The sequence below is a fragment of the Periplaneta americana genome, chromosome 2 (genome assembly GCF_040183065.1).
Source record: "Periplaneta americana isolate PAMFEO1 chromosome 2, P.americana_PAMFEO1_priV1, whole genome shotgun sequence".
NCBI lineage: Eukaryota > Metazoa > Arthropoda > Insecta > Blattodea > Blattidae > Periplaneta > Periplaneta americana.
In genome coordinates this window covers 92956197-93028285 of record NC_091118.1, presented here as the reverse complement: position 1 = coordinate 93028285, position 72089 = coordinate 92956197, and the positions used below count along the sequence as shown (strand labels likewise).

The following is a 72089-nucleotide window of genomic DNA, read 5'->3' as shown; positions in this document are numbered from 1 at the left end:
ATCATGCGCACTGCCTCCTTTCTCGGACTTTGAAAATATTTGTGCGCCAGCAATTATTTCTAAGACTATGTCTTCCATTTAAAAAAAATGCAAGATTTTACGAAAAAGAAGTTTTAAATACCTATTTTATCTCCTTCAGTTTAAATTAATGTTCAACCTGGTTTATTATTATTGTGTAAATGTATTCAAGTAAAATGTCATCTTAACAAATTCAAAATTAAAAACAAATATTTCTTCCATATTGTGTAAATTTTAACTACCTACCACATATATACTGGATGTTCATTTCAAAGTGTCATGGCGTCACTGTTGATGAGTCAGCGATTTGAAGCGAGTTTCAGCTTTTGTGTCAGAGAAGTTGCCTATTAATTAAGGCGTTCAATCTGAACTTGAGAACGTGTACTGTATGACTTGAACGTCGTAGCAACAGATGACGGTCTGTACTGTCTGTGTGCTACCATAACCTCTTTCGAACTGTGTTTTGCGCGGGCAAGTCGTACGCAGGTATTTGTTACCATCGGTTGCGTACGGCAACATTCCACAATACAAATCACATGCTCCGTGTCCATGTTGACCGTCGAAGTTAATGTCAACAAATACATAAGTAATCGTCTTAACCCTCTCCACATATCCCGACAGTAAGAAAAAACTCACCTCAGTACATGTTTCAAAACAGTTCACATTCCTGCCGTTACCGTACGTATTGGTAAGTACTCTTCTGAATGAACGTCGTACTTGCTAGGCAACTTCTCTGGCACATGGGTAATACACCTCTGCAGGAGTGTAGAAAGATTGAATTCTCTAGACTCATCGACTAGCCACATGACGGCATACAGCGAGCCATGACACACTTTGAACTGAACACCCAGTATTAGTCTAACAAGAAGAGAATTAGAAAGAAGGATCTAGTTGTATGTTATGGTCTTAGGTCAATAGCAGAACCTATCGAACTATCAGTATGAATTTATTTGTAGGCGCTTCACCAACATCTTAGTATGAGTTTTGCAAGAAAACAGTTTAATATAGGGATTGGAAACGAATGTAACATAAAACTTCTGTCCCATTAAAATTCTACCCATGAAAATTATATTTACGTACCTAATAAGATGTCTATTATTTTCTGATGGTTGCGTAATGGAAATTTGTGCAGAGCTGAGTTATTGCTTTGTCTTCTTTTTCATCACTTCATAGAGTAGACTTTCAGTCTGTTTCTCTTCATTAGAGTCACTTTTCCTGTAGCCTCTTATGCTTTGTCATTCACTTTTTAACTACTTTCTCATTATTAATACTTTATACAGGATGTGTGTACATTTATGTTCAATTCCGTCTTCTAACATCAATGTAATATTTGTCCAGGTCGATCCTTGGAGCTATAACTAATATCGTGACTAATATCTTATTATAGGCTTACAACAAACTGGAGTTCGGCCATCGGTACTTTTGAAAATTTGATCGACAGCTATCGAAACTCGGGAGTATCGACTGCGACCGATACTTGGGAGTACCGACTATTATCGATACCTGGGAGTACTGTCTGCTATCGATACGTTTGAGAAAAAGACTAGAAACTTTTTCGATACCTTTTAGTTTTTGGCTGATTCTCTCTTTCTTCATTTGTTCCTTTCTTTCTTACATTCTTTCTTTCTTTTTTCATCCATTCTTCGTTTCTTTGCCGTTAGACTTCCACTATATCAAAGCTTATGGAATCATATGGTATATCCACCTCTGTTCCGCCTTTAAAAATGAGTTTTCTAGTGTTAAAAATACTTTATAACAGTAAGTTACAAAATAATTTCCACCCGTCGTAAACCAAAACTTACAATATCCCCAGTCGTGGGATAGGGAAATCCCTCAGTGCGCTCCGTAAAGTAAAGGAATTCCTAGGGAAATAGATATAGGCTTAGTATCGTCATCTTACAGACAAAACAGTTCCAGTGTGATGAATTCGATACGTCTAACTAAAATTGGCAAGGTCCGATATTCTCATGAATAATAATTTATTTAAACTTAGGAATTCCTTATCTGCTTCTTATATAAAACTGTACCAAAAAGGCGCCCTTAACAACTGCAATTGCTGTTGTGAAAGCACCTTCGTTATTCGAATACTCTCAAAAACAAAAAACATTTACTTTCGCTTTTAAAATATTAGTAGAGAATAACGCACATCGAAAATCTAAAACAAGTACAGGAATCGAGTATTGGGAAATTATATTAATCCATCTCTCTTTAAAACCTTAACGTTCTGTCCCTGAAGGTACAATAATTAAAAATCTTGTTAACCTCTCTTTAATAATGTATAGACCCAGAAACAAAATTTGGGCCACTTGAGCACTGAGCATGCGCAGTATGTTATAACTGGAACTTGTAAAATTCAGGTGCCCCAAAGTTTGTATCTGGATATGTATATTTACGGTATGAGTGGATGAATTGTGTCACACACCACTTAATACTTTTAAATGTATTGTTCATGCTGTGTTCACAAGCGTAGCTAAGCTGCTTATGTCACACTGTAGACAATATATTAAGAAGAGATATTGTGTTTGTACGTCCTCGGAGCCTAATTTGTTCTAAAAGCAATTGACGGACTCCCTGCAAAAACAAGGTGCTCCACTTTTACAAAGTTGTGAAAAGCAACAAAACACATTCTAAAAACTTCAAATATTAGCTCAACTTCTTTCCCTTTTCAGATGACATCCTAGATACCTAGGTATTTAATTTTATTACTCACTCATTTACTATAATCAGCAATTTAGAGAAGCAAAATATTATAAACAAATAATGGAGCTGTACCCTATTTGCAATAAAATTGAATATAATTAGCCACATTTTGTATTGAACACATATTTACTGTACGAATATCATGAACCGCAACACACGACATTGCATATAACATACATACATACATACATACAGACATAACATGCATACATACATACATACATACATACATACATACATACATACATACATACATACATTACTTACATACATACATTACATACATATCCTCAAAAATTAAATGAATTATAACGATCCCGTTAATTCACTCTCTTACTTTTCTCTTTATTCATATTCTTCTTCATCTTCTTTATAATCTATTGACTTAAGATTCATGAAGGATTCATGAAGTTGTACTCCAACGCTCTTTTAAGAATTCGATCTCTATCACTTGATTTGTAGATAGGTGTTAATATCTGTGGCTTATTATGCTACAATTAGGGCCAGACTTTATATACAAAATCAATTTTTGTAGCGTTTACTATCTTCATAAAAAAACGAAGTGTTAATATAACTGTAGGCTACATATTTTACACTGCATTAAGGTTCAATTGCACGTTTTATTTATTTGTTTAGCTTGTTTCGTCTGGTTGTAAAACAAAACTAGCAAATTTTCAAGGGTTCTGTTGTCGTACTTTGTTTTCTAAAAGGACATTTCTGAATACTGAAAATTTCGTTCAACAACTCTTGAGGTTATTGGACAAAATTTCAGCATGCAAATTGTGAGTTCCTGCGATCCAGGTTCAAGCAAGTCACACTTTCTTAGCACAAGACCTTCTTTGGTTTGAGTACAATCCTGTAACCAAGGTTTCTTGATCACAACACGTCTAGTTTTGTGTTGACAGCTTCATCGTGTGTGGGAAATCTGTTCTGTTAGGAATTCTACTACTTGTAATAATTTTGCAGGAGGTATCACGAACGAATCCACACATAAACCGAACACAAAATACAACAAAATCACACTCTTGTCACTCGGACTGCTGGCTCGCTAACTGAGAATAAGTTAAAAACAGAGGAAGGTGGGTACGTGGTGTTAGGTAAGTAGGGACATTTCTGAATGCTTGTTGTGCAGTAGTTCAATGTGCTCAATTCTCGATTCAAGAGCAAGTGGAACATAAGCAAGGAGTGACTGTTTTGTTTTCACTGTAGATACCGTTCATATACAAGGAATTTTCAGCCATCGAGTACAGTTACCCAAAGAATTGTGTGCTGACAACCAAAGAATCCAGAATCTTATTTTCTTTTTACAAAATATGCAAATTTAAGGGTTTATACAACAAAATCTTTAAAATATACTTAAATAATAATATAAGTATAATGGTCTATTATGCAGGAACGCCTGAAGTATGTAAATGTATTCACGATTAATTTTGCATATTTGTCATCATTGACGTTTTAAACTTGTGTAAAAATGTGTTTGCATGACTTTCAATAGACCAGTAAATACATGCATTTGCATATGAATCATGGCCTAGTTATAATGTTTTCTTCCTCTCACCGTGTTTATGGCACATTTTTCCAAAAAAGGTAATTTATTCTATTTTAAATCGCACATTCAGTTTCCTCTCATTCATTTATTTTAGTGAAAATAATTATTTCATTAATATCTATGATTCCTCGTCGAAACATGGCGGAAAGACTATAACTATACGATTATACTTGTTAGGATTTCCAACCTGTACGGAATCTAACGTCTTAAAGCGAAACAACTGGTGTCATTATATTAGCACTAATTACATTATGTAGCTTGTTATATAATTCTATATCATTGTGTTGTACGGAAAAAGATATGTAATTTGAAACTTAAAAAACATGACATAAGGCAAGTAAAGTGAGATGAGGTAAGAGTGTATTAGGGGCAAGTGTCTATTTGCTTCATTTCTCGTCTACTTTTAAATGAACTGTGGTACTATCAGTGGTCGTTTGTGGTCCTGTAGTTCATTAGTACATTATACTATAATAGATGGCAGTTGTGGTCCGAGTTTGTCTGAAGAAATTTTATACTCTGTGACTAAAAGGTTAACAGTCTTGAATGACTAGATGAGTGTTCTGTGTTTGTAGCTAACTTTGGGAAGTAAATATTTACACAGGACGGTATTTTTTAATGTATTACTAAAATGAACTTATTTTTTGGTACTGTTATGCTATTTTCATTTTCGTGTTCAATCAGAGATGATTTGTTTGTGGTGTGTACTTACCCGAGTTATTTTCTTAATGGAGTAAGAGTGACCTAATGGATCTGGGGTAAGTGTCTACCATGGATTACACTTGCCCCAGTTATTCACGTATTCTTTTAAGATTGTTTTCGTCATGGAGCGTAATTATATTAGAAAACAGGCATGGGAAGGCATTATTTGAAGGAGACTTTGCAAGAAGCTCTAAGTAACATAGGTAGCTTAACTATATTTAGAGCTGCTATTGAATATAAAATTCCGAAAGCAACCTTATATACCATTTGAAAGGGAAGAGGGGATTGAAAAGCCAGACTCTGGGGCGCATACTGCAATTCCAGAAGAACACGAACAGGGCTTAAAAACTATTGAGAAATGAGATTTTGGCCTAAGTCGAAAAAAAAGTTACAGAGCTTGTTGAGAAATATGTGTCAAAAATGGGCTCGGGACTTCATTTAAAATGGTGTCCCAGGTGAAAATTGGTTTCTGGGGTTTAAGAGGTGACATAATCTATCAATTAAGGTAACGCAAAATGTGAAATACTCTAGGAAGAAAATGACTAATCCTAAAGGAGGCCCATTCCAAACCATATTAAGTCCACTGATGTAATTTTTTCAGGAGAGAAAAAAAAACTATGTATATGCCAACTAAGGGAGGAAAATTAAAATTCTAAATTACTAATTATTGGAAGAACCTGATTTATCAGAATCAATTATATTTGAAATCACTTTTACATCAGACTGTCCTGAAATTCAGAAAATATCATGGACATAATACGGTTTGACGTGAACATAAAAAAGAAACACATTTTCTTCCTGAATATTTGTAAAAACTGAATCAAAGTAATTGTTTAATTAATAAGTAACATTCTTTGATTTACTCCTATGTAATATTGAAGCACAAAGATAATGTTCATTAATGCTAACGATCTTGATCAGCTTTCTTTTTTGTCTAGAAAACTCTTTCCTTGCCCCTGTGTATATCATGTGCGGGAATTACACAATAGTAGAACCGACCTTCCCTATATTGGCATGGTGGTTCGAAGAGTGTTAAATCAGCATCTTTATCAATGTTTCTGCAGATTGAAACAAGAATAGGCCTACCCTCTTGTACATCACACGATTATTGTAGAAAACAATTTTTAGTGAAAATAAGTATCCTAACACCTATCAATTAAAACATATAGGCCTAGTAAAAATACTATACCGAAGTTCACTTTGTTGCTGTTTTCTTATTCACTCTTTTCCTGCTATCTCTGCTATTCTCACCTATAGGCACTTCTCCCTCCATTTTCACGGATATCACATGCACAATTGGACTGCAGCGGCATTGAACTGATACAAAGGTCGACAATAAGTCAATACTATAAATTTGAGCTAGTTTTTCTCAGTGCAGGAAACTTGACAAGCAAACTTACAATGGAAAATATTAATTGGTTTTGAATAGAATACGGTTTGACGCGGAGAAATATGTGGACATAATACGGTTTTGCCACGAACACGCAGTTTCATTTATTCCTTTAAAGGGGATTTAATACAATTAGATCCAAACAGATTTCACAGTATGATAGAGCATGTTCAGAACTATACGAACTCATATAAAACTCAATTTCGTCCGTGAGTGGACTTAATACGGTTTGCAACGGACCTCTCATTAGTTGAATACTTGGAATGTTAAAAATTTCTCTAGATGAACCCAGCTCCACAATAAATCACTATGAATTTGGAACCTGGATGAAACAAGTTTGAGTGCTAACCCATCGAAAAGAAAAGTTGTTGGCGAGAAGAATGCACCAGCAAATAAGACGATAAGTAATCTAAGCAAAGATAGTACCACAATTTTAGCTGCTTGCAATGCAGAAGAGGGAAGGCGTCACCACTTGTTATATTTAAAGGGAAATATGTATGGGGCCAGTGAGTTGCACCAGATAGCCATGGTTATTCAGGTACTATTTAAGCAGCCAGTTCTAACGGTTGGATAGATAGTGACATTTGTCTCATTATATTAAAACACAACGCTTGTGCTGGCATTTGGAAACAACAAGTCAGTTTTTACTGGTATATGATGGGCACAATGATAGAAGACTCATTGAACCAGCTGTGGAAGAAAATGTCACTATTCTCAAACGACCACCTCACACTAGCCACATTCTGCAATCGATAGACTTCGCTGTCTTCCGTTCATTCAAAGTGCGCGCTTGTACAGTGGTAACGCCATCATCACGGGATAAAAAATCCCAAAAGTGAGCTTTCTAAACTTAAGGGAAAAGCTTGGCTCAATATAAATGTATGTATTCCTTAGTATTTTAGTGTGTATACTCATGTCTCTTCATTTGTTTTCCATGTGTACTGTGTATCACTCAAGAGACATACTTCGATTAAACGTTTATTTCATGAATTGATCTTGTATTATAAGTTATTTAAGACTCATCTAATTTGTCGAAAAATTATTAATTCCACCTCGCGAGAATTAATATTTAATAACTCCTGATCTAATACACATATTTAAATAAATTAAAAACGGACTAATTTAATAAAAGGGAACTGTATATACTTACTCACTAACATTCTTCAGCAAGCAGTTACGTAGTTACAACAAGCCAAGTACACTCTTGCCACGAAAGTCAGGGGAAGTGTGATCTAATATCAAGGTGATATTAAAATTGAATTAACGTAATTCCAGCTAACTATGTAACATTACGTTATATTACAACAGTGTTTTCTCATAAGCAATTAAAATATACATAAAATAACTGTAACAGTATTAAAACACTTACAGTTTTTTATGTATAATTAATTATGTAACATTATTTTGTGTGAATGTGTGACATTTATTTGCATTATGGAAAAACATTTTCTAATTATTAAACAATATTGCGCTGGCATTATGAATATTGTATTATTAACTCCCAAAAACGTTTCCAGGTGGCTCGGGTTCGAAATCCGATCGGAGCAAGTTACCTAGTTCAGGTTATTTCCGGGGTTTTCCCTCAACCCAATTTGAGCAAATGTTGAGTACCTTTCGGAGCTGGAACCCGGACTCATTTCACCGGAATTATCGCCTTCATCTCATTATCGCCTTAACCTAAGATGTTGATAAAGCGTCGTAAAATAACCTATTTAAAAATATATTAAAAAATTTAAAAAAAAAATTCTTCCATTATTTTAAGAGTAAACCATACTTTGAACAACTTTCGTTAACATTTACTGCTTAATTTTTGTGCGTTATTTTTTAATTTGTGCTTTCATGTTTCATACATGCATTTCTACTTAATTTTTGACGATCTCATTGTGTGTATGTTATAATGCAGTTGTTCGGAAATTAGGTTAAACAACGTTACTGATTTTGTTATTCAGGGACTTATATAACAGAAGTGCGTCAGATATTTAAATCGTCAGTAACATACTAAGGGAGAGTATCCTGCTACTGTGACACAGGAAGGAGAAACATAAAAATCGACACTATCAATTAATAATGTTAGAGTTGTGGGTGATGCCGATTATTTTATAGTAAATGATTAGAAACATTACGTGTCTAAATTACGTGTCAATAAAATATGTAAATTTAATATGCACACAACTTCATACCAAATCGCTATTTATAAAGTTTTGATAAAGCATTTCTTTCATTTGTATATTATCTATAGTATAACTTACATGATGCAGGCCTATAAATATGAAGGAAGTGATATGGGTTGCATATTAATACCAAGAATAGTCCATGTACTCTCCATTCGGCCTATATTCCAAGATCACCTAATCTGTAACGATATCATAGTTGTTGTTTAGTCAACTCTCCGAAGACAGGTCTGAACCTCACTAGTGATACCAAGAAGGCACCACTTATGAGGCAACTAGGCTAGGAGATAATGTGATAGGATGGCCAGTTCCTTTCCCCTCAATTGCATACATCGCCTACTAGCTACATATTACGCTAGTCAAACTTCAAATGCATACAGACAATTGTTTCTCCTCTGACAAATATCGTCGAGTGAGATGTACTGGCTGATAATAATAGATGTACATATCAGCCAGAATCTCAATCAGAGGAGAATATGACAGTAGGAGTATGAAATTCATCCATCCATCCATCCATCCATCCATCCATCCATCCATCCATCCATCCATCCATCCATCCATCCATCCATCCATACACTTATTCACCCATCCACCATCGATCTATCCAACCTTCCATCAAAAGTAAGAGAAAGGATTGGGGTAATACTGAATTATGGAAAGATGGTGGAGAAATCAGTAACATCCTCAGAAAATCTATCTCGCTTCAATTTTTGTCCACAAAAATTTCGTTTGGTGTCTAAGCCCTACGAAATGCAAACTGCGGTGGATGATCGGTGTGGAGATTCAATGTATGGTTTATTGAACGTGACTTATGCAGCTTCCTTTAGCAATTAGTAAGAGTCTTCCTGAATTATTCTCAGAACTCAGTCAGCTGTTTATATAAATAGAATGAACGGACGATATCCTGTGAAATGTTTACTTGCCTCAGATTGTTCCGAGAAATCCGTGTTAATATTTTCAATATGCATGAAGTCTATTCAAACAAATTCTTCGGAGATTTCATGAATTAAGAGAAAACAGGTTGGAAGAAAACAGAATTTTATTGTTGTAAGCGAGGAAGAAAATAGTGGTGGACTATTAAGAAGTTTCGATTGGGGTCACTCAGTTTCAGCCAATGTAATGATTCCAACGAATAGTTATGTTTTATTCCTCTCTAGGACATTTCATCTAAATGCGATGTTTTATTCAAACTACGAAACGTTGTAAAATGTTTACTATAAATTTTCAATTCTTTTCACCCCTAGGCCTAATGGATAAAGTCGAATCTAAACATTTTCAGAATATTCTTGATTTTATGTGAGTATAACAAAATGGTATTATTATTATCATCATCATCATCATCATCATCATCATTATTATTATTATTATTATTATTATTATTATTATTATTATTATTATTATTATTACATAATTACAGGCACAATTCAGGCTAACTCATGGTAATGCCACAGAGTAGATATCATCAAGACAGCAATCTCTTTACTTCCAGTGCAGGACTCAGATACATGGAAATTAATATCTCAGCGACTAACTAAGCTTATACTTACTTACTTACAAATGACTTTTAAGGAATCCGCAGATTCTTTGCTGTCCTCACATAAGCTCGCCGACGGTCCCTATCCTGTGCAAGATTAATCCAGTCTCTATCGTCATATCCCACCTCCCTCAAATCCATTTTAATATTATCCTCCCATCTATGTCTCGGCCTCCCCAAAGGTCTCTTTTCCTCCGGTCTCCTAACTAAAACTCTATATGCATTTCTGAATTTGCCCATACGCGCTATATGTCCTGTCCATCTCAAAAGTCTGGATTAAATGTTCCTAATTATGTCAAGTGAAGAAAACAATGCGTGCAGTTCTGTGTTGTGTAACTTTCTCCATTCTCCTGTAACTTCATTCCTGTTAGCCCCAAATATTTTCCTAAGAACCTTATTCTCAAACACCCTTAATCTCTGTTCTTCTCTCAAAGTGAGAGTCCGAGATTCACAACCGTACAGAACAACCGGTAATATAACAGTTTTATAAATTCTACTTTTATATGACTACTTTTATGTGTCTACTTTTATATGTAGCCTACTTGTTTTACGAAAAGGTATGTTATTGTACAACGATTCAATGTATTTTTAGATTCGGTTCTTAATACCTCTTCTATACCTCCCAACTTTGCCAAGAAACTACCAAAGAAACTGGAATAAATCAACCTATTTGAAAACTTTTCCATGACAATAAATTCCGTTTCAATAAATAGCGTATACTCATTTATATTATTTTGTTTTTGCGAAGGTCCTACAAAATTGTACAGATCTTTTGATCTTTCCGTGAACCAACACTAAACTCTCTCACATAGCGTACCTACCTCCCTGACTGTGTAGTCAGCACGATGCAGGGTCACCATAGAGACATTATAGTGCAAGTACAATACAAGGGACAAATACCCAGTTCGGTGTAAAGAAGATACATCTCTGTCCACGGTTAGAATCGAACCACGGACCGCTTGAGTGGGAAACGGTGTATGTATGCTTAACCTATGCTCTTGAATTCACTGATCCATTGAGCAAGACGTCCCACTATTTAAGAACGTTTTATTTTTATTAAACGCTTTCACAAAAGTGAGGACAAAGGGTTAAAAGACCAATCATTAAGAGAGATAAAGATTATTTATTATTATTATTATTATTATTATTATTATTATTATTATTATTATTATTGAAAACAGCCATGGTAAATAAGATAAATATATCGTACAATAATAAATAATAAGATGCTAAAAAAGGAAAAAGTAATGTTGAAAATGTATTTACAACGAATTAACCGAACGCTCGGTCTGCAAATAACTCTCAAGATATATAATAGATGGCGTTGAGTTCGTCTTTTGAGTTTGAGATGTGCAGTGTTCTAGATATTACACATTTGAGCGAACTCGGAGCAATTTGCAGTTTTATGAAAATTTAATTTCTTTTAAATAATTAATTTTGTGATTAACAATAAAATTACTGTACGAGTATTTCATATGCATGCATTCTAACTAGATTCACTTTTATATATTGAATATTAATAAATATGCGCATTAGTTTAAAATCAAAAGTTGTATCTAATGAAAATTGCGGTTAAACAAATGGAGAGACTGAAAAATAAACTCATGAACGACAGACAAACAGACAATAATTAAATACAAACCGAATGTTATCAACCACTCTTCGATATCGGGGAAGCTAAAAATATTTTTTTTTGTACAAAATCTCAAAAAACGCCAAAAAAATCAGTTTTAATTAATTTATACTTCTAATATGAATAGGGCTCAGAGAATGATGCAAACAACATCGAAACTAGTCAACCAGGCAACATAACACCAAAAATTGTAATGTTAACACAGTGAAGTCGTTATTTATTTATTGAAATCATTTCACAGTGCATCAGTGATCAGATTTATTCGATGTTTCGAAACTATTATGAGATTCCATTATCAGAGTCATACTTTCAAAACAAGGGATGATCACCCAGTTTGATGAATCATATTTGTATTGCCACTCTGACGGATTAAAAAGAATAATTTTGTGGTAAATGGAAACAACTGAATCTAGTCATCATTATAGCTTAGACTATAAGATATTTGAAGAAAGAATTTCTCGCGTGTTTTACATAATTAAATGGCATATATATTATACTTAATCAATCTCTCCGTGACCACACACGTGCTTGATGGTTAGTCTTGCTAATTGGTCGCTTCGCTTGCTTCACAGGCAGCACTTAATGAGCTTCGATCAGAAACAGGTTGCTCGCTAGCGTACAATTAAGTTTGAGGAATCTCCATTCATTGCAATCACTGTAATTCAGATTGCCCTTTTCCTACTTTCCAGCCAAGGATGTCCCAAATCCGATCGTGTGAACATGCAGAGTCTATCACGGATATGATTTGCTTGCGGATTGTGAACAAAACCATGAAGAAGCAAATACTACCTGCATATTTTGTTATTTATTTCTCTAGTGCAGCACCCTCAATAATTACACTATTTCAGACACCATAAACAACGATATCATAGCTATGGCAATATAAGTACGCACCTTTAAAGTAACCTGTCCCAGTTACATTATGGTACTTCTAGCACACTAGTTTGGAAAATATGTACAATTCATTGGAAACAGTTCTGAGAATACTTTCTCGGAATAGACAGAAAGTTTTCCGTTACATCAATGATATTATCTTCCTGTGCTGTAAAGCCATGAAGATTGTTTTTCATAGAAGGAAACGGAAAAATAGGAAGATGCACTACGGTTTATGAATTTCAAACTTCCTATACACAGACATTTCCAGAACTCGTCACTCATCACATTTTGCGTAACTTTTAACGCAAATATGTGTATGTATATATGTATGTATGTATGTATGTATGTATGTATGTATGTATGTATGTATGTATGTATGTATGTATGTATGTATGTATGTATGTATGTATGTATGTATGTATGTATGTATGTATGTATGTATGTATGTATGTATGTAAGTATGTATGTATGTATGTATGTATGTATGTATGTATGTATGTATGTATGTATGTATGTATGTATGGTTTCTATTCATCTATGTGCATCTGTAATCAATAACAAAGTTAATTAAGCTGAAGCTATTCTTTTTCCACCAGTTACAGTAAATCGGTACTACTGTAGTAGTAAGCAACTAACGAAATAAATTAATTGTGGTATAACAGTACAACAGTGCGCACAATTGTAGATTTTATTCCATAATAGTGGATTTAAAATTAAGTTATTTATTAATATCTCACCATGAAACTTCAAAAGGTACAGATAAATATATAAATAAAGTGAAAAAAGCAAAAAGGGAAGAAGAAAAAGGAGATAAAGGATGAAAAAAATAAGTGAAATAGTATGAAGGAAAGATGAGAGGAAGATAACAGGAAGTACAAGAAGAAAGGGAGCAGAAGGTAAAAAAGCACAAAGCAAAAGAAAAGAAGGAAGATAAGGTAGTACATATTGAAAAGAAGAGAAAAGTTAAAAAAAGAAAAGAAAGGCTAAAACGGTAGAACGAGAAGGAGAAGCAAAAATTAAGAGAGATTAAATAGGAAGTAAAAGAAAGGAAATCCCGAGAGAAAAGATGAAAGGAACAAAGAGAAAGGGAGAAAGAAGCGTGGGAGCAAGAAAGGACTGCAAAGAGAATGGGGGAGAAAATGAATAAGAGTAAGGAGAAGATAGTGAGAATGCAGACTTTGATCAAATTGTCTGTAAGTGGCGTTTAACTTGGGGATTAAAAATAATGTTTTTAGACCAGCCACCTGTCCGATAAATAGCGCATTAAATGGTCGAAAGCACGCTGTAAAGAGAAATGAGAGGTAGGCTTAGTTGTGGCGAGGGCGCGAAATACATGGAAAGTCTGAGAAAAGATAAAGATGTGTTAAAAGTTGAGATTAAAATTCTAAGTGCGTAAGAAAGAAAGAGGTGAAGTTTCTGAACTCAAGTGAGAGCGTATTCTAAATGCAGATGAAATCATTGCCATACCTATTGTTATTCATACTAATCCTAAGAAAGACTTGTCCTTTCGCCTTTCGTCCGATTACACTGAGATTTTCATCTCCTGGAGTCTTTGTACATATGGTTTGCGAAGAGAGGAAGGGTCCAAAATGTCTAAACCAGTGGTCGTCAGCACTCGCTGAAATGGGTATGGAATAAGCAGTGCGTTGCAACATGCTCCATTGTGTAGAAGGGAGAGATAGAAAACATAGAAATAATGAAATGTCTATAGAAGAGATGGCTTCAACTATGCAAAGTGCGTATAAGAATTGGATATAATATAATAGGCCTATAAATAAAAACCCAGATAGACTACAATAAGATATACGGATCATTTGCGGAGACAAAGAGGAAGGCAGAAAATAGGAAAGAGTGGAGAAAGCTGGGTTTGCAGTGAAATACCTGTCCTTGAGCAGAATACTATGAATGAATGAATGAATGAAATAAAAACTCAATGATAATTATGGTAGTAGTACTAATAATAATAATAATAATAATAATAATAATAATAATAATAATAATAATAATAATAATAACGTTGGTGAACACAGAGTAAGAGAAAGGTTATTCCGTGAACAAGAATAATGCCATACTATCTGCATGCAATAAATTTGTCCATCTATAAACAAAAGGAATATATATGCATTTTTATATGATCACAGAGCCTTATATTTTGATTGAACTCTCCGTATATCTATAGTATTTTTTTATTTATTTAACTAGTTAGCTATAGTAAATACGTTACATTTTGAAATGAAAAATATTATATTATGTCATTTTAACGGATTATTTGAGGCGTCTAGAATCAAAACTCTCCAAGTCCATAAAACAAAATTTGTGGGAAAATGGAAAAAACTCTTTTCATATAAATAAACATTCTTGGGATATAAACAATGCTTTTATCAAGTATTTTATTATCATTAGATACATTCAAACAAATTACAGGATTGCCCCTTCATTGAAACTAACAAATTCGTAAGGTTAAATTAGCACCTAACTGATTTTGAAACTGAAAAGTGTATTTGGAGGCTTTTGAAAGTAAGAGAATTAGTTCTAAGCATAAAAATGAGTCAAAAAGGAAAACATTTTAACTTAAAACTTACAAATTATGTAGGCAATGAAAACCAGAAATGAAGTAAGATTATGCACATGCTTTAAACATAACGGCAGTATAAATTTGAATACATGTTACACTTTTTAAGTTCACACATATTTTACACAATATTGTCACATTCCTCTTCCTCCAGATTAACAATTTCTTTTTCTTCTTCTTCTTCTTCTTCTTCTTTTTCTTCACGTTCAATGGTATTTCTTGAATTTATAATCTCCACATAAAATTTCAATGCTCTTGCCAATCAGGCCCAAAGTGCTTCTCCAAACGTTTGGTCTCGTCTTTTACCTTAAGTGAGTTCAAAGGCACTCCAAGGCTTAGAATATCAGGATCAATAATTTTGAAATTCTATTTTTGTTCCTTGTTACTACCTTTGCAACAACGGTGTCCGTTCTATAGTTAAACTTATCTTGCGCTGTTATCTGTTCTTTCAATGCAGAGCGTCTTAAAGTAAATCTATTACAGGGACTGAACTTAAAATGGCAGGAGATCTTAAAATTATGTCTGCCTCTTTCTTTCAGTCCTGAAGAGGTAGGCCTACATCTTCACTTCCAAGATTAAAGACTGTTCCATGTTTGCCAATAATATCTTTATATTCTTGAGGATCTACAATCACTTCCTTATTTCTTTTTAGATTACTCCAAATATGCGATCGAGAGGGAGAAATGAATGCCCAATCACAGGAAGTGTAATTTACACTTTTTTAATAGTTATAGGTGCTTCAGTGAGTAGCCATTTAGAGCACATTCCAATCATTGTTGTATTTTTACTTCGTGCAGTAATAAAATTGTCTTATTGCTGTTTATCTGATAAAAAGTAGAAAACGGAGTGGAATTTCTTCATTTCCAACAAACTTAAACTGTTGGATTTCCATTTACTGCCAAAAGCATGATTACAAGCTGGTATAGCAGGAGGGCCACAAGAGGAGTACCGACAAAATTATGTAATTAATTATTAATTGGTAAGTGTAGGAGTACAGTATGTTGTAATAATTTAATACTGTACTTAATATTTATATTTATCATACTATGTTTTCTATGTAATGAAAATATAATTTCAACCACGCATACCTTTCTTTCCTTTTCATTTCTTTTTTCCATTTCTCCCTATTTAGTGTTTTTACACGAGATTTTCTTTGTGAACATTTTTGCAACTCACTGCTCACTCTATCCACTATTTCACTGAATATTATTACAGTAGAAATTAAACTTAATAAGGTTTAACAAGAGCTTAACCACACAAATAATAAATCAACATCGAATAGCTGAGGAATGCTGCATAAAGGAGTCCCACAACCTGATTGGCAGAAAAGGACTTGAAGGTTTTTGAAACTAACAATGGCCGAAATTCAGTTGGATCTAGCGGATATTGAAACTAACCCTAAGTTTTGTCCAGCATTTTCAGAGGAATCCAGCGGATATTGCAGAAAAATAATGCCAGCATCGGATTGGTCATGCGAAGATAGACAGAAAAATAACTTTATCTCATTTTTTTTCTTCAATGGACTTGGCGGGTTTTGATTCTAGACGCCTCATTTATCGACACTATCTCTTAACAAGCATCGGTAGCATAGTGCTGATAACAAAATATTATTTTGGCGATGTTATTTCAGGAATTTTCCATAGGATAAGATAACATTAGAGTTACAGGTTGGGAAGCGTAGGGAAACACCCAAGCAAATAATCAGCTCAAACGAGATTCGAACCCACGTTTTACGCAGTCTTTTAATATGAGTGCAGCTCGTTACCTCTAAATCACGACAGTGGCCTTTTATATGATTTAGCCTTTTACTATTACTATTATTATTATTATTATTATTATTATTATTATTATTATTATTATTATTATTATTGTATTAAATTAATATTATTATTATTGTTGTTGTTAATGCTATTTTAAATTCACCAATTTACTTTCTTTAAAGGATCTCTGGGTCTTTCAAAGCTACTAAAGATAATTATTTATATTGTCTATTACACTTTTACTACATCATACTACTTCTGACCAATAAAACGCACGGAAGGATGTGTTTCAACCAATCATGGTTGTTTATCCTACAATTTTATCACTTCTCTAGCATTTGTTTCTTTTTATCACTTCCCTAGCATTTGTTTCATTGTTTGCCAACATTTAAAACTGCAAATTCTTTACTGTACTATAAAACATGATTTGCGATTGTCATTTGTTTATCCCTTATATAGTCAACTGAAAATGGATGCTCCGTTCAACGTTTCGGTGAAGTTAACATTAATTAAATATAATTTAGTAAGTCAATTAAGAGCTACTTTATTGCATTATAGTACTTATTTCTTCTAATCTTAATATAGTTTCTTCTGTTTTATCACCCCCCTAGCATTTGTTTTTTTGTTTGCCAACATTTCAAACTGCAAATTCTTTACAATACTATAAAACATGGTTTGCGATCGTCATTTGTTAATCGCATAGTCAACTGAAAATGGCGGCTCCGTTCAAACGTTTTGATGAAGCTAACATTAATGAAATATAATTTTAGTAAGTCAATTAATATCTATTTTACTGTATTAGAGTACTTTATTTCTTCTAATGTTTATACAGTTTCTTCTGTTCTTATCACCTCCCTACCATTTGTTTCTTTGTTAGCTAACATTTCTAACTGCAAATTCTTTACGGTACTATAAAACATGCTTTGCGATCGTCATTTGTTTACCGCATAGATAATCAACTGAAAATGGCGGCTCCGTTTAAACGTTTTGGTGAAGCTAACATTAGTGAAATATAATTTTAGTAAGTCAATTAATACCTATTTATTGTATTAGAGTACTTTATTTCTTCTAATCTTTATGTAGTTCCTTCTGTTCTTATCACCTCCCTACCATTTATTTTTTTGCCAACATTTCAAACTGCAAATTCTCTACGGTACTATAAAACATACTTTGCGATCGTCATTTGTTCACCGAAGATAATCAACTGAAAATGGCGGCTCCGTTTAAACGTTTTGGTGTAGCTAACATTAGTGAAATATAATTTTAGTAAGTCAATTAATACCTATTTATTGTATTAGAGTACTTTATTTCTTCTAATCTTTATGTAGTTCCTTCTGTTCTTATCACCTCCCTACCATTTATTTTTTTGCCAACATTTCAAACTGCAAATTCTCTACGGTACTATAAAACATACTTTGCGATCGTCATTTGTTTACCGAAGATAATCAACTGAAAATGGCGGCTCCGTTTAAACGTTTTGGTGAAGCTAACATTAGTGAAATATAATTTTAGTAAGTCAATTAATACCTATTTTATTGTATTAGAGTACTTCATTTCTTCCAATCTTTATACAGTTTCTTCTGTTCTTATCACTTCCCTACCATTGGTTTCTTTGTTTGCCAACATTTCAAACTGCAAATTCTTTAAGGTACTATAAAACATGCTTTGCGATCGTCATTTGTTTTCCGCATAGATAATAGACTGAAAATAGCGGCTCCATCCAAACGTTTTGGTGAAACTAACATTAGTGAAATAGAATTTTAGTAAGTCAATTAATATTTTATTGTATTAGAGTGCTTTATATACTTTCTTCTAATCGTGAATTAGTCAATTAAATCTCACTCGAGTTTTGATTTTCTCTAGATAAACCAAAACCTCTTGTGAGATTACTGTTGATAATTTCGATTTGAATTTGATAGCAAAGCGTAATTTTAGATCGTAATCCAATTGATGTGGGTAACGTCAGAAGGAAAATTACAGGACGGGTTGAACCGGAAGAGAAAGGCTGGAAGTTGTGATGTAAAACCTACTACCAACAAACGTAATCAAATGAATAGTATCAGTAATTGAAGAGCAGCGTTAGATTTATTTAATCGTTCTGTACGTACTGTACAGTAGAAGTGTGTCGGAATCAGAACGCGACTGAGCATTTTGTTTCGATGGCTTTATACAGTAGTATGGACGACCCTGCTCCATCGATGTCTATTATTACACACTGTAACTCTTGTTTGTGTCTGATGCTAACGACTTTAATCCCAGATAAACGTGAAATGTTAACTCGTTTCTGCATCATGTGCGTATCAAACGCCTATACGACTAACAGCTTCTATGCAATCGCAATAAATCACAGATGTGGCGGCAACCAGGCTGCAGCTAAGAGAACAACTCGATGAAGTCTCATCAGCAGTCCAATAGGCGTGGCTGCATCATCTTGCACGCATATCACATTTATAGCTCATGAATAGTTTTATAACACTCAGAACAACGTGGTGCAAAATGTAATGCTGTGTTAGTAACGAACAGAAACAAGTTTGGAAGGCTGTAAAAACGAGTGCCGCAAAGATCACACATATTTCCTCAGTGTGTGTTTTAGGCGTTTCGCAACAATTGAGTTCTTTTATCAACTTGCGAATAATATCACACTTTATAATTTATTTTTGTGAACTGTGAACATGAACTTTCGTTTTCCGCATTGGACAAAATATATATATTTGTGCTCCCAAAAGCAAATAATTTTATTTAATTCATAAATTGTATAGCTTAATAAGCTGAATGTAGTACAAAATTCATATTAATGGTCACGTGGAACACCGTCGGTTAATATAACTACCAGTAAAAATTACCATCTATTCCCTGATTCGGAATTTTTACGGCGCACCGACCTCGGTTTGAACTTAAACAGGTTGACCACGGTAATTTCTAACCAGCCACATTCTAGCAGATAATGGAAATAAACAGTTATTAGCAGACCTAGTAAAACAAAACGGCTGTCAGATTCTTCTTCTTCTTCATCTTTTTTTTCTTCTTCTTCTTCTTCTTCTTCTTCTTCTTCTTCTTCTTCTTCTTCTTCTCCAACTTCCCTAGTATACCACTATCGTGGTGTTAGGGGATTTACTCGGATCCATCTACTATATTGTAGCTGTCACATTCACAGCTGATTATTTCGAAGACAAATATAATAATAATAATAATAATAATAATAATAATAATAATAATAATAATAATAATAATAATTATTATTATTATTATTATTATTATTATTATTATTATTATTATTATTATTATTATTATAGGTTTGGAAGTAAATCTCGAAAAGACAAAGTACATGATTATGTCGTGACCAGAATATTGTACGAAATGGAAATATAAAAATTGGAGATTTATCCTTCGAAGAAGTGGAAAAATTCAAATACAGTACCTTGGAGCAACAGTAAGAGATATAAATGACACTTGGGAGGAAATTAAAAGCAAAATAAATATGGGAAATGCCTGTTATTATTCGGTTGAGAAGCTTTTGTCATCTAGTCTGGTGTCAAAAAATCATAAAGTTAGAATTTATAAAACAGTTATATTACTGGTTGTACTGTACGGTTGTGAATCTTGGACTCTCACTTTGAGAGAGGAACAGAGATTAAGGGAATTCGAGAATAAGGTTCTTAGGAAAATATTTGGGACCAAGAGGGATGGAGTTACAGGAGACTGGAGAAAGTTACACAATGTAGAACTGCACGCATTTTATTCTTCACCTGACATAATTAGGAACATTAAATCCAGACGTTTGAGAAGGGCAGAGCATTTAGCACGTATGGCCTAATCCAGAAATGCATATAGAGTATCAGTTGGGAGGCCGGAGGGAAAAAGACCTTTGGGGAGGTCGAGACGTAGATGGGAGCATAATATTGAAATGGATTTGAGGGAGGTGGGATATGATGACAGAGACTGGATTAATCTTGCCCAGGATAGGGACCGATGGCGGGCTTATGTGAGGGCGACAATGAACTTGCGGATACCTTAAAAGCCATTTGTAAGTAAGTATTATTATTATTATTATTATTATTATTATTATTTATGTTATTATTATTATTATTGTACTTGAATTGCCTGGACAGTGAAGAGGGTGAGAGTGAAGTTTCATTGGTGAAACGAGAGAATTCTTGCACGGAAATAGGTAACGGAAATTTCAGGAGAGATTTCGTATATAAAAATCTGTGGTGTTATTTCTCCTGCAACAAATGGATAATCTAGAACAGTCATGTCAGCATCAGTCCGCGATGAATACATTGCCCGGCGTCTAAACAAGCGAGCACGCGGACTTCTGGACTCTTCCTCTCTTTCGCCGCGATAGAGATGGCAGGGGTGAATAAGTATACTGGTAATACTAAATATATGATTGCTTGCTTTACAGTGCCTACTGAGAGCGTGATGGCACGTGTTAGTGAGACCCTACAGAGTTTTATATGCTTATGTGTTATGTTTGTATGATTATTTTATTTTAATATGTAGTAACTTATACACTGATTTATTTTGTTGGGAAGATAGGAAGAATTAATTTACTCTTTTTCATATTTACACGTTTATTTATGGGAAGTTGATCCATTTTTATTCATTATGCTGTTAAATTATTCTACTACACGTGTTGACTGGGCGAGCCTTTTATTTGTGTCGCTCAAAATTCAGTTAAGTAAAATATAACAAGGAAATTAATTAAATCACTTCATTGGTCCCGTGTTTTTTTTGCGGTAATCGGTTTAATAATTTATTTTTATTAAGAATCATATTAGTAGTTATCTTATAGATGAGCATTATTTTGTGAGAGGTAAAATGTGGAAAGAAATGGCACTCAAAGCAACGTGCATCACATGGAATCCCAGCCTGTATTTTCCGAATTACAAGGAAAACTTTTCTTCAACATCCTCTCACATAACATGCTAAATGTACTGCTAATTAATTACCAATACAGTTTCAGCAACGTGTTAGGAGATTATACAAATATTTTATACAGTTGTGTCTATATTGTAGTTTGGGAGAGGCGCTAATCTGCAATGTGATGTGCATAAATACGTTGGCAACACTGATTAATTTAAATGCTGTAACGTTTCTTTACATTTCCATAGTAACTTCCACCTCAGTGTGCGACTCTCCCCCAATAGCTTGACAGCTGTACTGTGTTCTATTTAGTATTAAAGTCCCGCCGCTCTTATTTCCAACAGCCAATCACGTTGCAGGTCGGCTACATTTAAACGTGTGCGTCTTGTGATTCGCTGCTGATGCCGTTATGCACTACCTAAGGCTCGATAAATACTTAATATAATCGCTCACCATTTTGGCTCTTTCGTTGGCGTTCGCAGAAAGCACACGAGGACGTTATTTTCCGCTCAATTATTTGCTAAATTACACTGCGTTTGATTTATTATCATATGAGCTACGACATGATAATGTTTAACGGTGCGGCAAACAGATTCCTCGCCTGGTAGCTCGGCAACGAAAGAACAAAAATGTCGAACGATACTACCTACCTAGACTTCATAGAGCCTTCACTTCCTAAGGCATAAGCAAAGAGGAGGAGTCACGCCGGAAATAACAGCGACGCGACCATAAAAAGAACAGTAAATATCTTGAGAGATATGATTGATCTGTGGACTCTGAAAGATCCTATTTCGATACCTCCGCAAGCGTTTAATGCAAAATATTTTGTAAGGGAAAAATAAATAGGTGTAAGAAGAGGAGTGCAAGAAAAAGAATAAGGGGAAAAATAGTATTTTAATATTAATAACAAAAATATGTAATCTGAACATAGGTCCGTAAAACTAATAAATTCAAAATTCTGATAGAAAGAAAATATTTCCTGTGTGTTACTCTAAAGCCCCTCTTACGATGTTTTGCGTCTCATTAACGGATCGTGCTCCATCGATTGGGAACAGCAGGAAATATCTTTAATAGTTCAATACATTCCGTCAGAAACTTGAGAGAGACATACATGCAGGAAATCTGATTCACGGCAGTGAACAGTTAGGTTCCGACTGCCTATTTTTGATAACATGCTGGAGCCAGTTCAATGCCTGACAGGAAGAAGAGCGGAAGGGGAAACTATGGCTCAGGTATGTACGGAACTAACTGCTGAGACGATTTTGTAGACGGAAGAGAACAAGGATACCTGAATAATGAGAGAAGATTTTACATATTCACTATTAAGAATTAGGCCCCACTGAAGAATTATAAGACGACTCAACGCTTGTAGTGCTTTTGTCTTCCTCTTCATCTTCCGTTACGCATTTTATATTCATTAGCAATGGAAAATACCTATCTCCACTCTAGTTACTGAATATTCTACAGTCTTTCCGTTTTTTAAGAGAGAAACATTTGAAGGGTTCAGAGCCATAGTGGACCAAGCGCCATTTATTAAAATCTGAGAAAACAAGGATTAAAATTAAGTGATTACCATAATTTAACGAAACATATAGCAAGTGAGATAAAGTGAGCACATTAAAACTAAATGATATGTCAATCTTCATTAAACTATGATATTTACTTAACTTTAACCCTTGCTTTCTCCGTTTTTAATAAATGGCCCGCTATGGCTTTGAACCCTTCATTTATTAGCTACTCTGCAGCAATGCTTCTCAGACTGAGGTAAGCATGCCATGAGTAGTGAGCGAAAAATATGCTTAATTAATTTTAAGCTATTTTAGTGCCATTTATTGACTATAAAATTGATCTTAGCTGACTAGCTGGCTCACAGACGGACTGATTAAATGGCTAGCTAACTGACTGAATGGCTAGCTGGTTGATTGAGTGGTTAGCTGACTGTATGGTTAATTATTGATCGAAGGTCTTACGGACTATTTTACTGACTGATTCTCTAAATAACTAGCTGCATACGTTGAATGCTGATTCACTGACTTTATGACTTAGTGAATGGCTAATTGGCTGATTTATTGAATGACTGACTTATAGACTGAATGACTGGTTGGTTCGTTGATTGACTGAATGATCGGAGAGCTAAATAAGAAACTGGATGACAAAATGATTGGATGATTGATCTGAATGTTTATTCATTAGGTAGCTGATTCAAATATGTAGTAGGCCTATATATTCGGCTGATTGACTGACTAAATGGTCGGCCTGTTGACTAAAGAACTGACATACAGATTGGAGGATAACTTATGTTCGCTCGTTTACTGACTGAATATATGGTTGGCTGGCTGATTGACTGTTTACTGACGGGGTAGCTTAATGATCGACTGTCTGGCTGGTTGGTTGGTTGACAGAATCAATGGCAGAATATCCGACTAAGAAATTTACTAACTACTGGTTGAACGATTGGCTAATTTACTGACTGAATGTATGGTTAACTGACTCTTTGACTTTTTATTGACTAGATAGCAGATTCATCGAATAAATATTTAGCTGGTTGGTTGACTGACTAATGGCCGGCTACCTGACTAAAAACTGATTGGAAGATTAGATGAATGATTGGTGGATTTGCTGAGCGAAAATCGGTCTGATTGGCTGATTGACTATTTACTGACTAAGTAACTGATTTATCGACTAAGTATCTGGCTGGCTAATTGAATGAATGACCGAATAGCTGACGAAAAAACTGACTGAAAAGGAATTGGATGAATGGCTGGTAAATTTACTGGCAATGTACGACTGACAGGTCAACTGGCTGTTTATTGACTAGGTAGCTGATTGATGACCAACCCGGCTACTTGACTAAGAAACTGACATACTGATTGGGTGATATGTTGGCCGATTTACGACTGAACGTCTGGCTCACTGACTGTTTACTAACTAGGAAGCTTATTAATCGACTAAGTATCTGGCTTGTTGGTTGAATGACTCAATAGCCGAATAGCTGACTAAGAAATTGATTGACAGATTGGGTGAATGGTTGGCTAATTTACTAATTGAATGAATAACTGACTTTCTCAGAGACTGTTTATTGACTATGTAACAAATTCATACACTAAGTATTTGGCTAGCTGGTTGACTGTCATGCTGGCTGGATGACTAAGAAACTGATTGAAAGATTCGGTGAATGGTTGGTAGATTTACTGACCGAATGTCGGGCAGACTGCCTGATTGGATTTTACTAATAGGTAGCCAATTTACCGACTAAGTATTTGGTTGGCTGGTTGACTGACTAAATGTCCAAATAGCTGACTATGAAACTAACAAACTGATTTGTTACGGTTAGCAGATTTTCTAACTAATTGAATCTTTACTGACTAAGTAGCTGATTGATCGACAAAGTATCTGGCTGACTGGTTGGTTTAAATGGCCGGCTAGCTGATTAAGTAACTAAGTGGAAAACTGGTTGTGACTAGTTGGCAGATTTGATGAGTGTTTGACTGATGGATTAACTGTTTACTGATAAGGTGACTGATTGAATAATAATATACTCTATTGATTGGATAACATATAGGCCTAATTCAAGTACTCAATGACTTATGACACTAGGAACTGAGACGGTGGTGTCAATCAAAACTATATTCTGTGGTTACTTATTCCCTGGAACTTTCCCGTATAGCAACACCTTTACGTTTTTTCTTGGGAATAGCAAACAATGTCTCATTGCCTTTTTGTCGGTGATCCTGATCGTGATGAATGTCATTTTTGTTTGTTGTTTAGTCAACTGTTCGAAGACAGGTCTGTGCCTCAAGTGATACCAAGAAGATTATAAAATGATAGAGCAATGGCAGGACGGTCGAAGTGCACTAAAAATGTCTGTCCCATCCCGCCTTTTTTCTCTCTTAATTTAAAAGTAAACTCCATAAATTAAATCAGAATAAATGCCTTTAAAGGTAAAGCGATTTGTATTTGTTACGAAATCTGAATACAAAATTTTCGAAAGCAATTCTCAGACACTGGAAAACAAAGATAAAATTTTTGGAGGAAAATTGAAACGATGAACCTCGCCGTAAGAACAATAATTTTTACGATGTTGTCAAGAATGTATAGCTGGAAATTCATAACATTTCTAGCAATATCTATATTTAGGTGTGTATCTTATCTATTTTCTGGGATCACGCGGTCAATGCTTTCGGAACTGTGGCCCTCGACCTGTTGCGTAAGGGAGCCGTTGTTAGGGGCAGACTAAGGATAAAATCATGCTTTAAAATAGAACAAATAATTAAGTAAACAAATAATACAACACAAGCCTAAGAAGCGAACCATTATAAAATATATACATTTTGAACTGGATTAATAAAGAAAAAAAGTAAAGAAACAGACAAGGAGAGATAAAGATATGAAGAAGTAAACAAATAGTCTAAATGTAAAAAAAAAAAAAAAAAAAAAAAAAAAAAAAAAAAAAAAAAAAAAAAAAAAAAAAAATCAGAATGACAAATAAACAGACAAGTAAATTAAAGTTAGGTGTAAGTGAGGAAAAAATAATGCACGAATAGGCCTATGTATATGAGATTAGATGAATATATAAAATATTAAACAAGTAGGCCTACATAACTTATGTAAAAATTGTTGTGTGCTCGACAGTGGTTCTACATCATCTTGCTGTGTGCGCTGCACTCGTCCGTGGGCATGAACATCGACCCCGTCTCGCTGGGAGGTCTGCAAGACAACGGGAGCATTCTCAGCACCAATGTCACGGCTCGCCGATGGGGAGCTATTCTGGAGGTCGTCGGTCACGGTAAACAACCATAATATTATCTGTGTTCCTTAGAACAATCTCAACTTCTACATAACTTATTCGTAATTCCTTTCCTACCCCGAGATAAGGAAGACCCACAATAAACCGGGAACAAGAGCGGGAAGCGGAGGACGTTAAAGTGAAGATTTTTGATTGACAATAAACAGAGAGCGGCAACGACGATGCACATCGATATTCATGTCAATAACGAAATGTAAAGCCGATATTATGCATTATGATGTTATTTGTGTATAATTGACCAATGGCGTTCTCTCATGAGTACAAGAAAGCCAACATAAATACAGGTTAACCAACTTTAAAATTTATGACACAAAAATATTTAAGAATTCAATTCACGTTGTAATTTGGTCACACACACGTAGCTGCGTGACGTGTATATAGAAAGTGACTCTACTAAATTTCTGAGTTAGTTAGAAACAATGCATGAAGAACAAATTATGTTACGGCTTCCTTGCTACAAAATATACGATGACCAAATAGTTTTATGATGACAACAAAAAGAATCTAGTAGGCTATGATCGGAAACGAGAACGGCAAAGTTAAAACTTCGCCAACTTTCACGTTCTCGTTCCCGAGTTCCGACAAGCTTCTCGTTAATTGTGAATGCTCACATTTAAATATATGTATTTTAACAATTTTTCCGTTCCCTTTCCTCGTTGTCGTTTCCGTTCCCGGTGTGGACCAGGCCATATTGTCACTGCTGTATGACAAGCAAAATTTCTTGGTAACATTAAGATAGTAATGGTTCGAAATGGTAAACTGAACTAGGCGTTTTCTAAAATCTTTTCAGTGATGTTATTGCTGTTTCAGAAATGGTCAGTAACAAGAGAAACCTCCACCTTATGTCGAAAAGAAATGTAAATACTGTAAAGAGCAAGTGATGACAACCATGTACAGCAAAGGCGTCCAAAGTAGGACTCTCGGTTACATCCCCGTAATCACCAGTGTCTTTCCTCCCTTTGTGCGCGACCAAGCCTCTTACTTGAAATATACAGCGGCACTATTGTACAGTTGTCAAAAGAAAAAGTGGCCGCTCTCCAGAAACAAAGTTCCCTTCGGGTATCTTCGCTACAATTCGGAGACAGGCGATGTTACATGTTGTTTGACCACGTTGCCTGATATCTACAGTTATAATTAGAGTACTCCGTGTGTTACTTGATGGTGTAAGGGTAGCGTTCCGGCCTGGTATTCGGGAGGTCCTGCGTTCGAGTACAACCTAGTTCTTTTTATGTTTTTTTTGTTTTCTTTTTAAGAGAGAGAGAGAGAGAGACAAAATATACATAATTGCTCCTTTCTCTTTTACGATTATTTTTTCGTAATTAACACCAGGTTAATTAATATATTATGCCATAACTTTATCATTATGATATTGTGGCTGCAAATGGAAAGAAAAAAGATTTTATTCTCAACAAAAATATCTTTCGTGGCATAAACAAAACAAACTTACTGGCGTCTACCTTAGAACATTCAAACAATTAAGCGTTCGAAAAACAAAACAAAAAGCCACGGTTCAATATTTAGTCTATCTTTCCCTTATCTTGACCACACCTTGCAGTCGAGTGGGCATGGAATCGACTAGTCTTTGCAAATAGCGACTGTTCTTAGACACGAAATTCCAGGCATTCTGAACATACATAAGTGTTCTGCCCATGGGCAGGTCTTTCATTGTAAACCCAGCATTCTCCAATTTTTTCTATTTTCTGCCTACCTCTTAGTCTCCGCATATGATCCACATATCCTAATGTCGTCTATTACTCTTCTCAACCAGTGACCCAACAAATTCCTTTTTCTCTTTCTAATCAGTTTCAGCATCAGTCTTTGTTCACCCACTTTTTCCAACACAACTTCATTTCTTATTCTGTCTGTCCACTTCACACGCTCCGTTTTTCTCCACATTCACATTTCAAATGCTTCTATTCATTTCTCTTCATTTCGTCGTAATGTCCATGTTCCTTCCCCATACAATGGCACACTCCACACAAAGCACTTCACTAGTCTCTTCCTTAGTTCTTTTTCCAGAGGTCCGCAGAAGATGCTCCCTTTTCTATTAAAACAAACATGGGCATCGTGCCTCACTTGAGAATTAGTGCGTCAATGACCTTCACAGAGCTTATCGCTCTGAGTGACATCATCTTCACTGTCCCCGTTCTTCCCTCACGTAGCTCCTAGGCGTGGGCGGGTTCTATATCAGTTACATAAGCAATATCAGTTGTGGCATAATGGCATTATCAAAGCAGTGTGTACGCGTTAGAAATGGAAGAGTTTTTTTTTTTTTTTTTTTTTTTGCTGTTCAGAAGGGGAGAACATACGATGTCTGTTATGCTCGAAAATCCTATTGGGCATTAATACATTTAATATACAACGACATTATCCTTATGTCATAAAGAACATGCTGAATTAGAAGGAAAGACAAATTAAATGTTATTTTTTCGTGCTATTCCGAAGAAAATTTATGATCTTAACATTTGCATGGTATATTAAATAGGACATTATACCTTAAACACGCTGCATTAAAAGATACTAGGAATTAAATGTTTTTTGTACGTATTATTTCCAAAAGAAACTTATAAAAAAAAAATAAAATGTGCGTAGAAAACGAAATATGATTTTCTGAAATTATTTTAGGTCGAGTACGTGCAAATCTATTAAGTAATCTTGATAAACGCCAGAATATTCAAGAAAATAAACGTAGACAACGTGATGGAATATTATTGGCTAGTTACGCAATTTCTCGCCTGTGATTTAAATCAGTTCAATGATGGAGAAATAGTAAAGAGGTTTATGATTAAAGCTGCCGAATTAATGTGCCAAATTGAATAAAAGTTTTCGATTCTCTCACGTTAACCAAGCGCTTTCCTAATAATTCGCCACTGACCGCCTTAGCGATTACGATAAGGTGACGCAGGTCACAGCAGTTTATATTTCCCATCCTACTCTGCAGTCTCCTCTCCTAATGAACAAACTATTTCAAATCGAGTGCCTCGCGTAACCGAAAATTGTGCCCATGTATGTACTAAAACCTTCCTTTGCTCATGTTTGTAGTTTTTCTTGGGAAGGATAAATGCGGTAACTTCCCGTTGCTTTCCGCACACCACTGTCTCTTTCGTATATGGGAAATGCGTGTTATTATTCGGTTGAGAAGCTCTTATCATCCAGTCTGCTGTCCAAAAATCTGAAAGTTAGAATTTATAAAACAGTTATATTACCGGTTCTTCTATATGGCTGTGAAACTTGGACTCTCACTCTGAGAGAGGAACATAGGTTAAGGGTGTTTGAGAATAAGGTGCTTAGGAAAATATTTGGGGCTAAGCGGGATGAAGTTACAGGAGAATGGAGAAAGTTACACAACACAGAACTGCACGCATTGTATTCTTCACCTGACATAATTAGGAACTTGAAATCCAGACGTTTGAGATGGGCAGGGCATGTAGCACGTATGGGCGAATCCAGAAATGCATATAGAGTGTTAGTTGGGAGACCGGAGGGAAAAAGACCTTTAGGGAGGCCGAGACGTAGATGGGAGGATAATATTAAAATGGATTTGAGGGAGGTGGGGTATGATGATAGAGACTGGCTTAATCTTGCACAGGATAGGGACCGATGGCGGGCTTATGTGAGGGCGGCAATGAACCTTCGGGTTCCTTAAAAGCCATTTGTAAGTAAGTAAGTAACTGTCTCTTTCGTATTTTATTAGATCCCAGGGGGCCCAGGCGTGGAGATTAGAAGAGTAGATTTTACTAATTGGGCCCTCCAGACTTCACCGAAATTCACCGCAAGGGTTAAATATTAGTTCTATCAGGATGTTTGACCCGATCAGAGACCGGAAAATCCCAATTAGCCTTTGGCCCTCGCATCCTGGGCTAGCTTCTACAAATCATCAGATAATCTTGGAGGGGGATTGGGCCAATTTTTCCGCATTGCTCTCGTAGCGGAAGAACGTCGGAATTTAGATGTAAACGTCTCAGGTTCAATTCCTCGTCACTCCTTTTCATTTTATTGTGGTTCAAGATAATATAATGTAATAATATAAAAAGAAAAAACTAACATCAGTATTATGCAACTGTATTGTTCCAAACCTAATATTAAGTTTATGTTATTTATATCGCTAAAGAACGATAACTGAGTATAAATTATAACTCGAATGTTGTTTATGTCGCTAAAGAACGATAACAATACAAATAACTTGAATATTATTTATACAGTATCACAGAGTATAAATGATAAATATCTGTTTGTTTAATTAATGTAAGATATTATATAATATATATTTAATTATTTAAATAAAATAACCTATTTTACAAAGAAAAATGATTATTTGTATTATAATAATTGCATAAAATACAGATTTTTTTTATCGCGAAAGAACAATAACAGAATAAACGAGCACAGAATATAAATGAGCACAGAATATAAATGATAACTTGAATATTGTTTATACCGTTAAAGAACGATAACAGAATATAAAGAACGTGAATATTATTCATATCGTTAAAGAATTATAACAGAATACAAATGATGACTTGAATATTATTTATATTTCTAAAGAACGATAACACAATACAAAAAAATATAACTTGAATATTATTTATATATCGCTAAAAGAACGATAACAAAATATAAATAACTTGATATCGATAAAGGACGATAACAGGATATAAATGATAATTTGAATATTATTTATATCGAAGATTGATTAAAAAATAAAATGAAAATTTGAAGAAGGCCCCAACCCACAACTTTCGAATCATTAAGCACGCACTCTACCGCTGGTCTACGAGACGCAAATATGGAATACTTACATAGTTCCGGAACTGCATCTACAAGCACATGCATAGTAACATCGCCATGACCCGAAGTGGACTTAGAAAATATTCGTTGTTCACGAGTGCGGCCACTTTTTTTTTTTTGACAACTGTACATGTCATGCTGAATATGCAGAACTGAAAAGTATTATTATTATTATTATTATTATTATTATTATTACAATAGAAGTGTAGATTACTTGCGTGGCGTTTAACGATTCATTATTTCAAGAAACTTACTGAGCTGAAGGAGAAGCACACAATATTTTGACAGAAGAACGACTACTAGCAGTTACGTTGTGGCATAGAAAATACGTAAAGCCCTTACATCGTTTCAAGAAGAGTTTGTTAAATCGTGTATGGTGGACATGTTAAAAAATGTGCCCCCAGGAACTGACTAATTAAAAAAAAAAACTTGCACCTTTCACGACGAAGTATCTTCCGAAGAATTGAATTGTTGTCCACTGATAAAAGTAGGCAGGTGGATGCGAAAATCCGTAAATGTGTGTACTTTTCTCTATCTCTCTTGATGAAAGTACAGATTTGATTGACACAGCTCAGTTGGCAATATTTGTAAGAGTAGTTGATGACGAATTAAATGTCGGAGAGTATGTGCTAGAATTGATTCCTTTGGAAGACGCTGCTAGAGGAGAAGACATATTTGATGGAGTTTGCATTTGCCGAGGAACTTATGTGCCAAATAAATATTTCTAAGTGTATAGTACCGTACATTAGCAGAGACATTGAAATTTGTGAAACATAACACTGTATGTATTACTCACAAGTGTTTCTCCGTAATTAAACACTACATGCGGTTTTGTGAATGAGTAAATTTATTTTAACAATCATATGCGTCGTCCACTTTCAACTCGCAGTACACCTCTTGCTGTCTGTGTCACGGGAGAATAGTGCGTGTAGCCGTTGTGGCTGTTTTGCGGGATGTATTTCCAGTAGGACGCTGAAGGCAGTTTTGGCTGCCCTTGATGTACACTAAGGCACATAATATTTGAGCGGATAGAAATGTTTCAAGATCTGTAGCGTGGTTAATGAGAACCTATAGTTTCAATTCTTATCAGAATAAATAAATAAATAAATAAATAAATAAATAAATAAATAAATAAATAAATAAATAAATAAATAAATAAATAGGTAAATAAATAAATAAATAAATAAATAAATGAATGAACGAGTGAATGAATAAATGAATGAATGAATGAATAAATAAATAAATGAAAAAATAAATAAATGAATAAATAAATGAATAAATAAATAAATGAATAAATAAATAAATGAATAAATGAATAAATAAATGAATGAATAAATGAATAAATAAATAAATAAATAAATAAATAAATAAATAAATAAATAAATAAATAAATAAATAAATAAATAAATAAATAAATAAATAAGTGAATAAGTAAGTGAATAAGTGAGTTAGTAAGTGAGTAAGTAAGTAAGAAAGTAAGTAAGTAAATAAATACATAAGTAAGTAAATATATATATATATATATATATATATATATATATATAAAACATACTAGAAATATAGCCTAAAATATTCTGTTTACAATTTAATACATGAACAGCCTTCTACCTGACGTTGTTAACGACAAGCCAGATGCATAACACCTCAGAATAGAGTAGGTATACAAACTGGTTGGTTTATTTTACGACGCTTTTATCAATTGCTATGGTTATCTAGCGTCTGAGTAAATGAAGGATTAGAGCATGGGTATCCAAACGTCTATGGAACCAGGAGATATTGCACGTCAAGCATTCTCTGCTAAGGTCAGTAACTTTCCATATAAAATAGGAAAAACGACCTAAAAATATGTGCTGCGGGTTGCTTACGCCAGGGGTTACCTCGCACGAGTTACAATTGGGCATCTATGGTTTAGAGAAATGAGTCTAGGGTCAGCGCCGAAGTTACCCAGAATTTGTTGGGTTTGGTTGAGGGAAAACCCCAAAAAACCTTCAACCAGATAAGTTTTCCCAACCATGACTTGAACCCGGGCCCACTTGTTCCACAGTCAAACACGTTACTCCACAGCGATGGACCGATGCAACCTGATATCCAACGTTGCGTTCGAGCGTGGATTCGAATAACTCTTGACCTGATTACCTGTTTGAATTTTTCCCATGCTTTCTCGACCGGATGGATCATTGTTCTGACAACATCTTTTACTCCATACTGGTTGGATGATCGTTCACCTCTGTCGAGACATATGAACCTAAGGCCAGCAGTCGATTTGTCGCCCTTGGGTCTTCATGGACTGTCGCGCCACGGATTTAATTTTTAATTTTTAATTTTCCCAACTCTAAGGCGAATGTCTCAGCCATTCTCATGGCGAATCCTCTGTCTCACCAATTCTAGATGACCTCGCAATTGATACATCGTTATTAAATGACCGCTTAAAAAGAGATACCTTAACTAGATCTCTGTATACTTCTAAGAGTGTATTGTATTGTCATTGTACACTTGTGAGAAGTTCGCATCTCTCTGCCAACATTAATTTTATTCATATGCTAAAGAAGGGAGCAGATAGAATAGGCCTATTTATTTGTGTTCTACAGACCTCGCTGTTGAGATAAAGGAAAACTTACAGACAGTAATAATATTAAACACGTTTTCCAACGCAAACAACTCAAACGAAGGTTTTGAGCTGAAATAAGTTTTTTTTTCTCTCTTTATAGTTCGGATTGAAACTAATCAGTCAGTGTCTCACAGCAGCTAGATCCGACTTAATTAACAGCTGCTAGATCCGACTATTTCGGAAGATTCATTTGTAAGATTTCTCTGGAATTTTGATAACTTGAAAGAGTTTCCTGCGTTGAAATGCTTTACTCTTTAGGACAGAACAATTTTGAATTGTGACATCACAGAGAAATGACTATGTAAGGATTATTAATTTTTTGGTCCTAAAGATTTGTCTGTTATAGTTAATATTTGTTAATTATTGAGAAAAATTCGCTCCGACGCCGAGGGTCGAACCCGGGACAGCCAGATCTAAGCACTGGGTGCTCTACCACTGAACTAAGCCAAGGCTCAATCCACAGCACCGGATCGAATATTTCTCCTTTGGTTCTCCTTAATTAATTAAGAAATTACTCATCAATTTTACAAGAGTATCTCTCATTCAACGACATCACCAACATTATTATGAACGACTTAGACCTTGAGACTTGTTCTGTCTAAAATATTTGTAGAAATCTCGCTGAATATTCCTAGCTAATCTACAATATCCTTGTCTATAGTTGTAGCCCTATTGTCTATACAGAATTCTGCTATAATTCTCCAATCTTGTTGTGTGTATCAACCAGTTAGTCTGATGTATTTTATTCTATTTACAATACTATTCATTAATAACGCTTATTTTCTTATTCTTTCATTACGTATACGACTAGCTACGTGAATCTTATTTACTTCGTGACATTTATGAGGGTTTTATTCGTTCCCTGGTCACTGCCCACATTTCTCAACCATGTAACAGCTTTGTAGAACTATAAAAAGGTTTATTTTTGTTACTTTGTTTTAGAAAGTGCCTATAAGTTATTGAATTATACTTAATTTATTGCCTATATTGCTCCGTAGGACCTCCAGCTTTACTACCTTCCAAGAGAAATATTAAATTTATCACCTTTAAAAGTCTACCGCTCTCGGGAAACATGGTTACCACTCGACCACAGAGGATGTCCCTTTTCATAAATATTATATTTAATCTAGTGTTGCACTTTTTCAGTTATAATGTAGACATGGCTCGGGATGAAACAGAAATGATAACAGTTATGCAAGTCCAATAATTGCCTCACCAAACGCGTTCGTTATTTATCACATTCTCTCCAGCTCTAGTTAATTGTATTTGTTTTTTTTTTTCTTTCTCCTTGTCTTGTCATTGTTCTGTGTTATGCCGATTTCATGACCAGGTAGGCCCGCATTTGTGAGATATTAGTGTGCGATCTAAAAGAATCTCCCTCCCCTACCCGTAATAATGTGTACGTCGAATAAAAGGGGAAGTTAAACAGTGTAAGAAAATAAAGATGTAATTCCTTACTTCATCTTTTCTCATACTTCTCTCTACACATCTCAAGATTCTCATCTGTGCCGTCTATAGCCTATTTTCGCCCACGTTTTTCATGCTATCATATAGGCCTAAATATCGAGGAATAGTCATTGTCTCAGTCGTTATTTTATTTCATTTCAGATTATATCGGTTTTCGTATGTTCACGTTCTTCAGAAGAATGCAGTAAAAATTAACGTTACGCCACTGTTATTACTTATAATAATAATAATAATAATAATAATAATAATAATAATGGCTTTCTTTAACCTGGCAGAGTTATGGCCGTAAGGCCTTCTCTTACACTCAACCAGGATTAAAACTTGCTTACATAGTTGAACATACAACTGGCTCGGATGTAAATAATTACGTACTGATACGATTTAGGTACATAATGAGATCAAAAGAGGTAGTTCCATAAAAATTTACCTCATTAAATAAAAATAAACATAATGGAATACATATTAATGTTGTTAGAATCAAATACGAATCACACAAAAACAGGAGCCGATAGTTCAATAAAAAATGTACACAGTAAAATTAAAAATATGTAAACACATTGGAGTACATATTGGTATTATATTACAAATAAGTAGGATTCACATAATTAAACCACAAACCGACAATTGAATCAAATGTGCACAATAAAAAAATAAGACTAATAATAAAAATAATAATAAAAAACACAGTGGAATACATATTGGTGTAAAGTGATAAATAAACACGATTTACATGATTACACAATAAAAAAGAAACAAAAAAATAAATAAATACAGTGGAATGCATTGCATTAAATATTTATAACGCGTTAGGTCTGGCAACTCATCATAAGATATTTTTCTAACTTACATTTCAAAGAACTTAAAGTTCGGCAGCCCTTGACTTCAGGCGGCAGAGAATTCCAGTGACGAGAAGTAGCAACAGTGAAAGATGAAGAATAGAGATGATGTGTGGAGTGGTATTTCTAGCGTGTTATCATATTGTGATCGAGTATTTAAGTTATAATAGCGAGAAAGATTGCTATTCAAATTCTAACAACGTAAAAACATACCATCAGAAACATTTTCAATAATGTAAAACAGTTGCATCAATAAGCCTCGGGTTGCATTGTAAACATTCGGGTCCCTCCTCCTTAAAAAATGGTTGAGGGATGTCTCAGTGATCTGATTGTTGACAGGACCCCCAATGAGCTTAATGAAATTTCGATATACATATATATATATATATATATATATATATAATAATAGTAATAATAATAATAATAATAATAATAATGATAATAATGATAATAATAATAATAATAATAATAATAATAATAATATAATACAAAACACATTTTTACATGTAATGGTTGACCTCACATTTACACGTATTCCATGCCACCATTAACAATCATTACAAATAACACTTCTTTGCAGTATACTTTATTAAAATTACTCTATTCCCACTTTCTATCTCTCCTCTTACTGCTCAGTCTATCGTCTATTTAATACGAATCCTACCTTCCTCTTGCTATTCATTTTATTCACTGGTTCACATGTACCTTACTGTTTATACCAGTTCACTTCTATAGCCGATTCGTTATTCAGTTCGCTATTTGCTATAATAACTTATTCACACCATCAAAAAATTCATACTATTCACAGCTTCCTTACTCTAATGCAGCGGGTATATAGAAACATTAATTGTCACGCTGAATAATGTATTATTATTATTATTATTATTATTATTATTATTATTATTATTATTACTACCACTAAGTAGGCTATGTGTTTCTATAATTCTTCTGTACGTGCATGAATATTGATATTTTTTTATCTCCCTAGAAGAATAAAATTATTAGGTTTTATCTCAGTTTTAATCTTCTTAATCTTTAGATGAGGGTAACTACTTATTAGTTATTCATTTAACAATAATATTGTAGAAAAACTGATTCAATATTATGTGCCAACGAACTGTTAAACGCCAGGAATTGACATGTCTTAAATCATAGCCAGAAAGAAAAAGACATAAATAAATGTAAGGAAGTCAGCTACCTAATGGGGTTTGAAATATCTCGTGCTCTAAAGCCTTTTAATAGAACAGAATTTCTAAAAAAAGTAATGATTAAAATAGCTTAAATAACTTGTACACAAGAAGTTTTTTTAATTTTGAAAAACTACGAATTTCTCGACCAAGTATTGAAAGAAGAATTTAGAAAATTTCTGATATATTCAAGAGGAAGGTTAAAAAAAGAAGCAAGCAAAATTGTATGTTATTCACTGGCTCTTGATGACAGCAATGACATTACTGATACAGCAAAGCTTGAGATTTCTATCCGCGGGATTGATCAAGATGTTAGTACAGGAACCACTACTGGTTGTAGTTTTTATGTCAAGTACCTTTCCTCCGTCTCCTTACTTCATAGGCTGTCTGTCGCATGTAAACACTGCAGCTCGAGTTTTGGTCACCGTTGCTCTAATGCCTTGATATTAATCTAACTCAGTACCATTAGACAGTTCCTACTACTTGACCTTTAACTCATTCCTCTAAAAATTCTAAGTTATTTTTCCCCTACTGAAACAGGCCGTTCTCAGCACCGATCTCTACCTCTTTCACAGACCACTCCCCCTTCCCTTCTTCGTAACTTTACTTTTTTCATTCGCTTGTTTCCCTCCATCATATTTTTCACCACTTTTCGTTATTCCCATCGGCTCACTTTAATATTTATTAGTATGAAATAAACTAACCTCTCTCCAGTTAATTAGCTAGTGTAAATACCGATTTTGTAATAATTGTAAATTTTAATACATAACTGCAAAGAGACATAGGCCTAAGTTTTGAAACTTAACAAATCCAACATAATTATAGGCAAGATAACATCTTCGTTCAATTCTTTTACGTTGTTCATTGTTTCCAACAAATATTTGATAAAGCTGGTAAATAAATTAGTGCATTATTGGCAATTTTAAATATTCATTTAATTCATCGTTTTTTGCGCAAGGGCAGGTCTTTCATTGCAAACCCAGAACTTTCCAGCGTTTCCTATTTTCTCCCTTTCTCTTAGTCTCCGAATAAATGTTATGTTTTATTTAACGACGCTCGCAACTGTCAAGGTTATATCAGCGTCGCCGGTGTGCCGGAATTTTGTTCCGTAGGAGTTCTTTTACATGCCAGTAAATCTACTGACATGAGCCTGTCGCATTTAAGCACACTTAAATGCCATCGGCCTGTCCCGGGATCGAACCCGCAACCTTGGGCATAGAAGGCCAGCGCTATACAAACTCGCCAACCAAGTCGACGTCTCCGAATATGATCCGTATAATTTTAAATAATGGATGTGTAATCCGCATAGAATTATTCATTCATTTATTTGTCATAACGGTCCGTTTGAAATATTTGCTATTTTACTACTGAAATTAGTGTTCAAAATAAATGAGATGTTCATATTTCTTTTTATATTTTAATTCTGATTTTGTAGGGATCAGTTTACCAATTGTTTCCTTACATTTTACTAAATCAATTTGTGGAATATCAATTTCTACTTCTGAAGATTATTTAATCTATCGACTGACATGAATAGTGTCGACTGTTTGAATGGTGGGTCCTGAATTGAACATGATGTCTAAATCTTAATGTTATTTAAATAAAAATAAGGAAATACAACACGATAGGAAATAAAATATTGTACGTTCCAAGGTCCAAAGTGTTTCAGGTATTCGTTTCGAAATTCCGGGTTCACTTGACGGACCGACTGTAAACACCTCAACTCATATGTAAAACCTCATTTTCGGTCCACGTAACGTAAATAACCATTTCAGGGTTCTTTTAAAGTTCCAAAAAAGTACTAAATTTGTTTATTTTATGTTCTATTTTTTTTCCTCCTATGTTTTCGTTTACAATGGATAAATTTATACTGTATGTATTATGTAATTTCAAAATAATTTCTAGATGCCTTAGTTGCCGTGATGTTTAATATTTTTTGCAGAAGCAAGACGAATTGGTACTCTGCATGAATACGGCCTTCTGAGGCCATTCATTCAGATAATATAGCACATATAGGTTCCAGAATGCGGTAATAGGATGGAGTCAAAACATAAAAGAAAACCGAGATGCCATTCTCTCTCTTTTCGCCTCAATCCGCTCCATCGAAAACCATGAACGCCGATACAAGTATATTCCACCTATGTAATAAAGTAGTGAACAATACAATTATATACGCAACTAGATGTAATTTGTGTTGTTAAGCAAGCTATTTGCTTCTTTTATACCTTGTGAGAATGCTGCGTGGTATACGTATGTAGATAATATTTTTATTCCGTCTGCATTAATTTTCCAGGAATCGGCGGGGTCCTGGGCTGGTTTCTGGGCCCGTTAGCCAATAATGTAGGCACCCTCTTGGGTGGTGTGAGCACCTCACTGCTGACCCCAAATAGACCAGTTGGCATCTATGAACCTCCAGGAAACATCGATGGATCTGTCCCTGTACTAGTTGGGTAAGTAATTTAGGCTATCTCTGCACGAAACAATATAGATATGGTAATATTATTTTGTGTCAGTTCTCTTTTTCTTTCAGTTTCATTTCTTAGCAGGAAATAAAAATGCATCTTCTAATGAGTAATTTGTTGTTGTAATTTTGATTATAATGTTACTTATTTTATTATGTGACTTTAATTATGCTTTGTTTAGTGAGATTAAAACGACCTTTTATTTGATTCAGGTATTGTTATGTTATCCACGAATGACAATGGCTGTTTACAATTGAAACTTTAAATAAATTCGCAAAATAATGTTTAATTACAATTTTTAATCTATGTATTTTATTATCTACTTCGATAAAACTAAGGCTCATGGCATTATTATATTCCTAAAGTTATGTTACTACAAATTTCTCTGCGCTGTTTTCCAAAATTTAACATTTCGCGATTCTAAATGTAACAATACACTTTGTGTGTCGTACATGACCTTGGTGACAGTAAAAAATCGTGAAATAAATTATAATCAGCTGAAATTTTTATATAACTGTAAATGAAGTACAAAACAAGGTCAACGTAAACTACACAATGAAGATACATGGTGAATCAGGAGGAAAGGTACAGCTGTCAAAAAAAAAAAAAAGTGGCCGCACTCGTGAACAGCGAATATTTTCAAAGTCCACTTCGGGTCGCGGCGATGTTACACGATGCATGTGCTTGTACAAGCAGTTCCGGAACTATGAAAGTGTTCCATATCTGCGCCTCTTAGATCAGCGGTAGAGTGCTTGTTTAATGATTCAAAGGTCGTGGGTTCGGACCTTCTTCAAGTTTTCATTTTATTTCTTAATCGTTCTTTAGCGATGTAAATGATATTCAAATTATCATTTATATCCAGTTATCGTTCTTTATGAATATCACGTTATTTATATTTTGTTATCGTTCTTTAGGGATATGAATAAAATTCAGGTCATCATTTGTATTCTGTTATCGTTTTATAACGATATGAATAATAATTATTATTGTATCTCCAATGGGGGTTAGCCCTATTTTACATATGTATGTTAGGGCTATAGTTTTATACACAAAAAAGATAAGCATAAAGAGAAATGGAAAAGAAAATTAAATTAGCTTACGCTATGTAAACAAAACATAAACAATCCGTAAATTAGGTATTGCGATTGCAAAACAAATATCAGTTATCAATTTGAAACATACAAAAACATTAACAACACACATACGTAACACTTCTATAACACAAATATGCAGCTTTCCGTACCATACATAATAAATTAATACACAATAGTCACACAGACACAATCAAACTATAATTACGACATTGCGACGACATCAAGCATCCCATAACTGACTCACATACATAACAAATCAAGCATTCGTTGCAACACATATACTTCAACATAGTAACCACACTTTTAAAAGTTACAAATTTGGCTCCAAGAAGAATAAATAGGACACTGTTACTAATTACTATTCTTCTACAATTTCTTAAATACATCTGTAATAAATCTGTGAAATTCCGATATGAATAATATTCACGTTTTTTATATTGTTATCGTTCTTTAGCGATATAAATAATATTCAAGTTATCATTTATATTGTTTTCCTTCATTAGCATTATAAAATAATATTCAAGTTATTTATATTGTTATTGTTCTTTCGCAATATGAATAATCTGTATTTTATGTAAGTAATTATTATAACACAAATAAACATCTTTCTTTGTAAAATAGGTTATTTTATTTAGATAATTAAATACGTATTATATAATATCTTATATTAATTAAACAAACCGATATTTATCATTTATATTGTGTTATCGTTCTTTAGTGATACTGTATAAATAATATTCAAGTTATTTATATTGTAATCGTTGTTCAGCGATATAAATAACATAAATTTAATATTAGGTTTGGAAAAATCCAGTTGCATAATACTGCTATTAGTTTTTCTTTTTGTATTATTACATTATACTATCTTGAACCACAATAAAATGAAAAGAAATAACGAGGAATTGAACCTGAGACGTTGACATCTAAATTCCGACGTTCGTCCGCTGAGCTACGAGGGCAAAAGTGTGGAAACATTTTCGGAAAAATTGGCCCAATCACACTCTAAGATTTTCTGATGATTCTTAGAAGCTAGTCCAGGATGCGGGGGGCAAAGGCTAATTGAGATTTCCCGATCTCTGATAGGGTCAAACATCCTGATAGAATTAATATTTAACCCTTGCCGTGACTTTCGGTGAAGTCCGGAGGGCCCAATTAGTCAAATCCACTCTCCTCATTTCCACGCTTGGGCCCTCTGGAATTTAATAAGATGCGAAAGAGATAGTGGTGTGCGGAAAGAAACGGGATGTTACCGCATTTAGGCCTATCCTTCCCAAGAAAAACTGCAAATATGAACAAAGGAAGCTTTTAATAGAAGAAGAAGGATCTTCTGCGGACCTCTGGAAAAAGAACTAAGGAAGAGACTAGTGAAGTGCTTTGTGTGGAGTGTGGCATTGTATGGGGAAGGAACATGGACATTACGACGAAATGAAGAGAAACGAATTGAAGCATTTGAAATGTGGATGTGGAGAAGAACGGTGCGTGTGAAGTGGACAGATAGAATAAGAAATAAAATTGTGTTTGAAAAAGTGAGTGAAGAAAGAATGATGGTGAAACTGATTAGAAAGATAAAAAGTAATTGGTTGGGTCTCTGGTTGAAAAGAATAATAAACGACATTAGGATATGTGGATCATATGCGGAGAGTAAGAGGAAGGCAGAAAATAGGAAAGATTGGAGATTGCTGGGTTTGCAATGAAAGACCTGCCCATGGACAGAACATTTATGTGTGTATGTTCAGAATGCCTGGAATATCGTGTCTAAGAACAGTCGCTATTTGCAAAGACTAGTCAATTCCATGCCCACTCGACTGCAAGATGATAGAGATAAGAGGAAGATAGACTGAATATTGAATTGTGGCTTTTTGTTTTGTTTTTTGAACGCTTAATTGTTTGAATGTTTTAAGGCCGACGCCAGTAAATTTGTTTTGTTTATGCCACGAAAGATATTTTTATTGAGAATAAAATCTTTTTTCTTTCCATTTGCAGCCACAATATCATAATGATAAAGTCATGGCATAATATATTAATGAACCTGATGTTAATTACTAAAATAATCGTAAAAGAGAAAGAGCCATTATGTCTAGTTTGTCTCTCTCAAAAACAGAACAAAAAGAACATAAAAAGCACGTGGTTGTAGTCGAACGCAGGACCTCATGAATAAGAGGCCTGAACGCTACCATTACGCTATCGATAACACACAGAATACTTCAATTATAACTGTAGATATCAGGCAACGTGGTCCAACAACATGTAACATCGCCTGTCTCCGAATTGTAGCGAAGATACCCGAAGGGAAGTTTGTTTCAGGAGAGCGGCCACTTTTTCTTTTGACAACTGTACATGGTTTGAGGGGTGATAATATTGGTGATTCTGAGCAAAAAGTTTATATGAACATATGTCCTGTTCTTAACGGTTTCACAGAAAACTAATCGAAACCGTGAGGAACGGGAAAAATGTGGTGCCCTGTCATCGATGATCAATTCATCGGGCCAATTGTTTTAGATAACCGTCTTAACAGAGTACAGTATCTTGATTTCCTTCAAAACGTGTTACCAGAATACTCGGAGGCTATTCCTTTGGCAACACGACCTCGTATGAACTTTCAGCACGATGGAGCTCATGTACATTTTGTACGGCCAGTGACGCGGTACCTCAATGAAACGTATCCTGATCTTTGGACCATTCGCGGTGGAGTCATTTCTTGGCCACCGAGGTCACCCGACCTTACTCTATTGGATTACTGTATATGGAGTTGGTTTAAAAGCGAAGTCTACAAGCACAAATTGGAAACAAGGGAGGAACTTCTCGCTCGCATTTTAGGTGCTTGTGTTCAAGTAATGGAATGTCTGAATCAGCTCAGATCAGCAACACAGCAGCTGCCTACAAAAGCTGCAAAGTGCATTGAAGTTGACAGTGGGCTTTTTGAAGAAGTTCTGAAAAGAAAAGTATACAATTGAACATATCATAAGGTAACAATGTTTAAATTTACTATCACCTGCACTTTTCCCGTTCCCCCCTGTTTCGAATAGTTTTTTCCTAAACCGTTAAAAACAGGATATATGTTCATATAAATTTTTTTGCTCAGCATCACCAATATTATCACCCCTCAAATCATATACCTTTCTTCCTGACTCACCCTGTATAAGAAATAATCAATTATAAGTAAATTCAGTAAGTTGTAAAGTTATTATCGCAAGAAATAGGTTAAAGTAGTAGCTTGTTTTGAATAGAAGTCAATATACCATTAAAAACGAAAGTGTAATGGCCAGTTTGTCCAAGTAATGTTTAATTTTGTTTAACGAAAGTTAAATTAACAGTCTGTTTATTTTTAACGCTTTGTTAATGTATTTTCCATTTGTTCAACATAATTTTGTTTAAGATAACCGACATTTAACTATGACGTCTGTTAGCACTATTTTAACTACTCAACAGCAGTTGGTAATGATTCTACACATGTAAGACAATTTTTGATTGGCTAAAATTAATCTTTAAATTCTATATTATAGAGTGAGTCATGAAACTTGCATAAAATGACAACCTGTTATAGTAGGCCACGCTCCATAAACAAACAGTTGACAAATTAATGTTGTAGGTGACGTGCTGAATAATAATTACAAAGTAAGGTTATATTTCCTCATTGCTATTATGGATACGAAATACGAAATAAATAAATTAACACTGATGTATTTAAACAGTCCAAAGTATTTTTTAAATGTTATATTACCAGTCATATGCTAAACATTCCCTACAGGGAGACACAAAATATTAATTTCGCAACTTCTGTTCGAACAGCTGTGGAGACATCGGCCATATTTAACTAACTGTTAACTGTGCCCGAAATCCTACATTTAAAATTAACAAACTGTTAACAATCTGTTAAACCAAACTGGTGTTGAAAACATACAATTTTATTAAATTAACAAACTGTTTAGTGTTTAACAGTCGTTAAATTTTCTAACAATACTTGGAAAAACCGGCCATAAGGGAGATCATGACACCAAAAAAACGATAAAAAAATCTGTGAATTTCGAAGCAGACAAAATACCCACATAGCTAACAAATATAAGTAATATATATTTTTTCTATTACATCATCATAATCACCACCATCAAAATCTCTAGCATTACTATTACCATGATTTGTTAATAATAATAATAATAATAATAATAATAATAATAATAATAATAATAATAATAATACAATAATAATAATACAATACAATACACAATAATACAAGTGTCATATTAGTTTGTTTAAGTTGGTTATTTAACGACGCTGTATTAACTACGAGGTTATTTAGCGTCGATGACATTGGTGATAGCGAGATGGTATTTGGCGAGATGAGGCCGAGGATTCGCCATAGATTACCTGGCATTCAACTTACGGTTGGGGGAAAACCTCGGAAAAAAGCCAACCAGGTAATCAGCTCAAGCGGAGATCGAGCCCGCCCCTGAGCGCAACTTCAGATCGGCGCCTTAACCGATTGAGCTATGCCGGTGGCTTTGTCACATTAGTTCAGGTCTAGGCCTCATAATTGTTATATTCCCATTTTCCGAAATTAATATTAAAAAACAACGTGGGGCTGTATGAATTACACATTGTGACACTACTTCACTGATTAAAATATATAAATGACTAATCATCTTATTGCGATATAGGTCAGAAACTCAGACGTCAGTGTTACTTGTAGGAATGTAATGATGTAGGACTCGTGGGAAGGAGAATAGTTGAAATTGATTTATTATTTAAGAATTTTATAATTAATATGATCGTGATATTAAATTTTACAAACTTTCTCATTATAAATTTTTGTCAGTAAACTTAACACCTATTTCAATGAATTGTATCTTGTACGACTGTGTACGACCAACATCTTACAATTTCTTTCTTTTCCCAAATTTCTGTGGAAACACATGTGTTTTCTTAGGCTGTCCCTGTATTGTTTTCTTTGAGCTCGAACAAATTTTTTTCGGTGATAAGATGAAGGCTCGAGCAATTCAGAGGTCTACATGTAATATTATTTCTGGCACATGTAGAAATTATTTCATACAGATTTATTGAACTATGTTTTTAAAATGTTTTATGCTAGAATATTTAATGTTCAAACAAAGATTTTCTGCAGTTTTCGTTAATTCTTCACAGGTTTTCTTCTTCAATGAAAATAAAATATTACGGTTTTGCAACAAGTTGCAGAGTTAATTTACGCTTACAGTGAGGTAAACGGAAAATATTTGTCTTAAGAAAGAGGAATGCATACAGGACTATTCTAGGCCTAGCATGTTGAAGTGAATTCGAACATTTATAAAACCGTAAGAAATGCATCATAATTTCATTTACAGTAGTTTCAGCAAAAGATAATTTTCAAATCCGAATTTGAGCAAGTTACATACGATTAAGTACTTATGTCTAAAGAGGTTGTCATCATTATTGGTTTTGAATATTGAATATGACTTGACTTCGAAATTATACTATTTTTCTGTTATAAATACATTTATTACGAGGAAGGAAAAGAAAATAGTTATGCGGTGCAACTATACAGCCTCTTTACTGTCAATAATTCGTTTAACTTAAGTTCCTCGTGTATGAATTTCCTCTAAGACGCAGGTAACTTTACAGCAGTCTCCGCTTCGTTTCTCTTTCTCTATAATATATCGACCGAGACTAATTTGATTACCGACAGAGAAAGGGCAGTTTCTGTTGTAAAATTATTCCTGCATTGCCACTTCAAGTAACTCTCAATATACATTACCTATTTAAACAAGAGCTGAGAATTTAAAAGTAGCCATTAAAAAGCTTTTGAATAAATTGATTCGGATCAGATACAGCATAAACGGAAAACTATTTTTAAGTGTCTCAGAACGCCGTCAGTTATACATGGTGATTCCGACGTGGTGTTACAAACTTTCAGGGATGATGGCGTAGGGCACATGTATCAATTTGAGATAAGGAACCATGGTCCGGAAATGACTGAGTCGGAAGTATAAGCAAAAATAGTTGTGTGGAAATGGAATTGTGATTTGGCACCACGTGCCCTTCTTCCCTTAACTTTTGGAACAGTCGTGGAAAAATGATATGGGCCAGATGTCTCCTATGTGGGTACTTGTGCCGATACAATCTGTGAGCTTGTCTACTGTTCCCATTGGCTCATCCGTATTCGAAAATCAGTTCTGCTTATTCCGCTCTCGTGTACTCCATTTCACTAGGACTGATCTACTCGACACTGCAACTTGTACACACACACTGCTGTCTACAGACGTGCATATCAGGACCGACCATGTCCGTTACACATTACGCTATCCGCATTGCTTTGTTCTAGTTTCCTGTCCCCATCCCTCAGACAGCGCATTGAATGGAATACTGTAAGTAGACAACGTAAACAACGCCAGATGAATACAGTATGTGTAAGATGTACAGATAAATACACATAAATAAGGTTTACAGAGGAATAAAATTATTTCATTTCCACAGAACTATTTTTGCTTGTAACTTTCGACTCGGTCATTTCCGGACCAGGGTTCCTTATCTCAAATTGATACATGTGCCCTTCGCCATCATCCCTGAAAGTTTGTAACACCACCTCGGAAACACCCTGTATATCAATGCAGAAGAAAAACAATTTAAAAAACAATGGCTAGAGACTTTGGCCCTCTCTGTATATTTCCTCTTAATACGCAACTTTCGCTTCGACTCACCAACAACTCTCATCAGCTTGTATCAGCAATCAAAAATTGTTCGTACTGTACCACATTCTTATTTCGTTTATACTTTCATTCTCACTAATTGAATGAGATTAATTGCAATTAATTGAAAGCGACGTTTATATTAAAGAGTGGGCTGGGTGACTACTGGAACAGGTTTACAATCGTTCTATCTGGTTGCAGTGGGAGCGTGATTGCACCGTTTGACCACCAGCAAGAGCTGAACAAAGAAGAAGAAGGAATCATCTGCCCGGATCAAGAGCGATCTACAAAAGGCAAGTTCAGACCAGGATTCCTTTACAGTCCTCCTTGGAAGAGTGGAGAGTATTACACTGTTTATAGTATTGTATAGGGCAGACGTGAAGTAATATGCTGGCTTAGTTTTCAATCCCGCCAACTAATTCCTCATCAAAATTCACAAGTAAAGGAACATCCTGATAATATGGACAGTATGCAGTAAGGTCATTGCTTAAGCGTTGGAAAATTTTAAAACAAGAAATACATCCCATTTTATAGCTATCATTTTTATTGATTGGGAATTATCATTTTATTACATTAAATTATGTTATATTGTCCATATTGTATTCAATCTTTGTATTATATGAAAATAAATGACGGTTTCCTTTTTAGGTTTGAAAATGTCTCTTGAAACATTGGAATTACATGGGTCTGAAGTGACAACGAAGAAAACACAAGCTCCATTGGAAGAATTCACAGATCATCCTAGTCAACTCGAGTCGGTAGCGAGATAAATTTGGACGGATAATGCACATCGAGTTGATAATTTGCAATGCAATCTTTTGAGCTACAACAGATTGCAAAGAAGTAAAATATTTGTTCAATGTTTGAGAGAGTGAGTGTTGGTGAAAACGGAATGATTGCCACTTCTGAATATTACTACAGAAAATAAGCAGTGAGAGACAGGATGATTTTGAAGAGTCAGAGTGTAGGAATTTAAAAGCAAGAGATGACTTAAAAAAGGGACAACTATAGTTTTACAGATAGAAATTTATGAGCAATGCTATAATTCAATACACCACCTAAAATACTTATTTAAATGAAAGTAAGCAACTTATATTTCATATACAAAGAAGAGATATATGAAGTAATATATTGTTATGCTTTAAGGTAGAAATTTCCATCAGCCTATACTAGAATATTTTCTTCTCACACAATGTAAAATAAAGTCATAAAATCGTCTGAAGACAAAAAATGTTCACTCCTATGTGAAGATCTTCAGAACTTTTGCAAGAAGATTTCTTCCATATATTTTATTTAAGCAGTCAATTTGCTCCCAATGTTTTAATTTTAGAGGAAATAATAAAGTATTATTTGAATAACATATGGAGAACATTTTTTCACTTTGCTCAATTATAGAATAATAGATCTGAATGACGGGGAGAGCAATGGTAACGAAGATAGAACCAATCTTCGAAACGTCGTGAATTTATATTTTATCACTAGCAATGGAAAAAGTCCTCTCCACTCTATCAACAAATATATAGAAATGTATTTTTTACTGAAAGTAACATTCATTCATTCATTCATTCATTCATTCATTCATTCATTCATTCATTCATTTATTCATTCAGTGTTCTGCCCAAGGGCACGTCTTTTACTGCAAACCCAGCTTTCTCCAATCTCTCCTATTTTCTGCCTTCCTCTTTGTTTGCTCATATGATTCATAAATTTTAATGTCGTATATCATTTGATATCTTATTCTATCCCGAACTCTTCTCCCGTTCATCATTCCTTCCAGTGCATCCTTCAGTAGGCAGTTTCTTTTCAGCCATTGACCCAACCAATTTCTTTTTCTCTTCCTGTTCAGTTTCAGCATCATTCTTTCTTCACTCACACTTTCCAACACAGCTTCATCTCTTCCACTTTACATACTCCATTCTTCTCCATATCCACATTTCAAATGCTTCTATTCGCTTCTCTTCACTTCGTCGAAATGTCCATGTTTCTGCCCCATACAATGCCACACTTCATACAAATCACTCCCCTAGTCTCTTCCTTAGTTATTTTTCTAGAGTTCCGCATAAGATGCTCCTTTTCTATTAAAAGCTTCCTTGACCATTGGTATCCTCCTTTTGACTTCCTGATAGCAGCTCATGTTACTGCTTATAGTATACCCCAAGTATTTGAAGCTGTCCACTTGATCTACTGCGTCATTTAGAATTCGCAAGTTTACCTTCTTTATTTTTCTTCCTATGACCAAGGTCTTTGGTCTTCGTCTTATCTGCATTTATCTTCATCCCATACTGCTCACAGCTGTCATTTAGCTCCAGTAGCATATCCTTTAGTACCATCTCCTCTTCTGCTAATAACGCCATATCATCAGCAAATCTTATGCACTTATTCTTCTTCCTCCTATCACTCCTCGAATGTTCTGAAAATAGTTCTTTACTAAATCCTCCAAGTAGATGTTGAACATGGTAGGTGATAAAGGGCATCCTTGATGTATTCCTCTCCCTATTTCACTTCCTTCAGACATTTATTCTCCTATCCTGATTTTGACTAGTTGTTTCATATAAAGATTACTGAACAGCCTTCTCTCTTTCCAATCTACACCTACTTTCTTCAGGATCCCCATCAGTTTATTTCACTCCACTCTGTCAAACGTCTTTTCTATGTCCACAATTACTACATACACTTCTTTATTCTTCTCTAGATATCTTCAACCGATTGTTGGTAGCAGTCCAATTGCATTTCTCGTACCTTTTCCTTTCCTGAAGCCGAACTGCTCTTCTTCCAATTATTGTTCTTCCATCTTAGAATATAAACGTCGATTCAGTATTCTCAAGAGAATCTTCGTCGAGTGCGATCTGACAGTCCTGAACTCTTTACATTTCTTGACATTATTTTTCTTCGGTATTGGAACCAACACTACCTCCGTAAAATTTTCAGGTCATTCATTACAATAAAATAGGATCAATGTTTTCAACAAAATTATTTTTAATTTTCGTACGTGTTATACATTTCTTTACAGTGCAGAACGTTGTTTTAATGGTCTCTGACAGGTAGACAATATTACAATATATTATTTGATCAGATTAAAACTTTCTCATGTATCGATATTCAATTCATAATTCATATTATGACTGGTGTACATTATGGAAAATTTAGTGTAGGCCTAGTGTACAATTTAGTGTGATGTATTTATTATTATTATTATTATTATTATTACTACTATTATTATTATTATTATTATTATTATTGACATCATTATTATTATTATTGCTATTATTAAATACAGGGCTATTATACTTGTACTAATGCCAATAATTACAATAAATTCATATTATACATTGCTATGCGTTTTATTTATTATTTAAGGAACTAACTGCTACAATTATATATAAAACGTATGCATGAATGCATATGTGTAGACTGATAGGTGGATGGATGAATGAATGGATATGTGGATGGATGATTGTATTTTGTTATTGTTATATGCCATTTAAAATATTCTACAAAGGACAGGTGAATACATAAAGACGGGAACTTCGTTAGAAGTAATATTTTAAACTTTATTTCTATTATGAAAAATCAATGTAACTTATTTTTTTTTTAGTTTGTAATAATATTATAGTTCTACTTCAAAATATTGTGAACATGATATACAAAGAAATTAATTAAATGGTGGTGAAAGAAACGAGAAGAAAGAGTGAAAAAAGAATGAAAGAAAAAACCGAAAGACTAAATAAAAAATATATAGCCACGTTTAGAACTTTCTTTAAAAATTAATTGTGCTTCTCGTAATTGTGACTTACATTAATTATATGAGAGTAGGATCGTTTTCATTAGCTTCATATTTGAAAGTTTTAACACAATTTAGAAAGCGGAGCAAGTGCAAACATTGAGAAGAGAAAGTTAGATATTTCAGAAGTTATGCTTTTGTAGAGGAGGGAATAGAGATTATTATAATTTTATATTGGTTATCACACACCGTAAATGTTCATAAGAAATTAATGTACAAAGTCAAAGTATTACAAATCCAAGAGAAAAATGTTCCCCATAGCACATATACTATATCCTCGGATTTGTGTGAATAGTTTATCTCACTTCCAGCTGTCTTTATTCTTGGGAAAGCACTTGACTATTAGTTTCATTGCAGGTTGAATCAGCTACACAGTTAGGCCTATCCGCAAGATGTATTTGGGACAAGAGCACATTGGATGTATCAGGTGTGATTGAAAATAAAAAAATCAACAATTTACAAAATTATCTAATATCCTCATGGATTACATAAAAAACAAACACCAAGTGAGAGAAAACTGCTGCTGTAAATTTACTCTATTGATAGTAACACTTGTATGTGTATTTATTTACACTGCAAGTGGGCAAGCACCCCGTGGCAGTGGTATATACAATATTAACAATACACAATAAAATGATAACCAATACACAATAAAATTTTACAACACATATACAATTTTACACACAATACAATAATAATACACAATACAAACAATAATAATACACAATATAATTTAACACAATAATAATAAAACATAAAATAAAATACCTAATTTCACAATACAACCTACATAATTATCTATAGGTCCTACATAAGTTTCAATAGTCTTTCACTTTACTCTCATCTCATTCCCTGTAGTGGCTCTATGACGCATTTCACTAACACTTTAGCACACATTTCACTGACACTCTGTAACACATTTCACTGACACTATAGAACACATTTCATTGACGCTATAAATTATCACTGATCGGAACTGTTCACTGCACTGTAAAACCATAACTTCACTGACTCACCTCGCTTCACTGATACAACAGTTCAAATAAGTCAAATAAGTACATCCTTATGCATACTTATAAACAGAACTACATTTAAACTAAACATTTCTAGTCTAAGACCCTCTTACACGCTAGTTTTAAATAATTTACAATTCAAACCAAGGAAGTAAACTCGTCAGCCTAGATAAATACATGTCACCTTAAAAAATTAAATGTTGAATGTCACCTTAATTTTAATTTTCACTTTATATACAACTTTTTTAATTATTCTTGAATCTCCTTAAGGAAGGACAGCCCTCAAAGACCGCTGCAGGTAGGTCATTCCAATCATTTATAGTTCTATTTAAAAATGAGAATTTACCTACATCCGTTTTCTGTTTCCTACATTTGATTTTAAAATCATGATCGTTCCTACCATAGTACGTTGGCTTTTCTAACCTAGCCGTTATGTCTACCCATGCTTTCTGACCTAGATGTGCTCTATACAATGATGTTATTCTAGTTTTCCTACGTCTGTTTTCCAAAGTTTCCTATTTAAGTTCTTTTATCGTATCGTTTCCATCTTCTCTTTTACCTTTAACAAATTTAGCTGCCCTATACTGGATTCTTTCTAAGGAATTTATCTGATATATTCTATAGGGATCCCAACACGTAGTTCCGTATTCCATTAACGGTCGCACTAACGTTAGATATGCTATTTCCCTCGATTTGGGGCTAGCCTTTCTCAAGATTCTCATAATAAAGTGAAGTGCCCTCCATGCTTTACCCGTAACATTATCAACATGCTCTCCTCAAGAAAGTTTGGAGTTTAAATACACTCCTAGGTATTTACAACATTGTTATTGCGGAATTACAACACCACTGAATTCGTAATTAAGACTAGTTTCCTCTCGGGTTTGACAAAATGTTATAGATTTACTTTTAGAACCATTTATTTTCATCCTATGCTTTAACGCCCAGTTATAAATTTTATTCAAGTCTGTTTGAATAGCATCTACATCTGAATTATTTCTAATCTTTCTATAGATAATGCAGTCGTCTGCAAATAGCCTCATATTTGATGTAATATTCTGGCATAGGTCATTTACGTATATTATAAAGAGTAATGGACACAGAACGCTGCCCTGTGGCACCCCTGAACTTATATTTCCAATTTCCGATATTTCATGACCTACTCTAACTCTCTGGGTTCCACCTTTTAAGAATTCTTGGATCCATAGCACCACTCTTTTATCTATTCCTAGCCTACTTAACTTATCTATTAATATGTCATGTGGCACCAAATCAAAAAAACAGGTAGGGTAACAAACAATGCTTTTAGATATGTTTATTGATCTTGAAAGCAAATAATTATTTTCAAGTTTACAGTACCTATATTAAAAAAATGAACACTACTGGATAAAAATCAAACCCATTGTTGTGTTTATTGTCTCAATGCATCTGACAACAACAACAACAACAATAATAATAATAATAATAATAATAATAATAATAATAATAATAATAATAATAATAATAATAATAATAATAATAATAATAATAATAACTTGAATGTTTTAGAATTTATTTGGATTACAAGATAAGGAAGCCAGTGCTGCAAACGTTAAATTTAAGAACACGCATGGTGAAAACAAAATGGAAATGCGACAACTGGCATGGTCCTTCGTACTGTACAATGTAGTCACTTGGGGAGGCATATTTGAAACTGATTAGCTGATGTAAAAAAAATAACAAACATTCACTACATAAACCTATTTACTCATTTTTGTGTAAATATATGTACACACACATGCACGCACGCACATACACACAATCATACGAAGATGTGCCTATTTCTTTAAAATCTGTACCGAAATGAAAGCAACTCCTCTGACTGTCTACGAAATAGAAAATATGCATATGATAGATACACGCTACAATCTGATAGGGGTGCCACATTTCCTTTAGCAGATGGAGGTGAACAAAATTTTATACAATAGGATAACCTATTCATAAAAAGGAGTCGAAAAGTTAGCTAGGGTAAGTACCTATATATTTCACCCATTTTAACGATAAAGTGACACCATTATCTTATACATTATGTACGAACAAGAAAAATAAAGAAAGTAAACGTGCGAATTCGAAATGACGAAGTGGAACAAGTAAACAGCTTCAAACACTTGGGGTGTGCTGTAAGTAGTAACATGAGCTGCTGCCAGGAAGTCAAAATGGCAAAAGAAGCTTTTAATAGAAAAAGGAGCATCTTCAGCGGACCTCTGGAAAAAGAACTAAGGAAGAGACTAGTGAATCGCTTTGTGCGGAGTTTGGCATTGTATGGGAAAGAAACATGAACATTAAGACGAAGTGAAGAGAAACGAATAGACGCATTTGAAATGTGGATATGGAAAAGAATGGATCGTATAAATATACTTATTTACATACTTACAAATGGCTTTTAAGGAACCCAGAGGTTCATTGCCGTCTTCACATAAGTCCGTTGTCGGTCCCTATCCTGAGCAAGATTAATCCAATCCCTACCATCATATCCCACCTCCCTCAAATCCATTTCAATATTATCCTTCCATCTATGCCTTGGCCTTCCCAAAGGTATTTTCCCCTCAGGTCTTCCAACTAACACTTTATATGCGTTTCTAGAATCACCCATACGTGCTACATGCCTTGTCCATCTCAAACGTATGGATTTAATATTCTTCATTATCTTAGGTGAAGAATAAAATGCGTGCAGTTCTGCGTTGTGAAACATTCTCCATTCTCTTGTAAATTCATCTCTCTTAGCCCCATAAATGGACAGACAGAATAAGAAATGAAGCTCTGCTAGAAGGAATGGGTGAGAAAAGAATAATGCTGAACTCATCAGGAAGAGTACTGTATTGTATTTATTTACATCCCATGGTAGAATATGAAACATGTGAAATAAATCTTAACAGTACTACAAAGTCTTAATTAAAGTCACAATCTAGTTGAAATATATACAGAATAGTTTTACAATATATTAGTACAACACGAAGGGTTAGTACATACATACATACATACATACATACATACATACATACATACATACATACATACATACATACTGAGCCGTGCCCACGACCACGGCCGTTCACCTAGTACGTCACTTCATCCGTCAGAGCGCTCTCAGACGTCACAGTATAGATAGCGCTATCAATCCCTTCATTTGTTCTTTCCCAAATAACCCTATTGGCCGTTCATTACGTCTCACGAGGATAGAGGGGGAGAGAGTTTACCTGTTTTAATGGAGATACACGGAGCGTCACTCGGGTTCCGGTACGCGGTAGATACACTTAACAAGACGGCTCTCGTACGCGGGAGATACACGGAAACAGTTGGCTCAGATTCAAGGTCTCGTACGCGGCAGAAACATTTAACAAGACTTAGAATTTTGGTACGCGGCAGATATAGACAACGTGACTCGGGCTTTGTACGTGTTGGGGATAGATCTGTGGAGTAGTTATATTGCGTCGTGTGTCTTTGGGATTTTAGTGGATCGTAGTTTTGAAATGTCGCTTGCTTGTGATACGTCTTGGGGGAAGTTTTAGTATTTGCATCGAGTAACATATTTGTGAGATATATGTGTTTGAGGTAAATTGTATTTGGGAATTATGTAATGAGATTTGATTTGAAACGTGAGTTCATGTTCCGAGACGGTTAGAGTGATAAAGCAGCGGTTACGGTCTCACATTTTGTTTTGTGTATTCCCTGCTCCATTTGATTATTGGTTTCCTTCGCCGCTATTTTGTTATCATATGCGTCGAGTTTTGTTAGTATTTAAACGATCTCTGAGATTGGAATTATTGTCCGTTACTTATTACGTGTATCTGTCTCCATCCCTCTCTCACTCCGTTGGGTGTTCATTTTGTAAAGTGCAGAGATTTGTGTTAGTGCAATTTGCACAGAGTATGTGAGCAATATGTGCAATGGGTAATGTATAGTGATCAGTCATGTAATGTCTTATGCTGGGTAGAGTTTCTCTCTTATTGAGTGTATATGTATTTATAGTTTGGTTACTCAGTTTGAGTGGTATCTATGCTCGAAAGGATCATGTATTAAGTTAATGTGCCGGCTGGGTGTTGTGTTCAGATTCATACTCAGATAGTTAATATATATATATATATATATATATATATATATATATATATATATATATATATATATTTAAAGAGTGGTTCATGAACATATGGCTAATAGGTTAGTCACTGATTGTCGAGAGACGGCCATATTAGATTGTTTAATCACTTATAAGTGTGTTCGCCTCAGCCTTGTGATACTTACATGATTTACATATCTTGGGGATATCATTTCAGATTAGTTTGTCCCATTTTCACTCACCCATTTCATATTTATTGTTATTTCATTTTTCATTTATGTACATTGTTACTTATTATTGTTAATTAGCCTATATTTGTTTTACAAATTCACACTATTCATTTCTAAAAGTCTTCCACTGCGCACATCCAATCTTTCCAATGTGCCCTCCACCTGGCGAAAGCAGCCAATATAAGATGAAGAGGAGGAGTGGATGATCGTACCGCCGCCGTCCTCCACTCCACAACAATACATAGGCCTACATACATACATAAGTAAGTGTTCTGACCATGGGCAAGTCTTTCACTGCAAACCCAGCATTCTCCAGTCTTTTCTATTTTCTGCCTTCCTCTTAGTTTCCGCATATGAACCACATATCTTAATGTTGTAGATAACAGAAATATTCATACAAAGTTGTTAATTGCCATAAATTCACCTATAGAATGGAAGGCGTGAGAAATTAGGTACTTTTTTAATTTGAACCTAAATAATTGTATGTTTTGAGTTTAATTTTTTGTATCCATAAAGAGACTATTAAAATATTTATTGTCATATAATCACTTTTTGATAGCACGATAGATTTGCCGATGGAGTATGAAAGTCATGTTTGACGAATACTTATACTATGGACTCTTGAATTAGTTATAAAGTTTTAACGATTACATACGAGGAAGTTTATTAAAAGGAATTGGCTGGGTCGCTGGCTAAGAAGAAATTGTCTTCTGAAGGATGTACTGGAAGGAATGGTGAACTTGAGAAAAGATCGGGGGCAGAAGAAGATATTTAGTTGATAGACGACATTAAGGTTTGAGGATCTTATTCGGAGACCAAGATTAATGCAGAAACTAGAAAAGGTTGGAGAATGCTGGGTTTGCAGTAAGGATATACTCTTGAGCAGAAAACTATGACTGAATACAATTACAGAATTATTGTTATAACTTACGGCTAATTAAAATTAGTAACATCGAAACAACAAGTGCTTCTTACACCTCTTTTATCTCTCGCCAATGCATGTACTGCCTATTTGACCTGATCCAACTTGAGATATTCTCGAATGGTTGGATCACATGAACCTTTGGTGACATCAATCTGCCTAAGGGAATGCACTTCATTCAAAACACCATTCTTTCAGGTTTATAGTTTTTACGATAGACTTTGAAGTTGAGGTCCCATTCGGAAAGATACAAGTTAACTGATAGTGGAGTGTTGAGTGGAGGTGAGGGGAACAGGCTAGGGCTTGTTTAATTTTTCCAACTATCATATCTATCCATTGTCTAGGTCTGGTTGGATGTTTCGTACATACTAGTACTGAAGCTAGGGCAGTTGTGATAACGTAAAGTTATCATTGCGATGTAGAAAACGAAATTCAAATTTTTAAATGTACGTTATTAAATTATTTCTGCGAAAGAAACTTACAAGAAGAAATAAATAAATATATTTTTGAAGACAAAATGCGTCACAACTGCTGGCAAAAAAAAAAAAAATACGGCCTTAAAAGTAGGGTGAAAAGTTATAATGGCTTAATTTCGAAGTATCTATGTTAAAAAATTGTAACATTTAAATTAAAATTAAAAATGGAAGACATATTTAGAATGCGCTATTTAAATTACTATAATATTTTTTACTGATAAATTTTAAGTATCTTATGATTTGGTGTAGAGATGAACAAAACTAACTGTCGCTCTCGCTCGCTATGTTCGCTGCATTTGTCTTTCGAGTCTCGGCTCGTCATTCTCGCTACGCTTCTAGTCTCGTCATTCTCGAAATAGCATTTGGTCGGCGTGGAAATATTTCGTAACTTTGAATAACATACATCATTGAAATAAATAACATAAATGTTTAAATGAGACAGAAAGACAAAACAGAACAGTATCTTAGTTATCAAAATGTGCTGGTTCTATTATATCATATTACCTATGGTTACAGGCCTATAAATAAAAAAAAACAATTCTCAAATAAATTTGCATTTCTAAGAAACATAAAACATGACATTAATATCTTTTTACTTTAGATTGCACACTTGATCTTAAACATATGAAAAGAAAATTCCTAGCCTTTTAATAAGGGCCTAGTAATTAAATAAGACTGGGGAACGTATTATTATACACTGAAAGGTAGAGATGATGTTTCAAATAGGCTACTTGATTGTTTATACATATATGAGGGGTTCACAACCAGAGTGGACCAAGCCCATCTGGAATAGTTCTGAGATATTGAGTCTTAATGTTCCTGGCTCACGCTTAGCAACCTTCACCTTCCACAGAGCAGTGTATATTAGAGAGTACCGCATTCTCGACGGAGGCAGCCATATTTACTCCTTGCTCGGCACAGAAGCATAAGCAGTAATGCTAGAACGATGGTGATTAAAGGCGATATCATACATGTTGTTGTAGTTTATTGAACACAGGAGACAAGAATTAACAAACATTATTGTCATAGCGAAATGACTCATGGGAGATAACTCTTTATTATTTATGTTATGTCCATTTCAATAGGGATAACATCAACAATTTTCTAATGCAATTCTCACACCAACATTTCGACCGCCACATTTAGCAAATTGTTGTCGTGCATTTGCTATAACAGACAATTTTCTTAACAATAAATATATTCTAGTTCTAAAATAGTGATAAGACTTTTTCAAATATATTATAACGAATTGAGAACGTATGAGTTGAAGTGTTAATGAATAAAGACTTCAAATCCTTTAGTGTCAATACATTTTCTACCAACGTTTCACATTTTTCTGCATTTAGAATTATATCAAACACGAATTTATAAGGGTATACGTGACATTTCCATGTACGACTTGAGAGTCACTAATATGCTAATAAAATTTATAGATTCATCCCTGTTATCAGTTATTATTATATAACTTATTTTGTTTTATTTTGAAAAATACTGATCCCAACAAATAATAAAGAGCTTGTTGTTCACTCAAGTCAATATTTCCATTTTCAGTTAAATTAAAATTTAGCCTATATCAATTTCTTTTGCTCATATTCATCTTCACTAGACCTTTCTGTTTCGGGTTTACTTACATCTATACTTAGAAACTCAACTAATTTTTCAGAATCGCAAACTTCCCCAAAGGTCTTTTTCCCCCCGGCTTCCCAACAATATTCTATATGGATTTCTGGATTCGTCCATACGTGCTACATGCCCTGCTCATCTCAAACGTCTGAATTTAATCTTCCTAATTATGTCAGGTGAAGAATACAATGCGTGCAGTTCTGCGTTGTGTAACTTTGTCCATTCTCCTATAACTTCATCCCTCTTAGCCATAAATATTTTCCTTACTTACTTACTTACAAATGGCTTTTAAGGAACCCGAAGGTTCATTGCCGCCCTCACATAAGCCCGCCAGCGGTCCCTATCCTGTGAAAGATTAATCCAGTCTCTATCATCATACCCCACCTCCCTCAAATCCATTTTAATATTATCCTCCCATCTACGTCTCGGCCTCCCTAAAGGTCTTTTTCCCTCCGGTCTCCCAACTAACACTCTATATGCATTTCTGGATTCGCCCATACGTGCTACATGCCCTGCCCATCTCAAACGTCTCGATTTTATGTTCCTAATTATGTCAGGTGAAGAATACAATGCGTGCAGTTCTGTGTTGTGTAACTTTCTCCATTCTCCTGTAACTTCATCCCGCTTAGCCCCAAATATTTTCCTAAGCACCTTATTCTCAAACACCCTGAACCTATGTTCCTCTCTCAGAGTGAGAGTCCAAGTTTCACAACCATACAGAAGAACCGGTAATATAACTGTTTTATAAATTCTAACTTTCAGATTTTTCGACAGCAGACTGGATGATAAGAGCTTCTCAACCGAATAATAACACGCATTTCCCATATTTATTCTGCGTTTAATTTCCTCCCGAGTGTCATTTATATTTGTTACTGTTGCTCCAAGATATTTGAATTTTTCCACCTCTTCGAAGGATAAATCTCCAATTTTTATATTTCCATTTCGTACAATATTCTGGTCACGAGACATAATCATATACTTTGTCTTTTCGGGATTTACTTCCAAACCGATCGCTCTACTTGCTTCAAGTAAAATTTCCGTGTTTTCCCTAATCGTTTGTGTATTTTCTCCTAACATATTCACGTCATCCGCATAGACAAGAAGCTGATGTAACCCGTTCAATTCCAAACCCTGCCTGTTATCCTGAACTTTCCTAATGGCATATTCTAGCGCGAAGTTAAAAAGTAAAGGTGATAGTGCATCCCCATGCTTTAGCCCGCAGTGAATTGGAAAAGCATCAGATAGAAACTGACCTACACGGACTCTGCTGTATGTTTCACTGAGACACATTTTAATTAATCGAACTAGTTTCTTGGGAATACCAAATTCAATAAGAATATCATATAATACTTCCCTCTTAACCGAGTCATATGCCTTTTTGAAATCTATGAATAACTGATGTACTGTACCCTTATACTCCCATTTTTTCTCCATTATCTGTCGAATACAAAAAATCTGATCAATAGTCGATCTATTACGCCGAAAACCGCACTGATGATCCCCAATAATTTCATCTACGCACGGAGTTAATCTTCTCAAAAGAATATTGGACAAAATTTTGTACGACGTCAACAAAAGTGATATTCCTCGAAAGTTACCACAGTTGGTTTTGTCCCCCTTTTTAAAAATAGGTACAATTATAGACTCCTTCCATTGTTCTGGTACAATTTCTTTGTCCCAAATAGCAAGTACAAGTTTATAAATTCCGCTATATAATGCACTTCCACCATCTTGTATTAATTCTGCTGGAATTTGATCGATACCTGGAGACTTGTACTTTTTCAGATTTTCTATCGAAATTTCGACTTCTGAAAGCGTGGGTTCGGGTATAAATGGCTCAGCAGTTTGTATTTCAATTTCGTCCCGATCATTTCTATTTGGCCTATGTACATTTAGTAATTGCGCAAAATAGTTTTTCCATCTGTTTAGGATTGATGGAGAGTCTGCAAGCAAGTCGCCATTCTCATCCTTGATCACGTTTACCCTTGGCTGATATCCGTTCTTAAATTCCTTTATACCCTTATATAAATCTCGAATGTTTTTATTCTTACTATTTGTTTCTACCTCCTAAGAACCTTATTCTCAAGCACTCTTAATCGCTGTTCCTCAAAGTGAGAGTTCAAGTTTCACAACCATACATAACAACCGGTAATATAACTGTTTTATAAATTCTAATTTTCAGATTTTTTTATAGCAGACAAGATGACAAAATCTTCTCAGTCGAATAATAACAGGCATTTCCCATATTTATTCTGCGTTTAATTTCCTCCCGTGTGTCATTTATATTTGTTACTGTTGCTCCAAGATATATTAATTTTTCTACCTCTTTGAAGGATAAATTTCAAATTTTTATATTTCCATTTCATATAATATTCTGGTCACGAGACATAATCATATACTTTGTCTTTTCGGGATTTACTTCCAAACCTATCGCTTTACTTGCTTCAGTAAAGTTCCCGTGTTTTCCCTAAGAGTTTGTGTATTTTCTCCTAATATATTCATGTCACCCGCATAGACAATAAGCTGTAATGCTAATTCAGTACAACAGCAATTGATTACACATTGATTAACTGCACAACACGGTATTCTTCATGATAACGATGGAAAATCACACTAGAAACCTGTGTTCCTACGCAAGTGTTACGGTGTACTGAGTCTCCGCAGGAGTAAATATGGCCGCCGCGTCGGCATTTGTCGGATCAAAAGAATGCGGTACTCTCCAATATACACTGCTCTGCACCTTCCATAGGAAATGCTGCCCTCTGTAAGTAACAAATGAGTTATGGACTTTGTTTGTTATGGCAATGAATAAATCTAAGTTTTCTTCATCCTAAATTGTATTAATCCACAAACTGATCATTGGTGGACTTGGTCCACTCTGGTTGTGAGCCCCTCATATAACAGTTGCCAAAGTAGATACAAATTCAGTCAGGTATAAACAACTGCTAACTTCGGGACTTCGGAAGATGATCAATATCGTGTCTCGGAAGTCTCACAACTAGTCTTTACGTCAAGGACGCGACGTAAGTCCCTATTTAAACTTGCTATTTGTCGCGCAACATCAAGCGCTTTCTGTCGGCTATATGTAGCATCACCGTTTACACTTGGCAGATTTCTCGTCCACAAGTCGACGCAAGTTGTTGCGCTTTCTGTCGGCTAAATGTAGTATCACCGTTCACTCTTGGCAGATTTCTCGTCTGCTACTCGAGGCCAGTTGTTGAGCTCGAGCAACGTATGAATGATGTGGTGAGCCTTTTAAATGAACAGAATGGATTTTAACAATAAAAAGTAGCTGTTTTAGCTTTTGCAGCTTCAAGTGTTTTATTAACTTGCACTAATGAGAAGCAAAAAAAAAAAAAAAAAAGAGAGAGAGAGAGAGAGACTGGGAAAGGAGATGGAGGTCCAGAAGGCAGGAGAAAGGGTTATTCCATGTTCTCAGTAAAGACCACAGATAATATTATTAGAGTATAATTGAGCACCCACGTACAATAATGGGGTAAGTAGTTACGAAATATATTCATACTTACCCCATTATTGCACGTGGGTGCTCAATTATGTTCTTTCATGTCCTTCCAGTCAAAATACTAACAACAATACGACCTACCCCAGAGTTTTGCGTTATTTTGGATGCGAGTGTCGAAATACAATTTTAATATTTGATTGCTATTACTAGGTTTGAAACGAAATTGTAGCGGTTTTATCCGTATTTAGTTTAACTTCATTACTAGTGAACCATTTATTTGATTAATCGTTTGTCTTCGAAATAGGCCTACTTCTTACAAGCTATAGCTCATGGTCGTTTTGTATAAGCAGTAAGGACAGAAGGAGCAGAAATAAAGGATGCCGGTGTCGAAATACAGTTTTAATATTTAATTGCTATTTGTTTTTCACTGGTACATTACCAGTGAACCATTTATTTTGTTTATGCCGGGCGTTGTTACACATTTATGCATGAAAAAAAATGCTGCTAATTAACAAAACTATGGACTTTACTTCATAAAATTTACATGAAATATGATATATCAGTTGTCTTTTTCCTTTTGACATTGCAGTTATATGCAGCACACACAACAGGCATGTTTTTTCTTCGTTTTTTTTTTGCACTTCTTACCTTCGTTGTACAACATTGTAAGCAGACGAATTTTTACAAAGGTGGGCGCTTAGTTCAGATCTGCCGTGTTTCGCGGTGGCACCGCAAAGAGCGCTGTACGGGACAACATGGCCACTCTATAGTCTTCTCTTTCTAACTCGTTGACTAATACAACACTGTCGTGTGGGTCTTCGGCTTTGCGTGCGCTGTTAGACTCGTTTTCTCGATCTTTGTTCATCTCTAATTTGATGATACTTCATCTAAAATAATTTGATTCTCAGTTTAATCTTTTATTACAAAGTTAACTCGAAACCTTTCATTCTGACTTTTTACTAATATTAAATTCTTACTAACAATATTCCAGTTATGTTGATTTTAAGTATAATATTACCTTAATTTCTTGGAAATATTCATTAAGCTACGTGTGCTCAATTTCCCCCATCTCCGAACAGGAGTTTTACTCATACAAGGTATAGATTTACATTCGACAGAACATATTGTTATCTAAAAGTTGTTTCTTTAATATTAATCTTATTATTTTAAAACAGTTTTCCCTCAACTTGCTCATTAAGAGGAAATGCTGGGTAACTTTCTGTGCTGGACCTTGGACTCATTTAGATGGCATTATCACCTACATTTCATTCATACACTAGATAACCATAACAGATTATGAAGCACCGTAAATACTCGAATTAAAAATATTTCTGTGACTTATAAAATTACTTTATAAATATACCTACTGTTTTTATATCGCTTCTTTTCTTTACACTGTAATTCATGTGCATTTACAAATGCATGTTCTGATATTAATAATCATCTGCTGCTGCTACCACCACCACCACCACCACCACGACCACGACTACTACTACTACTACTACTACTACTACTAGTACTACTACTACCACTACTATCACTACCACTACTATCACTACCACTACTACTATTACTTCTACCACTACTACTACCACTACCACCACCACCAACACCACCACCACCACTACCACCACCACCACCACTTCAGGCGAACGTTTATTTTTGTCCTTGCTGGGCCTATATTACAAGACTTCCAACTGACATGTTATGTGTATGAGTGCTGAGGACTACCTTGCCAATTGCTTTATAAACACTATTCTATCCTGTGTGCGCATAACTTAAGAGATAATGTGCCTCAACTTCGAAGTCTAGTGATAAGCAGCTTTCTAAGCAAAATCCTTTTGCTCATCAAAAAGCAATTCAGAAAGTGTGGCTAATCCTGGATGAAAAAGAATAAAAAGTAAACGTCATTTTCCTTTGGAAATCAAATATAGAGTAGGGGCTAAATTACTCTCAATCGATGACGAAATAACAGTGAAATTAAAACTTTGATAATGTGTATTCAAATACAGATGGAGTAGAGGGACTAAAATAGGCGGATACAGTTAATTTGATGGTCTCTTAATAAGATTAATGTCTTAAAAATCTAGTTTTTTCTTTTATGGATTTGTAATATGTGAATATAATTCCCATTTTATGTTATGCATCGAAATTACTTACTTACTTACGGCTTTTAGAGAACCCGGAGGTTCATTGCCGCCCTCACATGAGCTCGCCATCGGTCCCTATCCTGAGCAAGATTAATCCATTCTCTATCATCATATCCCACCTCCCTCAGATCCATTTTAAAATTGTCGTCCCATCTAAGTCTCGGCCTCGCCAAAGGTCTTCTTCCCTCCGTCCTCCCAACTGACACACTAAGCTTATATACATTTCTGGATTCGTCTATACATACTACATGCCCTGCCCATCTCAAACGTCTGGATTTAATGTTCCTAATTATGCCAGGTGAAGAATACAATGCGTGCAGTTCTGCGTTGTGTAACTTTCTCCATTCTCCTCTAACTTCATCCCTCTTAGCCCCAAATATTTTCCTAAAAACTTTATTCTCAAACACCCTCAACATCTGTTCCTTTCTCAAAGTGAGTTTCTAAGTTTCACAACCATATAGAACAACCAGTGTATAACTGATTTACAAATTCTAACTTTCAGCTTATGCATCGAAATAAAGAAATTAAGTTTTCTTTGATTGAAGTAACATTCAATGGATATCGTTCCAGATTGAGTTGACTCCGAAGTACTGAATATGATGACAGACTTCTATATTCGTTCTATTCACTTCTATGTTCGTTCTCTTCGTCCTCTATGTTTGTTTTTTCGTCTTCGATTTTCCTCCTCTTCCTTATGTTCGTCCTATTCATCTGCATGTTCTCCTCTGCACCTTCATCTTCATGTTCGTCCTCTCCACCTTCATGTTCGTCCTCTGTATCTTCACCTTCATGCTCGTCCTCTGCATCTTCACCTTCATGCTCGTCCTCTGCATCTTCACCTTCATGCTCGTCCTCTGCATCTTCACCTTCATGCTCGTCCTCTGCATCTTCACCTTCATGCTCGTCCTCTGCATCTTCACCTTCATGCTCGTCCTCTGCATCTTCACCTTCATGCTCGTCCTCTGCATCTTAACCTTCATGCTCGTCCTCTGCATCTTCACCTTCATGCTCGTCCTCTGCATCTTCACCTTCATGCTCGTCCTCTGCATCTTCACCTTCATGCTCGTCCTCTGCATCTTCACCTTCATGCTCGTCCTCTGCATCTTCATCTTCATGCTCGTCCTCTGCATCTTCACCTTCATGTTCGTCCTCTGCATCTTCACCTTCATGTTCGTCCTCTGAACCTTCATGTTCGTCTTCTGAACCTTCATGTTCGTCCTCTCAACCTTCATGTTCGTCCTCTCAACCTTCATGTTCGTCCTCTGAACCTTCATGTTCGTCCTCTGAACCTTCATGCTCGTCCTCTGCACCATCATGTTCGTTCTCTTCACCTTCATGTTCGTCTTCTTCACCTTCATGTTCGTCCTCTTCACCTTCATATTCGCCCTCTTCACCTTCATGTTCGTCCTCTTTACCTTCTTGTTCGTTATCTTCATCTGCATGTTCGTTGCCTTCACACTCATAATCGTTCTCTTCACACATAATATATTCGTTTTATTCAACTTAATGTTCGTCTTCTTCACCTTCCTTGTCTTCCTCTTCACTTTCCTGTTCCTTCTGTTTACCTCTACGTTCGTCAATTTCGCACTCATGTTCGTTGTCTTCACCCCCATGTTCGTTCTCTTCATTTCGATGTTCGTCCTCTTCATCTCCTTATCTTCATGTTCGTTTTCTCTATTTTCATGTTCGTCCTCTTAATCTCTACGGTAATTCTCTACCTCGTCATGTTGATTCTCATTTTAATTTCTATCCCCTTCATATTGTTTTTATTCTCCTCACTGTTACTTTCATCATCTTCATTTTCATGTTTATCCTTATCATTAATACCAATTCTTTTCATTTTCAAGTTAATCTGTTTGTATTCATGATCACATCTATCATCTTATGTCAATTCCTCTTCACCATCATGTTCATTATCTTGAGTGGAATGTTTATTATCTTCATCTTCGTATCCAACCTCTTTATACTTGGCTTCATTTCTATTTTCAAATTCAGCGTCATTGTGCTCTTTCTAGTTCTGTTCTTCTTCATTTTGAGAGTCATTATCTTCATGCTCATCTTCAACTTGATATTCGTATTCATCTTCATAGCCTGCCATCTTCGTCTTCATATTCATTCTCATCATCTTCAGGTTCATCTTCTTCATTTTCATGTATTTATAGCCTATCCATCTTCATGGTCATCCTCTTTATCTTCCAATTCATTCTCTCATCTCCATTTTCACCTTCATTCTCTTCTCTTCAGTGTTTCTCAACTTCATTTTCTTATCATAAGCCTCTTCAGTTTCATCATCATTATACGCAGTCATAGCTGAATCATTATTCTTCTCTTCATTCCTCTTCACATTTTATAATCTCCATCTTCATAATCTTCAACCCGTTTTCTCCATCATTTACATTTTATTCATTTTCACTTCTATTTATATCCTTTTCATATTATCTTTTTCATCCTCCTCCTCATCATCACCATCATCACTATCAATATCAATATCAATATCAATATCAATGTATCAAAGATTAGGAGAATTTGTACTTTAAAAGCGAGGAACGTGGTTCACCAATAAAATTTACTAAATTTATCTGAAACATTGCCGTCGGACATGGAAATCACAGGTCGTTCTCACGAAAGTGAAAACTATGATAAGTACCAAAATAGAAGCAGTGACATAGAAATTTGGGATTTCTAAGATGTGAAACCAAGAAACCTTTGACTCCACCTTATAAATATCGGCACTCAGTGAAAGCGAAGAGGAAGAAGAGTGACCGAGCAGACTTTACAACATGGTAAGTGACTGTCGAACAATTTTTTTTATCAACATTTGAAAATGGCTTTATAAGCTGATAAGCATTCTGAATGGCTGAAGAAAAATACACAAACAATTATAAACTAGTTTTCTTAAACTTCTTAATCTTCTCTACGTCTTCTTTTAATTTAACATTTTATGAACTTAAAAATTATAATATTGTAATGTTGTAAACAATTTTTATTGTTATTTCCAATGAACTTAAAATTTATAGAATTCTTGATACCGGAAATGTAGTTCTTGCCATGTCTTCTGTCAATAGTTATCCATCTTCTTTTTTGTTGCCTCCTTTCTGTGTTAAAATATTACTTATAATTTATATACATGATAATCAACTTACTATAATTATTATCAGTCGTATAAATCGTGTCAGTGGTTCAGTCGGTCATGACATATAAAATCAATTAATCCATCTGTCCATCCATACAATCTTTCATGTACCAATTAATATCAATTCATCAATTAAACTAGTCATTAACTTAACTAATTCATTCTTTCACCACTTCAAAGATCCATTAATTAACCCATCCATTTCATTCAAAATATCCATTAATCAACTCACTCTAATATATTAATCAATACATTAAACTATTAATTAATTTAATTCGACTTATCTTATCTAGAAGTTAATCCAATCATTCATCCATTCATCCATCCATCCATCCATCCATCCATCCATCCATCTACCCATCTATTAATCCATTCATCAAACTATATATTCACTAGTCAAAAGCTCTGTCAATGCAGTCATCCATCTTTCCATTTTTCTTCCACCTATCCGTTCACTTGACCAATAACTTTTAAAATATTTCTCACTTTCCTCTTTTCTTTTTTCCTCTTTTCTTATTTTGAACTCTCTTATGTATTTCTGTGTCCATTCTTTCTTTTCATTCTTTGTACATCTCATGATTCGTCGCTTCATACACCATTCATATTAATTCATAATTCATTCTTTCGAATTTGTTTCTTCGTCTCTCCAATATTAATTTATGATTTCTCTATTGTTTCACTTTGTTGGTGATATTGATATCTAGGTCAATAAAATACATGCCACAACTGAATTAAGTAGCCGCCCACATGCAACGCTCGCACTTACACACGTCATTAACTGCAGTATATAGCAGTAGTCGCAATTATCCACTACCCCTAACGTAGGTATTAGTAAATGCTTTATCTTAAGATAAATATGGAAATTTCAGTAGAATTCTAACTGCTTGTAGCTACATAGCAAATCGTAATTGCGAAATTGTAAGCATAAAAATAATAAGTGAATATGGACCTAAGGACATCCTCGTTTTCATAGCTTGGCAAGAATTCGTTTGGAAGTGAATTACATCATCTTTGTTCCAGACTGACGTTCAGAATGTACGAAAAGTTTTCTCGTTGTTAGCTAATGCTCCTAGCTGAAAAAGAAAATACGACTTTCTACATATTTAACCATATTTTCGATCACTCTATTTTTAAAATATGATCTATATAAAAGATTGGTCATATAAATGTACAAATATTATCTTCATGACAATTTCATATTATGAAGAAGTTTTAAGTATTGAAATGCCTGAAAGGCAGATGGCTAATTTAAAGTGTTGAGCATTTAATTAATGAACTAACTGAAAGCTGACTGGATAACAAATTAACAAAATACAGTAGTAGACTGACTGAATATCACACAAAATGAGAATGACAGCCTGACTCTGAAGATGAATGAATTTTATTCAGGAACGATATAGCTTATTCACTCAGAGGTTGACTGCATAGCATAACAAAATAATGATACACTGACTGAAGGGTTAAGAGAATACCATATCAAAGTAATGACACGATACAGACTGATTGAACACCATATCAAAACAATGATACATTGACTGAGATGCTGACTGAATACCATATCAAGTGAATAATACACTGATTGAGAGACTGACTGAATACTAAATGAAATCAATGATACACTGACCTAAAGACTGACTGAATACTATATCAAATCAATGATACACTGACTGATAGACTGACTGAATATTAAACGAAATCAATGATACACTGACCGAGAGACTGCCTGAATACTATATCAAATCAATGATACACTGACTGAGAGGCTGACTGAATACTATATCAAATCAATGATACACTGACTGAGAGGCTGACTGAATACTATATCAAATCAATGATACACTGACTGAGAGACTGACTGAATACTATATAAAATCAATGATACACTGACTGAGAGGCTGACTGAATACTATATCAAATCAATGATACACTGACTGAGAGACTGCCTCAATACTATATCAAATCAATGATACACTGACTGAGAGACTGACTGAATATTATATCAAATCAATGATACACTGACTGAGAGGCTGACTAAATACTATATCAAATCAATGATACACTGACTGAAAGACTGACTGAATACTATATCAAATCAATGATACACTGACTGAGAGACTGCCTGAATATCATATAAAATCAATGATACACTGACTGAGAGATTGACTGAATACCATAAATCAAATCAATGATACACTAAGTGCTGACTAAGTACCATGTTATATCAATGATACACTGAGATGTTGACTGAATACCATATGAAGATGATAAAACACTGATTGAGACACATACTGAATACCATATCGAAACAATGATACACTGAGAGAAATATTTACTGAATACCATATGGAAACAATGATACAATCATAAATTGACTGAAAGACTGATAAAAAATACCGTATAAATAGAATTACACGCTGATTAAAAGAATAACTGAATACCATATCAAAACAATAAAATTATGCAACGACTATATGAGCCGTTCAGAGCAGAAGTGGTGTAAGTAATGAGGGTTAAAGTAAACATTCTGTAAAATACAGCGCAAAGTAGCAATTAATATTCAATTTATTTAAACTATTAGTAGTCAGTGGATAATAAGAAGGACATATTAATTGCTACTTTGCGCTGTATTTTATAGAATATTTACTTTAAACCTCATTACCCAATTTTGACTTACACCACTTTTGCTCTGAACGGCTCATATATAAGGAGAATGACACAGCGACTGAAAAGCTGACTGAATACAATATCAAAACAATAATATTCCGACGAGATTCGACTGAATATCATATGTAAACAATGGACGATACAATAACTGAAAGGTTACTGAATACCATATCAAAAATAATGATACAATGACTGAGAGACTGACTAAATACATATTTTTTTTTTAGTTGATTATATTTAACGACGCTGTATCAACTACTAGTTTATTTGGCGTCGATGGAATTGGTGATAGTGAGATGGTATTTGGCGAGATGAGGCTCAGGATTGACCATAGATTACCTGACATTCGCCTTACGGTTGAGGAAATCTCGAAAAAAACAACCAATTAATCAGTCCAAGCGGGAATCGAACCCGCACCCAAGCGCAACTGTGCATTAGCTGGCAAGCGCCTTAGCCGACTGAGCTGGTTGCCTAATACCATACCAAGGCAATGATACACTGAATGAGAGACTGACTGAATATCACAGCAGAAGAAAGTGATACTCTGATGAGATTTGACTATATCATACCAAAACTATGACATATTGACTTAAGGGCTGAATGAATACAATATTAAAAGAACGAACTCTGATTGAGGGACTGACTGAATACCGTATGAAGGGAATGATTGACTGAGTAAGAGGCCAACTGAAGAACATTTTACCAGAATTATAGATTGACTGAAGAGCAGACTGGCAATCTGAAAGTCTGACAATTACAGATAGGCAGGTTGATAGATTAACTGAATAACAGATTGACAGAATAATAGTCTGAATGAAAGAATAAGTGACATGCTGACTACAGCACA

The 72089-nt window shown here is 34.6% G+C and overlaps 1 protein-coding gene across 1 annotated transcript; it reads left to right on the top strand.

Annotated features, from left to right (window-relative positions):
* The first annotated feature begins 22940 nt into the window (after positions 1–22940).
* LOC138695174 (uncharacterized) lies at positions 22941–48464 on the top strand. Its single transcript, XM_069819633.1, has 5 exons — positions 22941–23000; positions 26401–26554; positions 39755–39911; positions 47896–47987; positions 48343–48464. Exons 1-5 carry the CDS (start codon positions 22941–22943, stop codon positions 48462–48464), a joined length of 585 nt encoding a protein of 194 aa, XP_069675734.1.
* Positions 48465–72089: the final 23625 nt, after the last annotated feature.

What these genes read in the sequence shown, in the direction of transcription:
- LOC138695174 (XM_069819633.1), top strand. Translation starts at nt 22,941, where the DNA reads ATGCTGGAGCCAGTTCAATGCCTGACAGGAAGAAGAGCGGAAGGGGAA. An exon ending in TCTGGAGGTCGTCGGTCACG is followed by an intron (nt 26,555 to 39,754) that starts GTAAACAACCAT and finishes TTAATTTTCCAG; the next exon opens with GAATCGGCGGGGTCCTGGGC. An exon ending in TCTGTCCCTGTACTAGTTGG is followed by an intron (nt 39,912 to 47,895) that starts GTAAGTAATTTA and finishes ATCTGGTTGCAG; the next exon opens with TGGGAGCGTGATTGCACCGT.